The sequence below is a fragment of the Sander vitreus genome, chromosome 7 (assembly GCF_031162955.1).
Source record: "Sander vitreus isolate 19-12246 chromosome 7, sanVit1, whole genome shotgun sequence".
NCBI lineage: Eukaryota > Metazoa > Chordata > Actinopteri > Perciformes > Percidae > Sander > Sander vitreus.
The window spans coordinates 32,792,796-32,864,884 of NC_135861.1; the positions used below are offsets into that span (position 1 = coordinate 32,792,796).

Here is a 72,089-nt window from a genome sequence, read left to right on the forward strand (position 1 = left end):
ATTTTAAAAGTTGTATGGTTTTAATAGCTGAACGTATGCAGAAGTTACAGAGAGCCAAAAAACGTACGGAAGAGGGAATAAAATAAAAAATAAAGAACAGAATAACAATAAATATTTTTTTAATTTATAAATCAAGTCAATTTCTTTTTGCTGTATCTAAAACGTGCCGAAACGTGACACCGTCTTGTATCGAACCGAGAATTTTGTGAACCGTTACCCCTAAAAATAAGATAACATTGTAACAGCTAGGGCTGCACAATAAGGAAAATATGCAATATGCCATGAGTTTGAGCATCCGAAGTCCCTGAAAAATGCTAATGAGCAGCAGAAAAGTAATAATAATCATTTAAAGAATTATTCTCTGTAAGTAATCATTAAAACACACAGCATCAGGAGAAACAGCATTTGACCCACTTCTAACAGGACTAACCCTTCAAAGGAAAGGAGCTTAGATTTAGTCGTAGCCACAATAACATATATGCGGGAGGAAACAGTTTGGCTCTGAAAACTAGGCAATGTTCACAAGGCAGTGTGAATGCGCGGGTGTCTTTCAAGGTTACTACTCAGAGAAAAAGTTTTCCCACATTGTTCACACCAGTACGGCTTCTCTCCAGTGTGAATGCGTTGATGTAATTTTAGGGTACCCTGTTGTGTGAAAGCCGCCCCACATTGATCACAGCTGTACGGCTTCTCTCCAGTGTGAATGCGTTGATGTAATTTTAGGGTACCCTGTTGTGTGAAAGCCGCCCCACATTGATCACAGCTGTACGGCTTCTCTCCAGTGTGAATGCGTTGATGTAATTTTAGGGTACCCTGTTGTGTGAAAGCCGCCCCACATTGATCACAGCTGTACGGCTTCTCTCCAGTGTGAATGCGTTGATGTAATTTTAGGGTACCCTGTTGTGTGAAAGCCGCCCCACATTGATCACAGCTGTACGGCTTCTCTCCAGTGTGAATGCGTTGATGTAATTTTAGGGTACCCTGTTGTGTGAAAGCCGCCCCACATTGATCACAGCTGTACGGCTTCTCTCCAGTGTGAATGCGTTGATGGTTTTTTAGGGTACCCTGTTGTGTGAAAGCTGCCCCCACATTGATCACAGCTGTACGGCTTCTCTCCAGTGTGAATGCGTTGATGTAATTTTAGGGTACCCTGTTGTGTGAAAGCCGCCCCACATTGATCACAGCTGTACGGCTTCTCTCCAGTGTGAATGCGTTGATGGTTTTTTAGGGTACTCTGTTGAGCGAAAGCTGCCCCACATTGATCACAGCTGTACGGCTTCTCTTCAGTGTGAATGCGTTGATGTCTTTTTAGGATACCCTGTCGTGCGAAAGCTGCCCCACATTGATCACAGCTGTACGGCTTCTCTCCAGTGTGAATGCTTTGATGGTTTTTTAGGGTACTCTGTTGTGTGAAAGCTGCCCCACATTGCTCACAGCTGTGTGGCTTCTCTTCAGTGTGAATGCGTTGATGTCTTTTTAGGGTACCCTGTCGTGTGAAAGCTGCCCCACATTGATCACAGCTGTGTAGATTCTGTCCAGTGTGAACTCTCTGATGAATCTTTAAATATCCAGATGATTAGGACTTGTCACAGTGCTGACAGTGGTGACGTTTGGGTCCCTCTCCTCTCCATTTCTATAGCAACAGACAAACAGAGAGAGAGTTAGTGAACAAACTTCTTTAAACCCTAGACTTGCTCTCACTCTAGTCTTCATAACTTTTATAAGTTCTGAAATATTCTACATTTTTCAGCCAAGTTGTAATGAAACAACTGTAACGCTGTAATGAAACAGCGAGAGAAAGCGTGGCAGACGATCGCGGACCGCCTGAATGTGTAAGCAGCCTAAAAAATATACATTTACTGACCACTGCTCTGAACTGAAACAGTCAAAATCATACCATTCAAGGAGTTAGGCTACTAATCATTTGCACAAATTAACAGTTGTAGCCTACTGGGGCTGCTCGATTATGGAAAAAATAATCACGATTATTTTGGTCAATATTGAAATCACAGTTATTTAACACGATTGCTCATTAACCTTTGTGGGGGGAGGGGGTTATTTGCAATTGTTTCTAAAAACCATCATACAGTATATCTTACAATTACATTCCAGGATAAAATGTTAGTGTCCTTTCTCTCACAGTTTTACTACTGTGAGTCGGTTCAGCTTTACAGATATCACACATAAATGTTACACAGCTAATGAACAATTCCAGATACATAATATGACGTGCATCTCACATTTCACTCATTTTGCCAAAATATGAACAATAACGTGGTGGGCTAGTGGGCTTATTTACTAGCTAACCTCCGCAAAGGAAAAATCCTGCACTTAGACGGTACCTTATAATAATGTTACGTAAAACAGGTAATTTAACATCACTGCTCATTTTACATACAGTTTAACAATAAAACGAAATGATAGCAAAGGCAGAGGCACCGCAGGGTTCGCTAACGTTAGCGTCTTCGTCTCATCCGGGGTCTGATAAACGGTAAATACATCAAAGTCTGTGCCCATAATGCTATTTTCGTAGCGACTGTAGCTGTCATATATTTCACACGGTTTTCATGGTAAATCAGCCCCCGAGGCTTTCACCACTGTTTGTCACTCTGCCTGAGGAGAAATTGCTATACTCACGCTGATGAGTGATGACCTCCCGTCGTTGGATTCCTCGAAGCCAAGGAACGTTAGACAAGGGGGAGAGGCACTCAGTAGCACAGTAAGAGAGAGGACCTTGCTGACACCTAGAAGGGAGTGGGCCCTTAGAGCTGACCTGGATCGGCAATTGAAATTCCCTCAGGAGATCACCATAACCTCCCTCCGGCCAAACATCGTGATTCGGTCCATCGCCACGAAGACGGTTATTATGGCCGAACTGACCGTGCCATGGGAGGATGGGCTGGAGGCCGTCTTTGAAAGGAAAAAGGAGAGGTATGCGGAACTGGCAGCTGCATGCGCACAAGCTGGGTGGAGAGCACACACCTACCTAGTGGAAGTTGGTTGCAGGTGCTTCACTGGAACCTCCATCCATTGTGATTCATTGCACCCCCACTATTTTGCATGTATGTATATGCCTGTGCATACTGCAATGTCGAGAGTCATGTATATATAAATCCTTAAAGACATTTATGAAACCCTCTGTGTGCATTCATTAATATTGAGATTAGAGTTCTGGGACTCTTCCGTCTGGAGTAACCTCTTTCCTTCGCTCACCTCCTCCTTCTTCCTCTTGCTCCCTCGCTCCTCTGAGTCTCCCAAGGCCTCACTGACAACTTTCCTCTTGCCCTCCTTTTTCTCCTCCTTCTCCTTGTGTTTCTGCATGTACTCGGCGATAAGTTTGGCGCAGTCCAGGTTGTCTTGCGGCTCTCATGTGTTATCCTCACTGGAAAGGTGAGTGCAGACAGAAGAAAATCTCGTCAGGCTTTGTTTTTAGGCAGTAAATTCTCACTCTAATTGCTAATTCTTATTATTAATTTTTTCTATTGCCATTTTGTAAGGTACTTTGCGGGTCTGCAACTTAGTGTCAAAATACCAAACCTTCAACGTTGAGGACATGATACAATGTCGAAATTTATGCTGTAGATTATTTGCAATTTGTTAATGAACAAGATACTATATATATATATATATATATATATATATATATATATATATATATATATATATATATATCAGGACCAAGAACACCAAGTATAAATATTATAGACTCATACTTACTCTGAGAACCCCTTCCATTTCAGCAGAAACTCTACTCTTCCCTTCACCACTCTGCAGTCCAAAACCTTCTCCACCACATACTCCTCCTCTTCCTCTTCCTCTCACCCTAACCCCGCGCGCGTTTGTTTTTATATCCTGGTGGGGTCCATGACCTGAAATATGACTCACCCCATGGGGACCAGTTTTTCCCGTGGGGACCAAATCACGGTACGCACAGGCACAAGCATTGCAATCAATAGAAAACAGGCTGCTGATATGCCTGGTGCAATTTTCTTGAAAAAAAAGGTCCCCATGGAGTTCATTTTCACAACTTTGTGTGTGCACCTAGTGGTCCGAGATGGTATTGCAGTGTGTGAAATTGCACTGGTGGGGTCATTTTCCTGACAAAAGTGTGTAAGTGTGTATAAGTGTGTATATCATATAAGCTTCATATTTTGTGAATATCTTTGGTCTATGCACTTTAATGTGATCAGACCTTTACATTTTAAATTAGTTTTCCCAAAATCTACAAGGGGGGGACCCATTTAATCATTAAACTTCCTTTCAAAGTGGTTTTATTCTTTGAAAGAAACGGATTATAACATTTTTGTTGGCCTATAAGCATATCAATTAATAACTAAGGATAAACAACCATTTGTAAATAATGATAGTATATATATATATATATATATATATATATATCTCATTGAGGTCAACAGGTGCCACATGCACATTTAAAAATTAGTTCAGTTTGTTATATACTATTTTGAATTATGACCTGACCTTTACATACATAGACATTTCCACCATAAATTGGTGCATAAATTGTTGCAAATTCCATTTTCTTTTATTATTAAATACTCTTTGTTATTGATTAGACTGACTTTTGTTTTTATGGTCAAGCAAACTAAGTGATTTGGTCATCTCAAAGAGGGGATCAGTCACAGTTGTATCAACCGAAAGAAATTAATACATTTTGCGCCGTATAGACGAATGTGGATATTATACATTTTTGTTATTCATAGTGTGAGGTGCGAGGTAGGCCTACAAAACCTCTTAGCCCCAGAGTCTAATGGCAGGTTAAGGTGGGACTGCAGACTATGGCTGCCCACTGCTCCTAAGTAGTTAGAATGGGTTAAATGCCAAGCTTACATTCTTTGAATGTGTACATGTACTTATCAAATAAAATCAATATTATTATATGATATATTGTGTATACATCATCAAAATACACTATTTATGTCATGTTAAATATCTCAAGCCAATATTTCAATCCAAACCTCAAGCCAGTGAACAACACAAACATAGCAAGCCATCATATAATTCTTACTAGTCCAACAGCAAGATGCCCAGCTCACAGTCTGTCAGCAGACTTTTAATTCAAGAAGCTCTCGCCAATGACAAAAAGCCAGTCTGAGATTTACCCTTGTTGGTCACTCTCCTTTTCTCTTCTTAGCTTTCTCAGTTATATAAGTCATAACCTATACAAACTGAGGCTGCAGTTAGCAGTGCTCTGTTAGCCTGTACAAACTGAGGCTGCAGTTAGAAGGGCTCTGTTAGCCTATACAAACTGAGGCTGCAGTTAGCAGTGCTCTGTTAGCCTGTACAAACTGAGGCTGCAGTTAGAAGGGCTCTGTTAGCCTATACAAACTGAGGCTGCAGTTAGAAGGGCTCTGTTAGCCTATACAAACAGACAGTACAGAACAAAAGACAGAAGAGGCACATCTGGATGGGGTTTTGGTCGAAAGAATGATCCACACTTTTTACGAAGTGAAAGACACAGTATGATTTAGCAACCACACAGGATAGATGGTATTTAGTGCCATCCAGTATTAATGCGTCTACTGTATTTCAACTAAGTTACTTTCCTTTACTACTGGTTCAAGTAATCAATGTTCAGATTATAACATTGACTAAGGCTGCGTTCCAGACAATCAGAACTCGAATATTTCCAACCTCCTACTAGTTTAAGCATAATGGAACCGGCCCAGTTCCTGCCTGTACTTGTTTGGTATAAGCAAGCTTGTTGATGACTCCGATGAGCATAGCATAGTGGTGGAAGTCACAGTTTTAGTGGTTCTCTCTCTGTGCTTTGCTTTCTCTTTCTCTCTCAGTGAGATTTATTTGTGATAGATCGATTAATGCCGGCAATAACATTACTTGCAAGTTGCACCAGTAACTTATTGGTTAATGTTCGTTACCTGACAGAGACAGGTAACTGCTGTCAGCTAGCTGCAAGTTTCTATACTGTAAATCTAGTTTGAGATTTTTTTCAGTTTTACGGTTTTGCCCTCTCTGTCATACACAGAGCAGAGGAGCAGTCAATAATGGCAAGCTCCATGGTGTTTCACAGGACTGCTCCTCAAATCCAGTCCCTCCTAAGCCGCTGCCCCGCAGCCCAGTTGCCCAAACACCAGTACCCCACCGATCCCATTACTCTCCCATTATCCCACGCACTAACTTTACGACCCGAGGCAGTGTTTTGGTGCCGCAGTATAACTGACAATAGCAAAGGCTTGAACAGCCTTGCACCATCTCAGCCCAATGCCTTCGTTTTCCCTAAGCGTAACTTTGGCCAGACTGCATGCACATTCAGTTAGACTGTAATGTGTCAAAAGAGATGTGGTGGTGATAGGTGAAGGTATCAGATGGTACATAAAATTCTAACGTGTAACACTGAGCAAAACACTATGTAAGAGTCAATGAAAGATTAGATAATAATTAAATAGCTCAGGACAGGCTATGTTATGTTGTGGTTATATCACAGCTAAGGGGGATTGTTTGGCCTGACGCGAAGCGTCATCCAGTATGGCAATATGACATGTTATAGGCACATTCCAATTAAAATGAAAAAAAATAATTCATAAATTCACAATAGAATAGGCCCTCCAGGGGTGACTGCCTGCATATACCAAGGCAGTTGCTATGGAGCGGAGCACAGGAAACGCTAGCCTTCACTAGCAGCTAGCACAGACACACACATTGCTTCCTCAGTTGCCTCAGAAGGGACAATATTGCTTGTGATGTTGATAAAGTGCACTAGCCTAAACCAGCCCAAAGACAAGAAGAAGCACATTGATCACATGTTTACTCCTTTGATTTTTGTCCCTTCTAGTATTGTATACTGTAGTACAGTGCATTGTAGGCTGTATACTGTACAATGAACACATTGTATGGCCCTGAACATTGTGCTTTCCATTTCTTACTGTAACAGTACTGACTGCTCAATAGATTTTGACTGGTTGCAGGTTTATAGTAACAAATAACAAGAATTACAGTATCACAGAGACAAAGGACAGGTTTGTGAGATGCATGGTACAGTACTGTAAAAATAGGGGTACAAGGAGGAGGAAGAACAAAATAAATTGCAAAGAGCAAAGCAGAGTAGTAATTTCTGATAAATTTTGAGCTACTATGATAGAACGTGTGTTCGTTCATCTAAAGACAATGACGGAAAAATATATAATTTGTTTTGAGATTAAAAATGTACTTCTCCCTGAGAACTATATGTTTTGAACAATGTGTTTTCTATTTTTTTGTGTATTGTTTACTGACTGCTTGATAGTGTATATCATTTTGATCACTTTGTTTATGATTTGAGAGCAGAGTTTGATTTTGAACACAGGTAAAACTGGTTTGAGGAGTCAGAGGTTTTGTGTTTAATGTTTTCAGAAAATGGTCTGTGTAATGGTAGTGTTTGAGATGAACGGCTTCCCTCCGTGGCAACAGCTATCAGTTTATTAGTCCAACGTTTTTTTCTGGCTTTTGTTAATTAATAATTACTATGATTTAAAGCTTTAGATAATATAAAAAGTGCAAATTATATCTTACAGTACTAAAGAACATGCATATTTACACTAGTCGCTTGTGCCCACCCAACATTTTTTACTGCGTCCACCATTTAAAGCTGGCCAGAACCGGGCCTGAATGGAACACCACTCAGTTCAAAAGTCCTAAATGTAAACTCTGGGCAAAACCATCTACCCTAAAATTAAGGATATTAAAAGCGTATACAAATATATTTTTTATTTTGGATGCATTATAATTTGGTGAAACACAAATCAAAGAAGTGAGGGAAGAATACACCTTTCCTGACTTTTTCGGTCCCCAATTTACCTATGCCTATCCCCACCTGTCACTCTGTCACGGGGATTCAGCTGCAGAACACAATTTTCCTGACTTCTAGGTCCCCACGTCGTATTTGCCCATCCCCCACCTGCACGAGAGCTGCTGACCGTGAGTTGGAACGGGCGGCAGCACGTGCAGTTAGTAGGACCAGGCACGAGCACGAGCTGGAAAGGAGCACAGACGCAAATGGACAAAGAAACGGAGGATGGAAACTAACGTCAGGTAAGTAACGTAACAATAACACTGTTTTAGTAATTATTAATTAGGCTAAGCACTGTGGTTAACGTGTTTGCAGTCTATGGTTTGCAGCTAATTTTTGTATTAGCATGGTTTGCCAATGCTAACAATGGTTAACTTCTCACCAGCTAGCTAGCTAGTGTTACAATACTGTTAGCAAACTCTAACGTTAGCTACACTTTTGAGCAGGTATTTCAGCATTTTTCCCCGTTATGGACTGCCGTTTTTGCCGCTGACTGCTACTTTGCTGGTCTCAACTTCTGTATAGTTATACTATTACTAATGTTATAACGTTAGCTAATATTCATGTGCGTGGGAGCACGGGGCTAAGGAGAGAAAATGGGGATGTTTAATGAGCATTTCTCACCTGCTACAGTCATCAGTAATGTTAATGTTAGCTACCGTAACTACCAATGTTCAGTATCTTTCTAGAATAAGTTCATAATACAGGGCTAAATGAGTTATACACCTAAAGTTTAACAAACAGCAGCTGAGTTGCTGTTAAACAATGGGCTAATTATTTTCTAATCTTAACGAAAATCATGAATTAGTTTTACTCTTCTCATTCATATCAGTGGTTTTGCTCAATTTACTTTAATTCTGTTAAAAAATGGTGTCGGAGCAGCCATACAGCGCAGTGAGACAGACCAACACATTCTTTTTTTTCTTCTTTTTTTACACCACCGTGTTCTCATTTTGAACTCGTCATGACGCTTCGTCGTTGGTGTCATCAACGCACAGGGTAGCTACATGAATGCATGAACACGTGCGTCGAACGCGGAGGGCCCAGACTAGGTTTAATATTTGATCCTATGGGAATAAGACCGGGCTGGACAGACGGACAGCGCGTAGCTTTTCCTCCACAGCGCGTAGCTTTTCCTCCACAGCGCAAATCGTGTATGAATGTAACATACAGTCAAATGTGAAGTGGTGGAAACGGAGTTATTAGACTTCTACAGGCTGCTTTGTGTAAAGTTTCAGCTGTTATTTTAAATCTGAGGCATTGCTTCTATAAGTATCTCTGCTTTCATTCTGCCACACCTGCAGTGCTGTCTGTTGTTCTGCACATGGTCACATTTATCTGGTTAATTAAGTGCAGGTAAACAGACTGATAAGAGCCCATAAACTTCATTCAAGCCATTTTATCATCTCTATAACCATCTTTTAAGTAAGGGAGATTTTTTTTCTCTGTATAGGTTTAAGCATGGACTTGATTTTCTTATCTCCACAAGCTGCAAACATAACCTTATGTGTTACTCAATTAAACTATTGGGCACCCTTCAAATTACAGCTATTTAAAAAAATCATGAAAAGAACAATGAGAGCTAATGTAAGCCGTTCTAATGATCTATGTAGATGTAACATCTACAAACAGATGTTACATCAACTGTTTGTGTTTAACCACTTTCAGGCAGAGTGCAGGATACACCAGGCGGAAGGCACGCTTACAGCGCCTGAGGGAGCATCATAATGCATGTTTATCCAGGCACATGGAATACCTAAAACACCAAAGCCAGGTAATAATAAGGTGTAATTTTAAATGCAATAATATAATATTCATACAAACATTAAAATTCACCTGTCTTTTCAATGGGGCCTCTTATACTATGTTTTATTCTTTAATAAAGAAAACTATGTGTGTAGGAGGGTAGTGCCCTGGCTCTTTAGCTCTTTGTGAAATCAGGTGAACAGTGCAGTACTCTGAAAGTCACCCCCATCGGTGGGAAACATCTCTCCTCTCTCTGTTGACTTGTATTGTGTGAAGGTTTCCTCTTTATTCTGTCTGCTAGAAAACAAACATGTCTAAAAGCTGCTGTGTGCTCATATTCACTACCAGCATGGTAAATAACCCTGAACTTAAGTTTTTATAAGCTGCCAACCCAAAAAACTGAGCTTTTATGTAGAAACAGATATGAGGAATCAACAGGGAGAATGGAGTGACACAAAGCTAACAATATGTCCGACGTTACGTTTGCAAACATTTAGTTACCAAGTCAAATATCCAAATGTGTCTATAGATTAGTGTCAGGATCCTATAGTTTCTCCATTCTCTCTGCTGATTCCTCACATCTGTATCCACTTTTCTCTTCATAAAGCTCAGTTTTTCTTGGATCAGCAGCTTATAAAAACTTAAGTTCTGGGTTCTTTACCCTGCTGGTAGTGAATATCAGCACTCTGTAGCTTTAAGACATTTTTCTGTTGTTAGTTAGCAGATGAAATAAATTGAAGAAACCCTCACACAATACAAGTCAATGGAGAGCAGAAAGTTGTTTTCCCCTCTGGTGGGGGCGGGACTTAAATGCGCCCTGTCTCTATGATGCCCGCTCTCCCTCCATGCTGCTAGTGCCCTGAGTTCCTCATTCATCCACTGACAAAACGTCATCCAGATGCTGGCAGTAGTACGGGTGCTGGCGGCATGGAGGGAGGTCCATGCCAAACTCATGGACAACTTGGAAATGGACAACTTTTTAAAACATACGCACTATGAAGAATAGAAGACAACTGCCAAGATTATGGGAAAACGTTTTATTTATCTGATTCACTGCTCATTTTATTTCTATAGTTTGTAGCTGACTTTACTAGCTGGCTTCTCTATTGGCTGTTGAAACAGGTGACATCCCTTACCTTTTAAAACCAGCTTCTGGTGACTTGACCAGCTGAGTTGGGACACCATTAGCTGACTTGAGTCGAGTTAAGTTGGGCCGGTTCAGACCCCTGCAACGTTCTAAAATGGTTTCATTTCATCGCAAATCTTTGGTCTGAACTGGATTAAGTAGTTTACTTCAATCTGGCTTTTATGGCTATGATTTATATAAATCTTTTCTTCCTAAATTCTACATACCTTGAGCCCTTAACTTGAAAAACTGTAAGGGAAGCATGCCATGCTTAAATGTTTATAACATAAACACTGTAATATAGTGATTATTTTGCCATTGCTTTATATTGTTTGTTCCCCCCATAGGAAGGAAGCCTAGATTCTGAGAGCAACACAGAGATATGCACTCCTGAGAGTTCACATGATGATGATGATGATGATAGGGATGACCCAGATGTACCACCCCTGAGGAGAACTGACAGCGTCTTTGTAAGTTTGCATAATTTAAACTAGCTGGACACTAGGACTAAACAATTTTGGTAAATAACTAGAGATGCACCGATTACAACTTTCCAGGCCGATTTCTGATTTTCTTTGAGTTTGGCCAGCCAATTCCGATTTCATTTTTTCTAACCACTTTACAGCACACACAAATTTATTTTCTATAGAGATGCACCGATAGACCGGCCCGTGACCGGAATTGGCCGGTTTTCACGTGCTCGGCCATGACCGTCGAGCGGCAGATCAGTCTGACATATGGCGATTTCATGCCGGTCAACGCTACAATTAACTGACAACAGAAGTTATACGAGTTACAGTTCTCAAGGACGCACGGACGCCACAGCACGCTCTCTTTCTCTCAACGTCTCCGCCGTGTGTTGTGCGTACCCGCTCGCGGTGTGAAGCGCATGTCCGCCCTATTCTCACACATGTAGGAACCTCGTGCATCAACCTGCAACATGTCAGCTGTTTGGACATTCTTCAGCGTGTGTGAAGAAGATAACAAGTTTGCAATATGCAACACCTGTAAGGAGGAAGAGTAGGGCATGAAGGGACGACACCAAAAACCCAAATCACATTTTTTTAGTTGGATATCTGATGTGAAAAGAAGGAAATGGTTCTAACATTTCTAACACACTTTAGATGTGTGTTAATGTCCCACACCAGGAGTACTTTAAATAGTTCTATTTTATAGTGATCCATTATCTGTTCAAAAAATGTTCTATGTTCTGTGCAAAATGTTCTATTAAAGAAAAGATAGAAAATAAATATTTGTGTGTGTTGTAAAGTGGTTCGAAAAAATGAAATTGGAATCGGCTAAAATCAGTATCGGCTGGCCTAACTCAAAGAAAATCAGAAATCGGCCTAGGAAGTTGTAATCGGTGCATCTCTTATTTTCTATCTTTTCTTTAATAGAAAATGTTACATTTTGCATAGAACAGAGAAAATGTTTTAAATAGATAACTGATTGCTATAAAATACAACTATATAAATGACTCCTGGTGGGAAATTAACACACATCTAAAGTGTGATGTTATGGAAGAACCATTTCCTTCTTTTCACATCCAATATCCAACTAAACAAATGTGATATATTTAGTAAACTAAACTTCTGTATGTATGAAAACAGGTAATGGCAATAAAATAATATAAAAATAAATAAAAATAAAATAAATATAGCCTTAATGCAGTATAAAGATATTTCTCAAAACACACAAACACATGTCTGTTTGAACGTCAACAGTAACGTTACCTGAAAACAGCGTGGAGTTCCTTTTTTAGCAGGTTTGCTTTGTGTCATTGTGCATAAATGTGAACACTACCGTTGCTGTCAACGGGCTTATCTGCTAACGTTAGCTACCGGCGGTTACCTCGGAACAATCCAGCAAATAGACGGTACCCTAGAGTGCCGTTACCTGAAACAGATAATTTAATGTCACCGCTCATTTTACACACAGTTTAACAACAAAACTAAACTCTTTAAAGATTACTACGTTTTTAATGTTGGTTTTTAAGCGGTATGCACCCCCAGTAACCTGGAAAGCGTTTTAAACAGTAACGTTAATACAGCTTGTCGGAGGAATACAGCGTCTCTTTTTTTTGTTTTTTTGTTTACAGCGTCTCCTACAGCGGCCAGTGGGGCGTCAGAGGCAGAGGGACCACACAGCGTTTGCTAACGTTAGCTTCTTGTCTCATCTGGGGTCTGATAAACTAAGATAAAATAAACTCATCAAAGTCAGTGTGCCCAACGCTATTTTCCGATAAACCGTAGCTGTCATATCTCACGGGACCCGCGTGAGTGTGGTTTTCATGGCCCAGTTTTTCAGCCTCGGAGGGGAGAGAGCGGCTGACTGTTTGAGTAGTGTATAATTACGACTTTGACATTTCATAAACAGCTGTTGAGCGGCAGTGCGCCACATGCATACAGCGAAAACCCTGCATGTGCATGTGTGGTGTTGCGCGATGTAAATCATGCGGCGCCCGAGTGCATTTGACCGGCATGAAATCGGCATATGTCAGACTGACCTGCCGGTCGCCGGTCATGGCCGATGACGTAAAAATCGGCCAATTCCGGTCACCAGCCGGTCAATCGGTGCATCTCAATAAATAACCTAATTACGCTTTTTAATACCAATATTGCGATTGCAATTTAAAATGCGATTTATTTTTTAAGCTCTTTCTCTGCTGTATTATTCAACAAAAACAAAGAGACAAACAACAAATCATTGTATAGTATGACTAACACAATATTAGCTAGTAGAACATAACTCTTAAGTTAAGTTCTTTCCTGTTATGATGAAATTAGGTGATGCCATAGATCCAAAAACTATTAAAACAATTATTTGTTGAAAAGAGATGTTTTTAGAAAATTGCCAGCCAAATGCATTAACATCAATTCCAAATAATTCTTCAACGTACAAAATTTAATTTTCTGCTGCTAGGTGTCTCTCAATCAAAACAATTGATGGTAAACACTGACTTTTGATGACGTTGTAAAGTTGCGTGGAATTCTGGGAGTTGTAGTTTTCATTGTTAAACACCATCCCCAATTAGAATGCATTTACCCATTCAAGTTTATTCATGTTGCGTTTAGTAACGTTTATTCAAGCCGTTCTAATAACATAGCTGCAGTTTCCCCAACATAATTCAGTTTTTCTTGATTTGAATTAGTAGCTGACCAGTCAGTCAACAACCAATGTAACATTAGCCAGCAGGTAAAGCCACACTATCACAATATATTTCACATGTCTATGTCACAGATTAGCCGAGTGCTGTTAACTGTGTTCAAAACAATTGTTAAAAATAACTTTATGAGCGTGTTGAATGATGTTGTAACCTTATAATGTTACCTACCAAGCATTAGCATGACCTACCAGCACACTGTAACGTTAGTAGCCTAATGTTAAGCTGGATCGACTGATATTGATATGTATCAATAAACAAGGTCTCTGCTGTATTACTGTGTTGCAAAGTGGCATGTAATTAATCACACAATGATGCTGTGTGGCAGAAAAAGCAGTATTACGGTTACTGAGTATTATTCTGTGACATTGTATGATTTACAATTACTCTCAAACGTATCATCTGGGTTCCCGTGTTTTGACGGAAGTTAGAGGAACCGGAGAGGTCAAAGGTTATATGACGTCACTGACAGGCGACTAAATGAAACAAAAATGCAGAACTGAGTAGGCTACCTTTTAATATCTGTTTATTTATAACAAGTTATATCATTATAGTTATATTCAACAACGTTATGGCATATTGCATATTTTCCTCATATTGTGCAGCCTTAACTACCCTGAAGTTGTGTCAGATGCCGCATAGTGTCGCAATATTTTCATCTCTATCTGTATCATCTTTTAGTCTAATTAGTTTAATATGTTTTGTAGTAATTATTTTCACCATTGTTACTAATGTCACTAATAACTGAACCAATTATGACTAAACCCAGCCATTACACGCTGCTCCGTCACATCCCGCACCACACACCACCGCAAGTAAATTCTCAACCTGTTGGAAACATTGTATACCTTACCCTAACCCTGTTTGGTGCACAAAGATCAGGATCAGTTACCCAGGTTTTAAGGGGGTCTCATACAACAGAAGATTTGCATATCTGGTTTCTTGCAGATAATTTAAAGTTTCTGTATCTTTCATTTCTAGCTTACCAAAGAATACCTTGACCGGATCTCCAAGGTGCCTGATGGATCAGAAGTCTCTATGAGCTGCATAGAAAGCAGTGGTGATGAATATATGCCGTCAAAAACAATCAATATGTGGAAGCAGTTCAGAGGGATCTGATGATCTAACAAGCAAGGTTACATTGGTAAAACAGAAGACGCCACAGAAGACTTACAAAAGGAAGAAATTGGCCAGAACTATCTCCAATAAAGATAAGAGAGCACAAAGTGAAAACTCTGAGACAAACCTGGGAAATGTGTCAGTAATGAAGCTGCAAAAAATAAAAAAGATGGTGGCAGAGTTTACAGTAAGAAGCATTATTGTCTGTACTGTCCCAAGCAGTACCATAAAATGGCAAGGCATTTAGTCAGAAAACACAGCAATGAATCAGCTGTAGCAAAGGCAATCACTTTTCCTTTGAACTCAAAAGAACAAAAATTGCAGTTTGACATAATTCGAAATAAAGGAAACCGTGCTCATAATAATGAGGTCCTGAAAGCTGGTAGTGGGACATTAATCCCAAGTCAACAAACCGATGAACCAGTGAAAGCAAGCATGGACATGACAAGACCAAACATGAGTACATTAGACAAAAAATGCGAGAAGTCGGAAGACTTATTCGGCAGGCACAGGAGAATGGCAGACTGAAAAAAATTTAGGACTTCTATGTACCTTCCAACTTCAACTTTGTGGTTGAAGCAGTAAAGGAGGTGGCTGGCTTTAATGAAGACAGAAACAGCTACAAAACTTCATCCTTGGCCTTAAAACTGGGTCATAGTCTCAAGAAGATTGCAGATATTCTTCAGTGTGAAGCACAGATGGAATCTGGAGAGGAGCCGGAGTATTTATGAGAAAAAGTGGGATGTGTGTGTGTCATCACTTGCCCTACAAACTCTTAAAGAGGGGAGATGGAACACTCCTCAGCTCCTCCCTTTCACCGCGGATGTAAAGAACATGCACGTGCATCTGGGTAAGTGTAGACCAGAATACCAAAACAGCCTTAAGAATGATCCAAATAAGAAGAACTGGTCCAAGCTAGTTTGACTCTTTGTGAAGTGATACTTTTTAATCGCCGAAGAGAAGGTGAGGTGTCAAAGACGCCACTTAGTGCATTCGCCCTAAGAGACACTTCCGGAGTTCATTCAGATTTGGCACTAGGACTGTCAGAGATGGAGCAAAAGCTTTGGCAGTATTTTCAGCGCATTGAAATAAGAGGAAAACGAAACAGGAAAGTTCCCATCCTTCTAACACCAGACATGCTCTCCTCAATGGAGGCCTTGGTTGTACATCGGCGGGCTTGTGGAGTGCCTGATGAAAATCCCTTTTTCTTCTCCAGACCTGAAGCTGTTAGTCACTTGAGGGGATCAGATGCAATCAGACAGATTGCAAGGGAATGTGGGGCCAAGCATCCTGAAACTCTGTCATCAACCAAGTTGAGAAAGCACATTTCACACTGTCCACTGTGCTGAACCTGAAAGATAATGAGATGGACATACTTGCAAATTTTCTTGGCCATGACATCCGGGTCCATAGGCAGTACTATAGACTACCTGAAGGAACAATGCAGCTGGCTAAAGTCAGCAAAGTGCTGATTGCCCTAGAACAGGGCCAACTGTCAGACTTCAAGGGAATGAGCCTGGACCAAATCCAAATCGATCCTGAAGGTAAAGGAAATGCATTTTTATTTATTTTATTTATTTATTATTTATTTAAAGTGTTTTGTTATCCCTGCTTTTTCAGAGGAAGTGCCAGAGGCTATGGAAAGCGATCTCTCTGAGACAGAGGCACAAGAGTCATCTTTCAGCTCTAGGTCATCAGGTAAGTTCCACATTAAACTGTTTTCACCTTTTACAACCAGGGTACAAAGTTAGCATCATCCACCAGCCAAATGCTGGTAAAATATTTAAGTGGTTGGTAGATTTGCTTTACTTTAAAATTTGAACATTCACTAACCATTTGGCTGGACACAAATGTTAATTTTGTACTTGCACACAATAGGCATTGCTTGCAATGGATACTGAGTAAGCTTTGAGATGTCGTAACTATTTTCTTTTTTGTCAAAGGCTCTTCAAGATCTAAAAAAAGACAGCCAATGACTGATGAGTCTGATGAGGACATTGCACCCACAGGTATTCCACAGACTAACTAGATACTTCCATTTTACATTATTTCCTTGCTTTCAAATCCACATTTTTATAATAATTTAATAAAATATGAATTATTTGTTTTAACAGGATCTTCAACACCTAAGAGAAGAATGCAAGCTGTTGAAACCGGTATTTTTACACACTAAATACTGTCCTTGACATTTCTTTAGTTCCCTGACTACCTAACCTTTTGGCAAAGTTTAGAAAAACTTGAAATGTACTGATTTATGATGTACAGTGTTTTCTTATATTAACAGGACCAGTACCCTCAACATCAAAGAGAAAGGAAACTGAGACTGATAGTGGTGACCCTAAAACAGGTATTTCACACACTAAATGTAATCTTTGCTATTTGTTAGTTACCTGCTTTTACAAAAAGAGTGGACTAATTATAAGTGGATTAATTATGTACTAGCATTCTAATATTCTTGGATAGGGGAAAAACGCTTTGGCTTTTTTTATTTCTTTAAACCGTATCACAACCGTATGGGGCAGCTCTAAGCTCCTGTTTTCCCCCCATATCTGCTCTTCCTGGTTTTCCACAGTGGCAACCTACATCTTTTTAATTTTATGAACTATTTATCCTTCTGATAGGAACCTCAAGATATATAATAATGATAATAATAATAATAATAATAATAATAATAAATTGAATTTATATAGCGCTTTTCAAGGACTCAAAGTCGCTTTTGATGAGCCTGGCAGTGTTGAACCTGCTACCACAGGTAACCCACAGACTGAGGCCATGACACCTGATACCCAACATGCCTTGTTTGCTCTTTACCTTTGTCACACAGAACAGTAGCACTGATATCTCTTGATTGGTTGTGATGCTCTTGTCCGACCAAATTCTCATTGATCAGACAATCTGTGTTGCTTTCATTAGGCCGCCTGTCCACCAAGCATTTTTTTCCCAGCTGAAAATACAAGGCGCTCTCCTCAGAAAGCCTAGTTGGGAGCGCTAGAGCACTTCAGAGGTGCAGCGTTTTTTCCTGCTGAGACGCCTTTGTATGCTCTAATTGCTATGATACAGAATATCCGGAAGTAAACATGTTGCCACAAGGTAGAGTAACTGCTCTGAATGAAGGGAACGGTGAAGCAAGGCCGAAGCACATAGGCAGAGAGGACAAATATATATTGTCCATCAGTATTCATTTCTACCTTTTTGTTGTACATGTTGTATGTGATGGTTTGTCTTTGTGATGCTTTTTATTTCAAAGCTGCAGAAATGCTTGAAGTATCACTTTTGTCATCTGAGAAAGCACAATGAGATACATAATTTACTAATTGCTTTTTTAGCAATTTTAAGACATTTTAAGGATTGATGCACTTTAAATTATTAATTAAGTGAAATAGTGTGGTTAAGACCCCAATAGCGTTTAAAGGAACACGCCGACTTATTGGGACTTTGTCTTATTCCCTGTATCCCCCAGAGTTAGATAAGTGCATACATACCCTTCTCATCTCCATCTAGCCTAGCTTAGCACAGATCCTGGAGGTAACCGGCTCCATCTAGCCTAGCTTAGCACAAATCCTGGAGGTAACTGGCTCCATCTAGCCTACTGCTTCCAATAAGTGACAAAGTAATGCCAACATGTTCTTGTTTACATGTTGTGATTTGTATAGTCACAGCGTGTACAAATAACAAGGTCACATGACACACAGCCATCTTCTAACCGTATACAAACTGGGTACTATATTCTCAGAAGGTGAAGCACTGCTACTTCTGCTCTTTGGGCGGAGTGATATGCTCGCAGCACCTGAGAAGCACCTTGGTGAGGAGCAGAGAGTAACAACTGTGCTTTTCAGGTGTTAATCACTCTGCCCAAGTAGCAGTGCATCACTTCACCAAAAACAGGTATTTCACACATTAACTGCAGTGGAATATGGACCCATTAAAGAAAGCACTTTAGGCCTTGTTTGGAGAAAAAAAAATAAATTATATATGTAGTTAGTTTGTATGACCCATAAGTAAATTGTTGTTTTTATTGATATACTTGATGTCCATTATTTTGGCAGGACCCTCAACATCAAAAAAGAAGAAAGGAAACTGAGTCTGACAGTGGGGATCTTAAAAAAGGTATTTAACACACTAAATGCACTTTTTGCCATTTTAAAAGCTCCTACCTCAGCCCCTCCTTCCATACAGTAACCTGTATGAGAACTGTCGTTCATTTCAATCATCCCTGTCTTGATTGTGATCCTGATGCAATTTTAATGAGAATTACAGTCTTTGTAAGCCCTTGATGACATACTGTTATTTGAGGCTCTAGCTAGCTACATAAACATGAACTCAAGTTAAAGTTTTATGAATAAAACACGTGTCACTATTGGCAAAACATTTCAGAGATTGAGAGAAAATGGTGCTCATAGCTAATAGCTTGTGAGCCTTCAGTTTCTAAATGTAGAATAAATACACCTTGGCCAAGTAGACGGAGTAGCTTATTTTAAAATTGACAGCAGTAGTTTTGTCTGTTTTCTTGACAGTAACTTTAGGTACTGGGCATAGTGCGTTACCTGACACAGTAAGCGTGGTATCTGTGCCCCTTTCACACCAAGGGCTCAATCAGAGTTATACCCAGGTTGACTGTGTTTGAATGGGTTAACCCCAAGTGGGTCGATCAGGGTAGACTAGGATCGATTTCAATGTGATTTGCACATTACCTAGGTCACTACCAGCCGGGGCGGGATAAAATTATATGAATGGTTGGAAATGGCAGTGGGGCAGTTGTCACAGGTCGCCGCCTATGTTCGCTGCACACTTTGAAAAACAGCATACATTTTGTCTCATTGTGCTTTACAGAGTCTTCACCATAGACTGTATAAAACTAGGATGTTCACAGGCAGCTTCAACAACAGCAGAGCGGTTCAATTCATTCACAAAATAGTCAAAAAAACGATACTACAGTTACCTATTTCCTAATCCAGTTGCTGCAATAAACATGCAGAGGAAAAATCACACTGCACAAAATCATCTGAGAATAGTTTGATGGTTATTTATTTGTGCCTTAGAACGTAATCACTGCAAAACAAAATAAGCTAAATTTAATCTCTCCCTACTGTACTTCAAGTAGCTAAACAACATTAGTTCTGCTGGTATACAGCTGGATGGGAATACTGTATGTGATGTTAGCTGTTAACTGAATATGACATAAGTGCTACATTTCTAGCACTTAAGGTAATTGTTATGCATTGCTCCCGGGTTGACCCAGGTAAGCCCTGATGTCATGACCAGGGATATACCCATTTAGACTGGCTCGTTTTTAATTTTCAAAACGACGGTTGAACCCTGATCAGACAACCCTTGTGAAACCCTGGCCCAACCTTGGTCAGTGGTGTGAAAGAGGTATAAGAGATAACACCTCTTCTCACAACAGGTGATAACGTGTTTACTGAGTGATATGTAAATATAGTGGTTGTGCTTGTGCCGTTTGTTTTCTGTTGTCAGCCACTAAGCATTAGTCAATACAACTGATGCTGTAAAACAAATAAAGTTACCAGGCTGTTTCCTTTTTTCATGTATAAAGGCTTCGACTTGGTGCACAATATTCACTTCCAGGACATTGCTCAATAAAAAATACACATTTGATCAAAATAATACCACCAGACTAAGCCCCTAATTTTTCTGTTTTTTTCTTTAGAAACCTCAAAGAAGAGGAGTTGGTCGATGGCAGAGGTCCACGCTGTGGAAAAGACACTAATGGCCTTCATAGAATCTGGTAAAGTACCAGGGAAGTCGTTGTGTGTTGCCTGCATTAAGGCTTCACCAGAAGCACTTGCAAAAAGAACATGGACGGCAGTAAAGTTTTATGTTAAAAATCGTATCACTGCCATTCAGCGTGAAAGTGCAAGAAGACTTTAAAGACATTTGGCTGTGCTGTACACGTGGGTAATTCAGTCTCTCACTCATACATGTAAAAAAATCTGGGGGTTACTTTTGATTGCAACATGAAATTTGATAAGCAAATCAGCAATGTTGTTAGAATGAGCTTTTTCCAGCTTCGTCTCCTGGCTAAAGTTAAACCCTTCCTTAAAAGGCATGATCTAGAAAAGGCTATTCATGCTTTCATAAGTTCAAGGTTGGATTATTGTAATGCTCTCTATGTTGGTCTGACCCAGACCTCCATCTCACGACTTCAACTTGTACAAAATGCTGCTGCTCGCTTTTTAACAAATACATCTAGACGCGCACACATCACTCCCGTTCTCTACACCCTACATTGGCTCCCTGTGCGTTATAGAATCGATTTTAAGATTTTATTGTTTGTTTTCAAGGCCTTAAACGGCCTGGCCCCGGAGTATCTGTCCAAGATCTTAACCCTGCGTGAGCACAACCGGTCCTTGCGGTCCTCAAATCAACTGGTTTTAGAAGTCCCGAGGTCAAAGTACAAACGGTGGGGTAATCAGACTTTTGCAGTCGCTGCCCCGACACTCTGGAACAAGTTACCCCCTGAAATTCGGACAACTACAGATGTAGCGCTTTTTAGGTCTAAACTCAAAACTTATCTGTTTAGAAAGGCTTTTAATACGTAGTAGTGGTGTGACAATTTCCCTCTCCTATTTATATGTAACCTTTTCTGATTTTATTGTTTCTATGTGTCATTCTTTTTATTGTATGATATGTTATATGATGTGTGTTTTAGTCTTGGTTTCTGATGTGAAGCACTTTGGATACCTTTTGGTTACTGTAAAGTGCTATATAAATAAATGTTGATTGATTGATTCATACATTTTTTTGTATTATTGATACAAATAGGTTGGATAACCGCATTAAGACTCTACTGCAAGTAAAAAATTGTATTATCTACCCAGTCATCTAGCTCCAAAAGGAAAATGAGTGCTAACATTTTCAGACTTCTGTTTTCATAGAATCCAAATGTGTTTTGCTGAGCCTTTTCTAACTGTAAGTAATAGGAGAAACTGTTCTCACACATGCTCGTTGCGAATTAAGACTTTGAGAGTTTTTGATGTTTAAAGTCATGTTTGTGTTCACATAAAATTGTAATAATTTTAGCAGTTAAAATCATGTCTCTAGACCCTTTAGAAAGGGTGGATCCCATCAGGCTGCAGCCTGTCACTGGTCCCCACGAGGTGATAAAAACGGGTATGTGTGTGTGCTCTCTGTCAACATGCAGATGGCGTTTCTTCTATTGGGGTGAAAATGTTCCACCTAAACAAGTTCCTTCCTGAGACTATTTAGCAGAACCAAAGTTGTTGCATCCAGAGCTTAGCGCCGCCCAAGACAATTGTGATTGATTTAAAGAAATGCAAACAAGCCAGAGAGTTTTTTCTCCTATCCCAGAATGTCTGTATGGAGGAGCCAGACCTTACTCCATAGTGCTGTGGAGATAGGTCAGGCAATTCGAGAATACATGTACAGTAACATGCAGTTGTTTGCCTTTTACTATACCGATACGGCTGTATGCACGACGACAGACAAAGAAAGGGAAAAACCTGTATCAAATCCCTGATAAATAATCCCCCAAAAAGCTGCAAAATAAGTCAGGTACAAGATTTACGTGAGTTATTAATTGCCAAACATGAATAAACAAGCCCACCTGCCTTTAACTTAAAACAAAATCCACACACAGTGGATTTAATAGCAAGTAATAGCTGAATGATAGTAACAACCCCCCTGCAGTTCTAGAGAAGGGCCACAAGGCAGACATTAGACCTGATATGGACTGTGCTGCTGCAAAAGTTGAAACAGGGACAAATTTTGGTGTGTTTTTTGTCACAAGCTTTGCAGCTGAATCAACACATTGTGTGATTCAGCATGGGGTACTTTCCATAAGATCATCTCTCAATGCAAATCAAACCAGCTATTAGGCTAACTGAAATAAAACCATGCCAATCTCTAGGTATGGTGAAGGGTATGTGATGATGTGGGGCTATTTTAATTCCAAAGGCCAAGCGAACTTTATCAGGATGCATAGTATCCTGGATCCATAAAAAAACTGGCCTTTCAAAATAAAAGTCTGCCTGCCTCTATGGGAATTTAACATAGGGGTGTACTTACTTATGCCCCCTGTATTTTAAGGAAGAATATTTATTTATTTACGATACATTATTCATTCACAAAGAAAATTGGTGTCCTTAAAGGTTGGATTTTTTTTTTTTTTTTAATTAAGGCTTAAGATCAATTTCCAAAAGATTATTTTTGTATTCCTCTTTTTAGTCAACTTCAGCATGGGTGTATTCATTTATGCTTCGCACTGTATAAATAATAGAAATGAGACCAAAACAACATACAGTGGAAACATGTGGCTCCTCCATTCATTATAGGAGGGCTTATATTGTATAATACAGTATCAGTTAAAAGTTTGGACATGCTTTCCCATTTCAGTGAATGAGAAAGTGTGTCTAAACTTTTGACTGCTACTGTATATTACTCACTATTATACATTATTAGTATTTATATGGCCTATATGGTGAGAAGCTAAATGAAGGACTGAGACTTTAAATAACCACCTGTGGGTCCCGGAGTCTCACTACATTTTAAACTTATCAACATCACTGGAGGATACCACAGCTCCATCACCGTTCATTTTTATTTTCTATTTTATTATACCTTTATTTAACCAGGTTAGTCTCATTGAGATATAAAATCTCGTTTTCAAGAGAGACCTGCCCAAGATAGCAGAACAAATTTGTTACATATATAAAAAAAAATGACAATCGCAAAACAAACACAAAAGAGGCAAAGACAACTCATGTGCATTGCAATTAAATAAAAGTGCCATTAATTAAAACATTTGTACGTGTGGATGGACTCATGTTCTGTGGTTTTAACATAACCTTTAAAGTCATTTAAGGAAATTAGACACTGTAGTTTGAGTGTTTTCTGTAGGTCATTCCGGGTAGAAGGTGCAGCAAACATGAAAGCCTTTTTGAACAACTCTGTTTGGGCTTGCGGTACATTCAATAAAATAGTGTTCTGGAACCGTAAATCATAAGTACACTGTGTAAATGAAAGAAATTTGGATATGTAACATGGGAGCCTGCCTATAATGCCTTTATATATGAAAGGTGAGTAAGCCGGCAAATTGACAGAGAGGGCAAATTCACTGTGGAGTAAAGTGTACAGTGATGAGTGAGGGGTCTGCAATTTGAAATGAACCTTAAAGCTCCATGATACACAGCATCCAACATCTGAAGACACTTTGATGGGGCATTCATGTACAACAGATCTCCATAATCAATAATAGAGAGAAATGTGGCATCAACTAGCCTTTTTTCTGGCAGAAAAAGTAAAACAAGATTTGTTCCTAAAGAAAAAAAACCTAGCTTCAATTTCAACTTTTTTACTAGGTTCTGTATGAAGCTTAAAAGAAAGGTGATCATCAATTAAAAATCCTAAATATTTATATTATATTTGAGACTACCTCAATTGTTTTACCATGATCAGTAACAATATTCAGGTCTAACTCATTCTTCCTTGAGTTTGAAAAGACCATTACTTTGGTCTTCTCAGCATTTAGCACAAGCTTTAATTGATAAAGCATTCATACGCCTTCCTAATGGTAGCTGCACAACAATAAATAACAGTGTCATCTGCATAAAAATGGAAAAATGCATATGCCCAGATTGATGCTTAGATAAAATTGACTGAGCATTTAAGTACTTTTTCAATTGTTCACTAACCAAGGATTCCAATACTTTGGCCAATTTGGCATGGTTGGGTCACCTCCTTTCAAAAGTGGTAAAACATAAGCAGACTTCCATACCTTGGGAATTTTGTTTGTGACCAGTGAAAGATTAAAAAGATGAGTCAAAGGTTCAGCTTGGATATCTGCAGCTAATTTCAAGAAGAACAGTTCCAAGTGATCGGGGCCCGCAGGTTTTTCGAGGATCCAATTGTTTCAGGGCTTTATGAACATCAGCAACAGAGAAGGAGCAGATTGAAAGTGTTGTCGGCAGTAATAAAGGTATCATTTACAGGCTCCAACACTATAGGGGCAACATAATCAAACAAGAACCCAGATGATATGAAATGCTCATTAAAACAATTTAACATTTCGACTTTGTCAGATATAGTCACACCATTCTTAACCAGAGACAACGGAAAACCTTTTTGTTTAGTAGATGCAGATAATGACTTAATAGTTTTCCAGAATTTGTTTGGGTCATTCAGATTCTCGGTGGTTTCAGATAGGTAAAATTCAGCTTTTGCTTTTCTGAAAAGTGAAGTGAATCTGTTTCGCAGCCGTCTGAAAACAAGCCAGTCAGCGTCAGTATCTGATCTCCTTGCTTTTGCCCAGGCTACATTTCTCTCGTGGAACAAATCAGAAGTAAACCAGGGATTATCCCGCCCCTTAATTCAAAATTTACGAATAGGTGCATGTCTGTTTAGAATATCAAGAAAACCGTTCTGAAAGAAGGTCAGGACTAATTCCACATCATCAATTAGGGCAATTCTATTCCAGTCAAAATAAAATAAATCATGTAAAAAAAACCTGCTCAACAGTCTTTCGGAGGGTCAGTGAGCGTGCTGACGTAAGAACAGTGTGCTCCCCACACCTACAGGCTCTACTGAATACCTGCTCACTGATTACCTGTTCATTTAAAACACCTGTGCTGTGATACCTATCACCATGTAACCAAGCTATCCTATACTATGCCCTAGTAGTCAGAATGTATATTACAGACATGTAATGAACAAAAAACAATAACTCAATTGGCTCCAACAACTTCCTTTCTCCACATTGGATCTCTAACAACAGAATAAACGGATGATTCACGGAGCCTCGACTTGCTTCCTGGGGGCTGTTTTACAAAAGCAGAATTTATAAGTCCAGGATAACTGATAAAGCGAGGCTTGACCTAGTCTAATCTGTGCAGCCTGGCTTGGTGTGTTTCACAAAGGCCAAGCCAGGCTGAGGAGGAGCGACTAGATCGAGCCAGGCTGAGGAGGAGCGTCTAGGTTGAGCGAGGCTGAGGAGGAGCGTCTAGGTCGAGGCAGGTTGAAGTAATTTGGATAGATGCACGTTCACGGCTTTCCTCAACAGACCGCGAGGTCAATAACGGATTTGCTGATGCTAAAATGGAGAATACACGTTGTGCATACTTTACACAGAGTGAGCAGCAGCTTCGTATGGAAGTTTGATGAAGTGAAACACATTATTTGTAAAGAAGAAACATGGCCGCTGTAATGAAACAGTGAGAGAAAGCGTGGCAGACGATCGCGGACTGCCTGAATGCGTAAGCAGCCTAAAAATAATCATTCACTGACCACTGCTCTGAACTGAAACCGTCATAATCATACCATTCAAAGAGTTAGGCTACTAATCATTTGCACAAATTAACAGTTATAGCTAGGGCTGCACAATATATCATGAATGTTGCGTTAGCTTGAAAAGGGTAAACCTCATGGTGCATTCAAAGTTATTGTAAAACACCCTTTACTCTTGTTTTGTCGTTTAACAGCAATTCACTGGTGAAATAAATTATTATGTTATTATTACATTTTTAATAAATCATTTAAATTCCTCCCTTTTTTGTGCTGATCCGAAAAAATTATCCAATCTGTGACTCAAAACCATGATCCAAACCGACTATGTGCATATTGCAATGTCGAGAGTCATCTATATATAAATCCTAAAAGACATTTGTTAAACCCTCTGTGTGCATTCATTAATATTGAGATTAGATTTCTGGGACTCTTCAGTCTGGAGTAACCTCTTTCCTTCACTCACCTCCTCCTTCTTCCTCTTGCTCCCTCGCTCCTCTGAGTCTCCCGAGGCCTCACTGACAACTTTCCTCTTGCCCTCCTTCTTTTTCTCGTCCTTCTCCTTGTGTTTCTGGATCTCATCAGGCTTAGTTTTTAGGCAATAAATAAAATAAATAAAATATATATATATATTTTAGGGGTGGAACGGTACATGTATTCGTATTGAACCGAAACAGTACGGGTGTCTCGGTTCGGTACATGAATTTACACGGAGAATACACGGTATAAAAATAAATAAAACTTGCGTGCAAATGAATTAATGTAATGTGGAACTACTGTTACATACGCGTTTCTTAGGAACACCTAATCTGTAGCCCCGCCTTAGCTCTGATGCTCCCGAGCTCCGCCTACATGTCGAGTCGGTCCAGTGAGTCCACACGAAGCAAACTAGTCCCTTCCATATACAACCAAACACGGATGTACTGTAGCTGGATCCCTTCTTGCCTCGACCACAAATGGCTTCCAGGCCCATTTGCTCCGCTGTTAGCTCCACTTTTAGCTCCGCCGTTAGCTGTTAGCTCCGCCGTTAGCTTCGCTATTTGCTGCTAGCTCCGCTGTTAGCGTGTGAAGCTAACGCCACAATTCGCCAACTGCTCTGTGTAACCGAAGCTGCTCTTTTAACACCCCTGCTCTGTGCATTCACATATGAGAGCAGCGCTTGTCTCCCATATCACACTACTAGCTGATTGTCTTATTTTGTTTAAAAGTTCCAGATGGAGTCTGGAGATTATGTGGGGTAGCCTACTTATTGTTTAGGGTTTACATCTTACTTTATACGCTTCAGGCTTTTGCAGCTGGCTCATGGGAGAGACTGGATGACACTAGGTGGTACAGCCTGAGACATGCACAATAAAAAAAAATTGCATTCTGCATTTTTGTTATGCTTTTCCCTCCATTGTACTGAACCGAACCGTGACTTCAGTGTACCGTTCCACCCCTAATATATATATATATATATATATATATATATATATATATATATATACACCCACACAGGTCATATAATTAGAATATCATGAAAAAGTTGATTTATTTCAGTAACTCCATTCAAAAAGTGAAACTTGTATAATGTATGCATTCATTCCACACAGACTGATATATTTCAAGTGTTTATTTCTTTTACTTTTGATGATTAGAACTGACAACTAATGAAAACCCCAAATTCAGTATCTCAGAAAATTAGAATATTGTGACAAGGTTCAATATTGAAGACACCTGGTGCCACTCTAATCAGCTGATTAACTCAAAACACCTGCAAAGGCCGTTAAATGGTCTCTCAGTCTAGTTCTGTAGGCTACACAATCATGGGGAAGACTGCTGACTTGACAGCTGTCCAAAAGACGACCATTGACACCTTGCACAAGGAGGGCAAGACACAAAAGGTCATTGCTAAAGAGGCTGGCTGTTCACAGAGCTCTGTGTCCAAGCACATTAATAGAGAGGCGAAGGGAAGGAAAAGATGTGGTAGAAAAAAGTGTACAAGCAATAGGGATAACCGCCCCCTGGAGAGGATTGTGCAACAAAACCCATTAAAAAATGTGGGGGGGATTTACAAAGAGTGGACTGCAGCTGGAGTCAGTGCTTCAAGAACCACCACGCACAGACGTATGCAAGACATGGGTTTCAGCTGTCGCATTTCTTGTGTCAAGCCACTCCTGAACAAGACACAGCACCAGAAGCGTCTCGCCTGGGCTAAAGACAAAAAGGACTGGACTGCTGCTGAGTGGTCCAAAGTTATGTTTTCTGATGAAAGTACATTTTGCATTTCCTTTGGAAATCAAGGTCCCAGAGTCTGGAGGAAGAGAGGAGAGGCACAGAATCCACGTTGCTTGAAGTCCAGTGTAAAGTTTCCAGTCAGTGTTGGTCCACTGTGTTTTCTGAGGTCCAGGGTCAACGCAGCCATCTACCAGGAAGTTTTAGAGCACTTCATGCTTCCTGCTGCTGACCAACTTTATGGAGATGCAGATTTCATTTTCCAACAGGACTTGGCACCTGCACACAGTGCCAAAGCTACCAGTACCTGGTTTAAGGACCATGGTATCCCTGTTCTTAATTGGCCAGCAAACTCACCTGACCTTAACCCCATAGAAAATCTATGGGGTATTGTGAAGAGGATGATGCGATACGCCAGACCCAACAATGCAGAAGAGCTGAAGGCCACTATCAGAGCAACCTGGGCTCTCCTAACACCTGAGCAGTGCCACAGACTGATCCACTCCATGCCACGCCGCATTGCTGCAGTCATTCAGGCAAAAGGAGCCCCAACTAAGTATTGAGTGCTGTACATGCTCATACTTTTCATGTTCATACTTTTCAGTTGGCCAATATTTCTAAAAGTCCTATTTTTGCATTGGTCCTAAGTAATATTCTAATTTTCTGAGATACTGAATTTGGGGTTTTCATTAGTTGTCAGTTCTAATCATCACAATTAAAAGAAATAAACACTTGAAATATATCAGTCTGTGTGGAATGCATGTATACATTATACAAGTTTCACTTTTTGAATGGAATTACTGAAATACATCAACTTTTTCATGATATTCTAATATTATATGACCAGCACCTACAAATATATATATATATATATATATATATATATATACATATACATATATATACATACATATATACATATACATATACATATATACATACATATATATATATATATACATATATACATATATATATATATATATACATATATATCATATATATATATATACATATATATATATATATATATACATATATATACATATATATATATATGGGCTGTCAGTGTTGCGATGCGATTAAGGGCCAACGGGACGCGATACATTTTTTTTTTTAGCACATTAATCGCATGCCGCCATTTATTAATTTATTTTACACTTCACTGGGCTTTGCGTCGTGCCTAACAGGCTACTATTTTGACCCTTTGCAGCACCGTTACTTATCATCAAGCTGCCACTTCCTCGTAACACATCCTGCTGCTGCAGGCTGCAGGAATGATGGAGAAACACAGCAGCAATGAAATCCTGAATGGCACTTTTTATTTTCCAAAACTCCCGGACAGCTCGTAGACAGGTTGAAAGCCATATGCACGTTGTGTAAAGCCGAATTAAAATATCACCGAAGCACGTCAAGCTTGAGCTACCACCTACGGAGCTAAGTGTAGTAGTACAGTTAACGTGATGCTACCTGCTAGCATGCTACCCACTCAGGCAAAGCAGTATTTTGGAGAGTGTTACTTGCCGACCTGTGGATGAAACCAAATCCCAAAAAATGACTACAGCTCTTGTGAAACGGGTGGCAACTAACTGCAGACCTGTCAGCATCGTAGAGGACTCGGGTCTTAAAGACGTACTACAGTTGGCATGTTCTGACCTGTCTCGTTGCCGTCGAGGGGGACAGTAGTTTTCACGGATACACAGCCTGTACGACACGGAGAAAGCAGCCACACTGAAACTGCTGCAAGGTGCTGCAAACGCTGTCTCATTAACCGCTGATCACTGGACGTCAGTGAGGAATCAACATTATTTAGGAGTTACTAAACACTAGATTGACTCTAGTAAGGATAGGGATCTTTAGTTTTTAGTTAGGTACTTGGAGGAATTGTGCAATAATGACAGATTCACACATTTTTCTTTTGTTTACAGTAAATAAATAATTACAAATCTTAAAGTCAAGTTCATAAAGTAACTTTCTTTGCATTCATTTGATTCCCAATCAAGATACACTGGTAACAATTGCTTTCCATTGTTAATATGGACTTAAAAACTGTTCTGAAATGCAAAATAATAGAATTTTAATCATGTGATAAAATATGCGATTAATCACGATGAACTATAGGAATTCAGCGATTAAAAAAAATTAATCGTTTGACAGCCCTAATAATAACTAATATATATATATATATATATATACACATACATATACATACATACATATACACACACACACACACACACGGAAAGTATTCAGAACCCTTTAAATTTTTCACTCTGTTTCATTGCAGCCATTTGCTAAAATCAAAAAGTTCATTTTATTTCTCATTAATGTACACTCAGCACCCCATCTTGACTGAAAAAAACAAATGTAGAAAATTTTGCAAATTTATTAAAAAAGAAAAACAAATATCACATGGTCATAAGTATTCAGACCCTTTGCTGTGACACTCATATTTAACTCACATGCTGTCCATTTCTTCTGATCCTCCTTGAGATGGTTCTACTCCTTCATTGGAGCCCTGCTGTGTTTAATTAAACAGATTGGACTTGATTAGGAAAGACACACATCTGTCTATATAAGACTGTACAGCTCACAGTGCATGTCAGAGCAAATGAGAATCATGAGGTCGAAGGAACTGCCCAAGGAGCTCAGAGACAGAACTGTGGCAAAGCACAGATCTGGCCAAGGTTACAAAAGAATTTCTGCAGCACTCAAGGTTCCTAAGAGCACAGTGGCCTCCATAATCCTTAAATGGAAGAAGTTTGGGACGACCAACTCTTCCTAGATCTGGCTGTCCAGCCAAACTGAGCAATCGTGGGAGAAGAGCCTTGGTGAGAGAGGTAAAGAAGAACCCAAAGATCACTGTGGCTGAGCTCCAGAGATGCAGTAGGGAGATGGGAGAAAGTTCCACAAAGTCAACTGTCACTGCAGCCCTCCACCAGTCGGGGCTTTATGGCAGAGTGGCCCGACGGAAGCCTCTCCTCAGTGCAAGACATGAAAGCCCGCATAGAGTTTGCCAAAAAACACACAAACACACAGGACTCCCAGACTATGAGAAGGAAGATTCTCTGGTCTGATGAGACCAAAATTGAACTTTTTGGCATTAATTCTAAGCGGTATGTGTGGAGAAAACCAGGCACTGCTCATCACCTGCCCAATACAATCCCAACAGTGAAACATGGTGGTGGCAGCATCATGCTATGGGGGTGTTTTTCAGCTGCAGGAACAGGACGACTGGTTGCAATTGAAGGAAAGATGAATGCGGCCAAGTACAGAGATATCCTGGAAGAAAACCTCATCCAGAGTGCTCAGGACCTCAGACTGGGCTGAAGGTTCACCTTCCAACAAGACAATGACCCTAAGCACACAGCTAAAATAATTAAGGAGTGGCTTTGGAACAACTCTGTGACCATTCTTGACTGGCCCAGCCAGAGCCCTGACCTAAACCCTATTGAGCATCTCTGGAGAGACCTGAAAATGGCTGTCCACCAACGTTCACCATCCAACCTGACGGAACTGGAGAGGATCTGCAAGGAAGAATGGCAGAGGATCCCCAAATCCAGGTGTGAAAAACTTGTTGCATCATTCCCAAGAAGACTCATGGCTGTACTAGCTCAAAAAGGTGCTTCTACTCAATACTGAGCAAAGGGTCTGAATACTTATGACCATGTGATATTTCAGTTTCTTTTTTAATACATTTGCAAAAATTTCTACATTTGTTTTTTTCTGTCAAGATGGGGTGCTGAGTGTACAATAATGAGAAATAAAATGAACTTTTTTGATTTTAGCAAAAGTGAAAAATTTAAAGGGGTCTGAATACTTTCTGTACCCACTGTATGTATGTATATATATATATACATACATACATACACACACACACACATATATATATATATATATATACACACACACATATTTATACACACATATATACACATACACATATATATATATATATATACACACACACACATATATATATATATACACACATATATACACACACGTAATATATATACATCCAGTGAGTAATCAAGCATCGCGTTTAACGCGTTAATGCTGACAGCCCACAGTGTAAATGTGCTGTCCCCTCAAAATAACTCAACACACAGCCATTAATGTCTAAACTGCTGGCAACAAAAGTGAGTACACCCCTATGTTAAATTCCCATAGAGGCGGGCAGACTTTTATTTTGAAAGGCCAGTTATTTCATGGATCCAGGATACTATGCATCCTGATAAAGTTCCCTTGGTCCCCACATCATCACATACCCTTCACCATACCCCAACATCATCATATACCCTTCACCATACCCCCACATCATCACATACCCTTCACTATACCCCCACATCATCACATACCCTTCACCATACCCCAACATCATCATATACCCTTCACCATACCCCCACATCATCACATACCCTTCACTATACCCCCACATCACCACATACCCTTCACCATACCCCCACATCATCACATACATTGAGAACATCACTGGCACCCCACACGTGCAATAACAGCTGTTATTACAGCTCTAAATAAATGGTCAAGCCCCATCATATCTTGAAGAGCTCATAGTACCTTATTGTCCCACTAGAGCACTGCGCTCCCAAAATGCAGAGTTACTTGTGGTTCCTAGAGTCTCTAAAAGTAGAATGGGAGCCAGAGCCTTCAGCTATCAGGCTCCTTTACTGTGGAACCAACACCCAGTCCGGGAGGCAGACACCGTCACCACATTTAAGAGTAAACTTAAAACTATCCTCTTTGACAAAGCTTATAGTTAGGGAATGAGGAGTTGCAGCGTTCGCCTAGACCAGCGAGGGAGGGTGTATCGCTTCAGACACGGCACCCCTTCTCTTCTCTGCTTCTCTTCATAGTCGTCAGATTCATCTACCAACCCTTATAGAGCTGGCTCAGGTTTGCCTTGCACCAGCTCTTAGTTCTGCTGTTATAGTGTCAGACTGCCGGGGGACTTCCTTTGACACACTGAGCCCCTCTCTCCTCTCTCTCTCCAACTTTGTGCATCCATGTCCCAGAAATGCTTTTTATTAATCTAGCTCTCTCCTTATGTTTTTGTTCGCCCAGCAGTTTTTCTTGGATTAGTGTGGCACCTAAATCATGGTTTCAGCTGTCACCGTGGTCCTGCCCCACGCCCTGTTATGCCCTGCTACGCTCTGCAGTGCCCTGCTTCACCCTGCTATGCCCTGCTACGTCCTGCTATGCCCCGCAGTGCCCTGCTACATCCAGTAACACCCTGCAGTGCCCTGCTACACCATGAACTACTTCAACTACTATGTCTAGTCATAGTTCCATTATCTTTACTGTGACTATTATTGCCACTGTTCATCACCCCCCCCAACCGGCACCATCAGACACCACCTACCAAGAGCCTGGGTCTGTCCGAGCTTTCTCCTTGGCCCTATCACACTAAATGCTTGCTCTTTGGAGAATTACTGGAATTGTTGGGTCTTTGTAAATTATAGAGTGTGGTCTAGACCTACTCTATCTGTAAAGTTTCTTGAGATAACTCTTGTTATGATTTGATACCATAAATCAAGTTGAATTGAATGCCGTCCCCTCCCCCTCCCTTCCGTGCACTAACCCCCAAACCCCCACCCCCAAATCCTTCTTTTCGGTTATTGGCTGGAACGCTGGAAGACTGTTTATGTTTGGTGGTGCAGGTTGGCACAGTTTGTTTTTGTTGGCGTTTGTGGAGCCTGGGCTGTCTACAGACACCATGGTTTTTTTTACAGTGTGTCTAGGGATCAGGTAGCAGTAGTGAGGGCAGATGGTTTTTACAGTGTGTTCAGGGGACAGGCAGCTAGCGGATAGTGAGGAGATGGTTTTTACAGTGTGTTCAGGGGACAGGCAGCTAGCGGATAGTGAGGAGATGGTTTTTACAGTGTGTTCAGGGGACAGGCAGCTAGCAGATAGTGAGGAGATGTTTGCTGTATGTGACAAAAAATGTTGTAGCCTAAAAAACACGTGACATAGCTTAGAGCACTGATTTTACTTTATCAATGCTGATTTAATCCTATCAATAAGTTGTAAAATAGCCCCAAAGATAATGTTGCCTGTATAAGATGTTGTTATCTCTGTTCAGTTCAACTGCTGACTGAAACCCCTTCCAATCAGCAGTCTCAGGTTCAGAAGAGTCTTCAATCTGGTCTTCAGTCTCTGGTTGTAAAAGTGGATGTGGATGTGAGTTCCTGGCTGGTTCTGGTCCTCCACAGTCCTCTCCATCAGCTTCTGTTTCCATGTGTTGAGTTTGTCTTTGATCAAGCTGTGAGGACTGATGACCTATACACTGATGGGTTTTGAATCTGGTGCACCAGCTGAATCTTTTGTCACAAACACTGCAGTATGAGTTCTCATGTGTGTCTTCAACTGTCCATTTTCAGTGAAAGCTTCACCACACTCACAGCAGCTGAAAGATTTGTCTCCTGTGTGGATTTTCATATGTTTCTTCAGAGCTGACTTGTAGCCAAATTGCTTAGTACAAACTGAGCAGCTGAAAGGTTTTTCTCCTGTGTGAGTTATCATGTGTTTCTTCAGGGTTCCATTTTCAGTGAAAGCTTTACCACACTCCGAGCAGCTGAAAGGCTTTTCTCCTGTATGATTTCTCATGTGTGACCGTAAATTTTCACTCTGTGTAAAAGATTTCTTACAAACTGAGCAGCTAAAAGGCTTCTCTCCTGTGTGGATTCTCATGTGTTTTTGTAAATGTCCACTCTGTGTAAAATATTTCTTACAAACTGAGCAGCTAAAAGGCTTCTCTCCTGTGTGACTTATCATGTGTGTCTTCAGATGTGACGTGAAGCCAAATCTTTTCCCACACTCAGAGCAGCTGAATGTTTTCTTACGTCTTGAATCATGTTTCAGAGAGTTTAAAGCTGACTGAGGTTCTCTGGTCTCCTTCCAATCAGCACTGTCATCAGTCTCAGGATCAGAAGAGTCTCCATTCTGGTCTTCAGTCTCTGTTTGTAAAAGTGGATGTGGATGCGAGTTCCTGGCTGGTTCTGGTCCTCCACAGTCCTCTCCATCAGCTTCTGTTTCCATGTGTTGAGTCTGTCTCAGATGAATCTGTGAGGACTGACGACCAACACAATGATGAACTTTGAGGCTGGTGGACCAGGGGAATCTTTGCTCACAAACAACACAGCTGTATTGTTTCTCTCCTGTGTGGTGGGCCATGTGTATCTGTAAACTTAGTTTCTGTGTAAAAGCTCTACCACACTCAGAGCAGCTGAATGGTTTCTCTCCTGTGTGAACTCTCATGTGTTTCTGTAAACTCCAACTCTGCATAAAGGATTTCTTACAAACTGAGCAGCTGTAAGCTTTTTCTCCTGTGTGATATTTCATGTGTGTCTTCAGATCTGCCTTGCAGGCAAATGTTTTTCCCACAGTTAGAGCAGCTAAATGATCGCTGTCTTGTCTCCTTCCAAAAATCACTATCAACACTGTCATCAGTCTCTGGTTGTAAAAGTGGATGTGAGTTCCTGGCTGGTTCTGGTCCTCCACAGTCCACTCCGTCAGCTTCTGTTTCCATGTATTGAGTTTGTCTTTGATGAAGCTGTGAAGACTGAGCTTCCTCTTCATCATCTTCACTCTTCAAAAGGACAGGAGTGAATGGGAACTTGGTGATATCAGCCTCCTCCAGTCCTTGAAGCTGCTCTCCCTCCTGACTGCTTTCCTCCTGTTCCTCTTTAATGTGTGGGGGGGGCTCTGGCTCCTGCTGGTCCACCCCGAAGCTACACTCCTGCTGCTCCTCTTTACCAACAATCACTTTAAGAACGTCTGGAGGTAAAGCTGAAACACAGACAGACGTTAATGGGAGTCTCAACAATACTTCCTAATTAGCTGATTTCACTGTGATAAGGATGCAGCTTCATAATGAAATCATCTGATTTATCCTGGGTCCCCAAAGGTCATCATACAAAACTGAGCTGTTACACTACAACCCTTAAATAAACTCATTCCTCCACTCTGCTCCGGCTGGTGGTCGAGATGAAAACTGAGCTGAAGGAAACATTTAAGAGCATAGAGCCAAACTCAAGGCCCGCAGGCCAAATCCAGCCCCTCGCAAATTTTGATCCAGCCCATATACCAATTTAGGTTCACAATGAATTTTGGCTTAACTAGTGTGCGCCAAACAAAAAAGACAGTAAACTAAGCTTAGCCTAAGCAAAGTACAAGTTTAGCAAGGCGGTGAAAGAGGCTAAACAACGGTACTCTGAGAAACTCCAAAACCAGTTCTCAGCGAACGACTCTGCTTCTGTTTGGAGAGGGCTCAAACAGATCACCAGCTTCAAGCCCGAAGTCTCCCACTCCATCAACGACCGACGCCTAGCCAACGACCTGAACGACTTCTACTGTCGCTTTGATGGACAATGGGTCGGTCCTGACACCATCCCCCTCAACACCTCCCAACAAAGGGTCTTCCCTGATACCATCCCCCGCGACACCTCCCAACAGCTCCAGCTACAGTGCATCACCTCCACCTCCCCCACCTTAAAAGGTCCCCCCCTCCACCTCCCCACCCACCTCAGTGACGACTCTCTCCATCAATGAGGAAGACGTCAGACTGTTCAGGAGACAGAACCCCAGGAAAGCTGCTGGACCGGATGCTGTCTCCCCATCCAGCTTGGAGCACTGCGCTGACCAGCTGTCCCCAAGAAGCCAAGGACCACAGGACTTAATGACTTCAGACCCGTCGCCCTGACCTCTGTGGTTATGAAGCGCCTTGTGCTTTCTCACCTCAAAGCCATGCCCTGCAGTTTGCCTACAGAGCCAAAAGGTCTGTAGACGATGCAGTCAACCTGGCCCTACACTACATCCTCCGGCACCTGGACTCTGCAGGAACCTACGCCAGGATCCTGTTTGTGGACTTCAGCTCTGCCTTTAACACCATCATCCCCGCTCTGCTTCAGGAGAAACTCTCCCAGCTTGGTGTGCCTGACTCCACCTGCAGGTGGATCACTGACTTCCTGTCTGACAGGAAGCAGCATGTGAAGCTGGGGAAAGACTTCTCCGACTCACAGACCATCAGCACCGGATCCCCTCAGGGCTGCGCTCTTACTCCTCTGCTCTTCTCCCTGTACACCAACAGTGGCACCTCCAGTCACCAGTCTGTCAAGCTTCTGAAGTTTTCGGACGACACCTCCCTCATCGGACTCATCTCTGATGGAGACGAGTCCGCCTACAGGTCGGAGGCTGACCACCTGGTGAAGTGGTGCAAGCAAAACAACCTAGAGCTCAATGCTCTAAAGACAGTGGAGATGGTTGTGGACTTCAGGAGGAACTCAGCCCCACCTGCCCCCATCACCCTCTGTGGCTCCACTTTCCGCTTCCTGGGAACTATAATCTCCCAGGACCTCAAGTGGGAGCTGAACATCAGCTCCCACTGTAGGCCTTATCAACAAGGCCCGGAAACCACCCTGACTCTATCCCCCCACCTCTGGCTCTACATGCCACTGTACTTAATCTGCTCTTTTTATCTTAATTCTTACTCTCTTATGTTTAATACATTCTGTGTGTGTGTGTGTGTGTATATATATATATATATATATATATATATATCTATATATATATATATATATCTATATATATATATATATATATATACACACACACATATATTTATACTTATATTGTTTGTTCTGTTTAACCTGTTTGTTTAACTTATTTTAGAGAATGTGTGACGTGCACCTACAACACCAAAAGAAATTCCTTGTATGTGTAAAAAAACGTACTTGGCAATAAAGCTTTTCTGATTCTGATTCTTAAGCTAAATTCTAGAATGGCTAAGAAACTTTTTTGCTGACTTTTTTTTAGGGCTTTAAGTCGACCAAGCTGTAGGTGAGAAGACTATATGAGACATGCGATAACATGTTAAACTATACATGTCTGGCCCTTGATGTGATTCTCATTTCCTGTGTGACAACCCTGGTTTAGAGTATGTGTCAACTACTGCTGACATCTGGACTAGCCACAATACAAGCTTTTTAGGCATGACTGTGTCATGAACCAGCTCAAATTCAAGACAAAAGAAGGGAGACCGCAAAGAATTCAAGATTAAATTAAAGCCAATTTATTTAACCCATAATAAATCTTACTGAAAACTAGTGATTGACCAATTATCGGCCCGTTTTTTTTGGTAGTTTGCAGATGATCTGTATTGGCGTTTATTTGCCTGTTAACCGATAAAGTGAATGAATTAAAAAGTGTTCTACTTTGGCTTGACTACAGCTCTGTGTCTGTCCCTCTGCTTCGGCTTCACTCACCACTGAGTCTGACTTAATGTCCTGCCCACAACACCATCTGATTGGCTAGATGTTGTACGAGTTATAGCCAATCAACACTCATCAACCTCACAGCAGCTGACATGCAGCAGCCTGGAGCACAAGCGTCTCCTTCTCCGTGGAGTTCATCGTGCTATGCTTCAAAAGGTAAGGCTGCAGGAATTTCCAAAGTTAAAAACATAATCTTTCACACCAACGTTGCAAAAACACCCCCAGCTCTGTGATCTATTTCTATAATGACAAGCCTGCCAGGATATAGCACTTAAAAATCCAGAATGAACTTTTTGTGGTGATAGCGTTAGCTTGCAGTGTTACTGTAACTACACCGTTAGCATTATTAAGGAAAGTGACAAAAGTGTTGAAAAAGACGCACAAACACTAGAAAGAAAAAAAAGTTTGCATTTTAAATGTTGACCCAGAAAAATAAAAAGTTGCATCGTCGATGGGAAGACAACAGAAAGGTTAACAATCATTTGGAGGCCCCCCCTGCATTGACTCTGAGGACCCCCTAGGGGTCTCGGACCCCCTGTTGAAGATCCCTGATACAGAGCGATAGTTACATGTTTAATCTTTAAATAACTTTAGTTCCAGTGCAACGGGGACTTATTTAAGCTTCCACCCTGCAAATGGAACATGACTCATCCGTATGAGACAATGTTTTTACATGTTATATGCAACGTTAGCCGACAATAACATCCAGTCTCACTGCTATTCTGAACGCCTTAGCAAACATCCATTCATTCATTAGGCCTATAGACAGATGAGTAGGAGAGAAAAACCCTGAAGCCTGTGATGATATAGCTTGCACCTCAAACTATGACTTAAAATCAATTAAAATGAGCTCCACCTTTACCAGCTGCTACATTTAGGTTTTATATGCATAAGTCGTTACATATTATTTTAAAATGAAGGTTTACTGTAGTAAAAATAACATTTACTAAAGATTTTTAATGCAAGACATATACTTATACACATATACTTGTAAATATTCATCTAGTTTAGTAATACTGTAGCCGAGGCTGACGTCCCTCTCACATGTTAATGGAGGACTAGCTCTCTGGCCACTCAACTGTTGTGCATGTATTAAATGAAGCTAGTGGTGAGTTAACATAATGACTACTTTCATTTCTCGCTGTCTCTCTCTCTCTGAAATCTCCCTGCAGATGGATAAAAAGAAACTACAACAAAGTGCAGTATGGGAGTATTTCAAAAGAAAAACTACACCAGAGACAGCAGTCTGCAACACGTGCAAACAAACTGTTAGCATGGCAGCACAAAGATATTTAGAATTTTATATTACTGTGTATTATGTTGAAAGTTGTATTAAAGTAAGAGTAAATAACAAAACTGGTTAAAACAATAATATTAATATTTAAATAAATCAGCGGGAGAGGCCGGTACAGGCCGACTCTGCAGATAAAACTGAGATTAGCGCTGTGGTCAACATTGGTTGGTAAATTGCTCTTGAACACATTTAGAGAGGATATGAATCACTATTTTAATTCTCAGCTCTTATCATTTTGGTGCTGGGGATTTTCTTTTGGGGCTGGCTTTAATCTCTTTATACAGGAACCCTGTCACCACAATGGGCTTCAAAATGAACATGTAAAAAAAATAAACTGAAATTACGTTAAAAAAAGTGACAAAATTTGGAAAAACACACACAAAAACGTCAAAAAGTGACAAAAAAAACGTTGATAAAAATATGTCTGAAAATATACATTAATATGAATCCAACATATTAATAGCAAAGATTAAATTGCAGGAAAGTGCTGCAGGTCGGAATCGAACCCGCAACTTCTGCGTCAAGGAATGAGCCTCTTCATATGGGCGCTCGCTCTACCACTAGGCCACCCAGGCACCCAGTTTTGGTAACGTTCTTGAAGCTTTTTCTGACATTTGTGTCACTTTTATTTTTATCTTTCTAAACACTATTAAATTAAATAAAACAACCAAATTCAATGAAAGTAGGGAACTGGTTATTTATTTGACTTGTGAAGAGCGTTGTAGAGAACCATCCACGTTACTTTTCTTTGAACATTTAGTTAGAAAAAAACCAAATATATAGATTTTCTGATATAGAAAATGGGTCAAATCTGACCCGAGGACAACAGGAGGCTTAACTGTGTAGAGTGAGGTTGGGGAGCTGGGGGTTGGGTTACTCTTTGTGTGTTGTAGGAAAACATGGTTCTGGAGTCTTGAGACAGTGACTTTAAGAGTCTAGTGTAAAAGAAAAGTAATGTTTGTTAGACTGACAGGGCTTGGAGTTGAGGCTTTTCTGTTTTATCTTTGTTTGGACACAGTGAGAAACATCTGCAGGACTGTATGGAAGACTCTAGTTTAAACTTTGACGTGTGGAGGGCAGCAATACGCTGAGTCTTCGGATGGAAACACGTTAGCTTCAGGAGCTAGCTGCATGCGGCTAACAGGCTAACGTTAGCTTAGCGTGATTATGAGAGCAGTTAGATTGTCAGACTAACCTTCTCCCCGCAGCTTGGTCTCCTCCGTGTGTTCCCGGTGTCGCTCCATCTCTGATCAACAAACTAAGAAACGCTGTTTGGGATTCCCTGATCTGGATTCAGCTAACGGCTTCTCTCCTCACTGCTCCCGCTGCTCAGCACGGGGAAACAACAACAAACACCACTTCCGGGGGGACCGCTGTCAAAATAAAAGCCTTCTTTATTCTCTTCATTTCTTCCGTGAGGATATATTTAGTCACATTTAGGCATCATGTTTTACTGTTGTTAAATATTGAGGACATGGTTTATATTAATATTATATAGATTTATGTAGTTGTTATACATTTTATTCTTATTCTTTATTTTATATAGGACAAAGACACATTAACTAACATTTCTGTATACGTAGACAAGTATCATGCTAGCTGATCATGTTTCAACTGTAGTCCTTTGGCCAGATGATCTTTAGACCAGAGCTACAGGACACAGCACGACACTCACTTTAGCACAGGCTATACATACAGACAGAAGTCAACAAGACACACACACACACAGCTAGACAACAGCATGCAGAGCTACAGGACACAGCACGACATCAGTGCAGTTACACATCAACAGTATAAGAAGCCATACAGCATCACACACACAGCCAAAGCACACACAGACCTGAGCCATCTGCATGAACCGCACACACACATGAAGAAACAGTAACACAGACAGCACAGATGACATAGGCTACATCACTGATGACGAGGCACTACAGCACAGGCTACACAAATGACATAAATGAACCCCTACACATCACTACTGACATCACGACGCCAAATGCTACACATCATCCGCAGGCTACAAAACACACATCTGACTGCACCTTGATGACGATACACATAAAATACATATATATATACACAGCTTCACTTTCATTTGGCTCTTTGTAGTTTGGCTTATTTGAAGCTAATGGACTGGTACTTAGGTTCAAGGTTGAAAGTACTTAATTAGAGGTCCCTTTGGATAAAAGTGTCAGCTTATTGTTATGTAATATCATGTAAAAAGTTTTCCTAATAGTACCAAATAGTTGAGAACAAAATCTACCTTCTTATCTTCAACAAAGACACCAAGCTTGGTGGTGCTGGCTGTCAGAGCTGGTGTCTCTGTTGGCTGGTCTGGAGCTCTGCACATCTCTCCAGAAAGACATTAGCCGAGGTCCTGAGGGGTAGGACTGCTGATGGGAATGGTGGGTTTTGGTCACATGTGCCAGATTGTGTGTGTGTGTGTGTGTGTGTGTGTGTGTGTGTGTGTGTGTGTGTGTGTGTGTGTGTGTGCGCGTGTAGTAGTTTGGGAGCTCTGCAGCATGTGTTGGTGGACGGTAGTTGTTGCATGTTGAGCCCAGTAGAGGGCGGCACATACCAAGATATTATAGCAGGATGAGGCAATGATGATTTAGAAATGGATGGATGGATGGATGGATAGATGGATGGATGGATGGATGGATGGATGGATGGATGGATGGATGGATGGATGGATAGACTTGTATTACTCCCAAAATGGGAAATATCAGTCCTACAGCAGCAAAATATCAGAAACACAGCACACATACAGAATACACATGAAATAATAAATGAATAGGATAGAATATAAAAGCAAATATTCAAAAAATAATGACCGTCTCACTCTACATTATCCCTTACTTAGTCTACAGTCATTCAAGACAAACAAAAGCAACAGATCTTCATTTAAAGTGCTCATATTATGCTTTTTTTTGGCTTTTTCCCTTTCCTTTATTGTGTTATATATCTTTTTTGTGCATGTTATATGTTTACAAAGTGAAAAAGCCCAAAGTCCCCCCCCCCAAAGGGACTTACCATCTCCAACAGAAAACACTGTTCACCAAACTGCTCCAAACAGCTCTATTGTAGTCCAGCCTTTACTTCAGAGACAAACGTGGTCACTTTGGAACACGTTATAATGCTCGCCTAGCTGCTAGCAGTAAAAGTACTAATACCACACTGTAACAAAATACTCTGTTACAAGTTAAAGTCCTGCAGTGAAAACGTTACTTCAGTTAAAAGTGTGTAAGTATCATCAGGAAAATGTAGTTAAAGTATTAAAACCTTGTAGAAAGAGTAAAGGACCAACCAGTTGTGTGTTTAATGGTCTGATCATCTCAGCTGACTTGTAGTCGTTATATTGTTGGCTAGTTTACTTTAGAATAAAACATCAGATTTATAAACTACATGTGTTTAATGAGCAGGAATCTTAATGTGTAAAGTAACTAGTAACTAAAGATGTAACAAGTGAATGTAGTGGAGTAACTAAAGTAACTAGTAACTAAAGCTGTAACAGATGAATGTAGTGGAGTAAAAAGTACAATATTTCTCTCTGAAATGTAGAGGAGTAGAAGTAGAAAGTGGCATGAAAAGAAAAGACTCAAGTAAAGTACAAGTACCTCAACATTTGGACTCAAGTACAGTACTGGAGTAAATGTACTTAGTTACATTCCACCACTGGACAGAACACACATTGTGAGCTAAGAATGGCAGTTAAAATAAACATGGATGAGGAACAAACATAAGAATAGAAAAGAAATAAATGATCTAAAAAGATGTATTGGTCTCCGACCAGTCTGCCGTTGTTAGAACCATTATAGAAACACATGTATAGGACTTCATATATTACCCTTCATCACTGACTTCATTATAGAAACACGTGTATAGGACTTTATATATTACCCTTCATCACTGACTTCATTATAGAAACACGTGTATAAGACTTTATATATTATCCTTCATCACTGACTTCATTATAGAAACACGTGTATAAGACTTTATATATTATCCTTCATCACTGACTTCATTTAAAACTTCATCAGCCTTTTCTAATTATCTCAACAACTGCCGTAATATATTCACCAAACTTCTAACACGTATGCGCGTACTTCGCTAAAACTCAAGGCCGCGCCCCCTTTTGGGGGATAGAAAACAGACGGTCCCATAGAAGTCAATGCAATTTGACGTGTGTTTGGATCGTCATTTTTTTTCTTGTTAAACAGATGGTTTGTTTTATACACATGTCTAATGTTTATTGTATAACCTTGCCTGAACCTGAGCATTCACGATACCTTAATGAACTAAGGTTGATTGCCATCATGTCCCCTGTCTTCCCCCATATCAGTAGATCAATGACTCAACACGGTGGCCGCATACTGCTAAATGTAGAAATACATATCTGATTAAATCACTATTGTTAGCTTAGGAGTGTCGTCTGTAATTAATCAACCTGTTATTAATAACCAACTGTTCAATCTATAAGCTGAGATTTAGTTGGAGACGCCAGTCTGATGCTGCTAAACTGTCAGCAGCTTCCAACTAAAGCTAACGTTAGCTATCCATCAGTAGTAACTGTCACCAGAATCATTTACCACACTGACTGACAATATTCAAAATGAGCCTCATATATCAGTGTGAAAGTCTGGATTAACCCGCTACACAAAAGCTGTTTCTCTCCTGATGTGACAGCACCATTCTTCTCTCTCATAGGGAGCCTCGGTGATGCCGGTCTGGTCTATAGCCTGGAGCCAAAGCCCATCTATCAGGATCTATTTTAGGACATGGCAAGAGGACAAATCGAAGACCGGGTTTTTTTTGGATGTATTGTTGGTGCAACAAACTACTCAGCAACCTTTCGGCATAGTTATTAATTCAAAATGGTTTGTTTAAAGTAAAAGTTTGGAGCGATTTACATTTCCTCTGTCATTATGCTGTTGTCGTCTATGGGGAACACGGGATTGTTTTCCCCTAAAAGTGGGCGTGAATCTGTTCAGAGACATTCTATGACATTGCGCCGGTTGTCCGTATACACGAACGGTACGTCTTTCTAAACTATCTTTTCAATAAACTGTCTGTACATTTACAAAGTTCTCAATGCTTGGGTTTACATGTAGAGACCCTCATTATGCTACCATGGAAGTCTGGTGCTATTTTGAGCCTTGTTTGTGGTATAAAATAGCGATACCTGCCACATTGGCAGGTAGCCAATGTGAATTGAGTGATTCAGACGCGTGACTATCGGTAAGCAGGGTACGCGGTTGCTTAGGGGCCCGCATCACTGGAAGACATTGATTGACAGCCGGGGCCCCCTATCGCATTTTCATTACTCACACAATCCCAGCAGTCCCACGTGCAGCCACTGACCAAGCGGGAGTGAGAACGGGTAAAATGAATTTCCTTGTTTCTGTTATGAAGACGAGACGTGTGTGACTCCAACATCTCACATTTACCAACCAAACGTACAGCGAAAGACCGTGCAGAACATTTCAGACCGTCCTGCCAACCTGTAGACATTTTAACATCAATGTACGCTGTAACGATTTTTCACTCTAAAGTCAGCGGCTGCTGTTTCAATCTGTCAGCTGTCTGCAGCGGGCGGCTGCTGCTCCGTTCCCCCCGCAACTGACGCGCAAAACACACAAACAGACACAATCACACACGGTGGATGCAGGAAAAAACACAGATGAGATGTACAGGATGACCTAAACTGAGGACAGCTACGCTCGTTATTGTAAGTGCAATGATACGTTAAAGTCCAATAAGTACTTTATCAAACCGTATGAATGTGTCCCAGCCCAAGATAGGAAATTCTATTCAATGTTCATATTTGATTAATTCAATAAATTATTATTTTGTGTCTTAAATCCACCAGCCATTTTCATATTAAACCAACATTTGCAGCATCCTGAGCCTTTTTGGTAAGGTTACTAGGAAATCTCAGCCCAGAGTAATTAATTAATAGTAATAATTATTATTCTCCCCAAAACAAGTTTCCTTTTTATTTATTTTTTTATTTTTAAGAACTATACAAAAGAAATTGCAACTTCTTTGCAACAACTCATGTGTTATGGTGCGCATTCACCAGTGTTTTTTTGTTGTTGTGGTGGCGTAGGCTACTCCTGATTTTGTCAGTCATCTCATCTCTTATATGCAGTGTATTAACAGAATATATTATAATAAAAACAGAATAAATATGGATATTCAGTGTTGTTTCTGCCTCAAAATGACTAGATTTTCACCCCAATCACACGTGAACACTCTCACACACTGAATGAAAAACTCAAAATAAACCAAAGGGGGAAAACACAGCACACCACCGGGGACACCGACACCACCACTTTCGGCACTCAGCAACTGTGGGAGAAAGAACATTCAATTATTGGGGGGGGGGGGCATCAGAGAGCGTTTAAGTTGCACCGAAATCCACGTTGCTATTCTGTCCGGTAGATACCGGTCGGTTTGGCACTGATGCCATATTAGCGCTGGATTTTAACATGTGCCGTTCAGGTGAACAGAAAATGTAGTTGCCTGTATCTTTTTGCCTGAATACTTTTGCACGTCACACTTTTCAGTTTTTCATTTGTAAAACGAATTGAAAACCATGTATCATTTTCCTTCCACTTCACAATTATGTGCCGCTTTGTGTTGGTCTATAGTGTTTAGTTTCTGTCTCCCCCATCAGGAATTCTAAGTAATGACAACAAAACTGTCAATGCGTCCACGTGATACAAGCCTTCCGTGATCGCGCACCTGAAAACAAACAAGTCCTGTGACCCGAATCTGAAAAAACTGAGCTGGGACCAGCGACCAGCAGACCTGACAAAATGGTGGACGACGTGGAGATAGAGGATGGTCTGGTAGCTAAGATAAGTGAAGCAGTATTTGCCACATAACTAAATCAGTGAGCTCAGTGTGAGGGAAAAGCTGAATAGCATAAAAAGCAGTGCCGGAAATGGGTCGGAACTCACCAGTACTGAGTACCGGCACTTCTCTTGTCCCCATGAGTACCGCCACCTCCTGCGGTGAGTAGGTACACACCCCTAAACACCGGCGTAACTGCGTCTCTCATAGCAACTTAAGTGTGCATTCACACCAAACAAGTGATGGTGTGATTCTCCGCAGCGTTGTGCAGCGGAGGGAATGTCATTAATTGTCCCATCTGTGCTGACGTCCTGTTGTGTTCTTTAACCCCCCAACGTAGCACAAGTAGACTTTATACTTCTCAGTTCCTGTTTTCCCGTCAGATGGTTTATAGATCTGGACGTTTCCGAGCGCACTTGAAGGCAGCTTCATTTCCCGGACAAAGAGAGAAAGAAAAGAGACGGAGGGACTGAGGAAACAGTCAGCTGTTCCTCAAACTCCCGGGTAGTTCAGAACTTGTGTTTGGTGTTTAGAAACTTTCTTGTGGCAGAGATAGAGGCAGTGATGTTTCCTGTTTCCTGTCCGGGAATCTCACACCACCTCAAAACACACCAAGTTTGATCTGTGTTACATGATTGGCCCCCTGCAGCAACCCCCGCCACAGCCTAAACGCACTACTCCCATTCAACATGGATGGAAAGACCTCCGTTTTTGCCGGACCGTCTGACGGCCAACGCAGGCTGTCTGAACGCAGATGTCCGTGTTAACATGGATAATTGCTGGGCCATTGTGCCACCTCCCAACACAGGAGGACACCTGTGATCCATTGTGCAGCCCACATCCGGAACATAATCAGTCCGCTCCGGCAGTCACCTGATTCCGCACATCGGACCAGCAAGCGTTATATGGCGAGTTCAACCGAAGGAACATTTACGTTTGTGGCAGAAAAACATTCTGACAAGAGGATTGTAAAATAAGTAGAGAGCATGCGCAGCAGCAATACAGACATTTGCTCCGTGCACCCTTGCACCACTTATACAATAAGAAGCTACTCTTTTAATGTCTGTGTCTTAATCAGTTGCATGTTTTCATACAAAAGGAGGTTTTCTATGAAGTCACGATTATATCATATCTCGCAAATGCTATAAAATATGCTCATTAGCAAATTATATAATTTCACACGCGCAGATGTTAACCTTCATGCACCGATTCAACGATCGAGAGTTGAACAGGCATCTGCAAGCGTTAAAACAAAACATAGGGAGAAGGAAAGAAAGGTTAAGCAGCACGCGTACAGAGCAGCCACCATGCTTGTGTTTGCTTTGCGAGCACTGGAAGGCATACATGTTCTCTCAGGTAAACTCTGCTCACCAAGTTGATTTCTGCGTGTGTGAATGAAACTGACTTTTGACACTTTGGCGGCGGAAACCAAGGAGGCACTGGCCCTCCTATGATTGTTCACTTTCAAGGCGATCTAACCCACAGACCTCTGTAGTTTACCTTGATTGACAGTTGTTCATTGCAAAATGCAAGCATTTGGCCACAGTCTGCAGCCCTGCTGTCTGATCCGGTGCAGCAAAGTTATCTTACCTTCCAGTTCGGAGATTTTCTCAGACAGACAGGCACAGCTTTTACAGCCAGAGCCGAGTGGAGGCATGAGGGTTTTGGAAGCTCAGTTTTGTATGACGATCTTTGTGGACCTGGAATAAATCTGATGATTTCATTATGAAGCTGCATCAGAGTGATCTCAGCTAATTAGCAAAGTATTGTTGAAACTGATATTTAATGTCTGTGTTTCAGCTTAATCTCCAGACATTCTGGAAGTGATTGTTGGTGAAGAGGAGCAGCAGGATTGTAGCTCCAGTGTGGACCAGCAGGAGCCAGAGCCCCCCCCCACACACACACACACACATTAAAGAGGAACAGGAGGAACTGTGGAGCAGTCAGGATGGAAAGCAGCTTCAAGGGCTGGAGGAGGCTGATATCACCAAGTTCCCATTCACTCCTGTCCCTGTGAAGAGTGAAGATGATGAAGAGAAAGCTCAGTCCTCACAGCTTCATCAAAGACAAACTCAACACATGGAAACAGAAGCTGATGGAGAGGACTGTGGAGGACCAGAACCAGCCAGGAACTCACATCCACTTTTACAACCAGAGACTGAAGACCAGACTGGAGACTCTTCTGAACCTGAGACTGATGACAGTGCTGATTGGAAGGAGACCAGAGAACCTCAGTCAGCTTTAAACTCTCTGAAACATGATTCAAGATGGAAGAAAACATTCAGCCGCTCTGAGTGTGGGAGAAGATTTGGCCAAACTGGAAATCTGAATAGACATATGAGAACTCATACAGGAGAGAAACCCTTTAAGCTGCTCAGTCTGTAAGAAATCTTTTACACAGAGTGGACATTTAAAAAAAACACATAAGAATCCACACAGCAGAGAAGCCTTTCAGCTGCTCTGAGTGTGGTAAAGCTTTCACTGAAAGTGGAACCCTGAAGAGACACATGATAACTCACACAGGAGAAAAACCTTTCAGCTGCTCAGTCTGTAAGAAATCTTTTACACAGAGAGAAAGTTTACGGTCACACATGACAGTCCACACAGGAGAGAAAAGATTCAGCTGCAGTGTTTGTAACACATTTTTTTCCAGGCGTTCTATTGTCAAAAGACATAAATGTGTTGGTCTGATGGAAACAGAAGCTGATGGAGAGGACTGTGGAGGACCAGAACCAGCCAGGAACTCACATCTACATCCACTTTTACAACCTGAGACTGAAGACCAGACTGGAGACTCTTCTGAACCTGAGACATGGAATAATGTTTGTGCCTTTAAGTCCAAGCAAAACTTCTCAAGGCCCAATCCCAAAGTGAGCCCTGAGGACTAAGGACTAAAGACTCACAGAGTTAAAGGGATACTTTACGATACCGATTTAGCATTAAGCTTTGTCTCAGTAGAAACACGGTAGTATTTTTGAATGATCATGCTTCCCTCCCTCATGTCCCCCTGAGAGGAGAGATCTCTGTATTGTGGGTCTGGAAAAAATTCTTCCGATGACGTAAAACGACGATTTTTGCGTCATCGGAAGATTTTTTTTAGCCGGTAGGGGGACATCCTCAGCGGTGTGCAGAAAGCGGGACCAGGGTAGGAGTTGGAGCTAGGTGGAAAGCTAACATTAGCCAGCCACCTGTGCCAGGCTTCACCTGCTACGGAGACCAGCACCTCAGCCTGCGGTGCCGCTAGCTGGAATACTTGACAGTATACGCAGCTCATACGCAGGAGTATGAGCTAGGTGGAAAGCTAACGCTAGCCACGCTGGCCACCTGTCCCATCAATCCTGCTTGCAAGTGTCTCTTTGGACAACAAACTGGACTACATCCAACTTCAACGAAACTCCCAACGCGAGTTCAGAGACTGCTGTGTTTTTGTTGTTGTGGAAACATGGCTGAACAACAGTGCTGCTCTGTCACCGGGTAAGACTAGCTAGTGGAGGTGGGCTGTGTTAACACGGACTGGTGTTTGTATCCAACTAACTGCTAACTGCTGGTGGAGTTTGTGACTGTTCAACACAGTTGAATTGAGTTGACCGTCTCACTGTCTGTCTGTCTGTAAACGGTAGGCGTGGCTTGGGAGAGGACTCAGAGCAGCGAAGCAAGTGCATTCTGGGATTTAGTGTCTTTCATCCACATGAGCCAAAAACACATTTCCTGGTTTTTCTCGGCCTAGAAGGCACCAATTTCTCACATTTATACTACATTAGTGACCCAATTTAAAGATATATTCAGCTTTGCAGCGGTGAAATATCCCTTTAATTGATCTCAGGTGCTAAGTGAGTGAGTGTGTAAGGCCACATGGGCTCAGATAGGTATAAATGGAATTGGGACAGCACTTCACAAGATCAAATGTTACCTTGGTGAAGTTTATTAACAAAGATGTTGCTGACACTTGCCGGTTTGGGAATTTTCATTTTAAGTTTGTTGCTTTCCACACGGCCAAGGCACAGGAGACAGCTGCCTGATTCCAAATTTTTTCAAACTCTTGTTTTACAAGCTGGACAGCAGGTTTGTCTGTGTTCTGTGGTCGTGTGTCCTGCTGTTGTTTACCTTTGTACTTTCCGGATTACCCTATGGTCTCCGCGGTAAACGTTACAACGCTTTGAACTGTGGGTAATTCCCTTTGGTGAAGTCTGCATCGATGCAGACTCATGGAAAGGGCTCGGTAACTGTGTACTCAAACCCTCACGCCCTTTGAAATTCGACACTGGGACAACCCTAAGCCCTTACGAATTCCGCGAGAACGCGCACCAAAGTCCATGAGTCTGTGAGTCTGGACTTTGGGATTGGGCCCTCAAATATCAAACAAAAAACTTGATGTATCAACATCTAGATAGAAGACATTATATTGTGTGGTAGGAAAAAGTACACTCTTTTAAATATTTATTAGATATTGTTTGCATGCTGAGTACCCTCCAGGATGAAATAAAGTGAAGTCATTTGAAGTAAACCATCTGTTGACTAGCATGTACGTTAGTAGTTATTGTCTGCATCACAATGACTTAGATGTACTTAAGAAAAGGAAGATTAGAGGACTGTTAGAAGTAAAAATATCACCAGTTCAGGTCCATCTAAAGATGTAATGAACATGAGGTAACTGTGGCCGTGAATGTGTCCAACTGACACCGCCCACAACGCTGTATAAGAAGAGAGTCATATGAAACTTAGATTCAGTTGTCTATTTGACTCACTATCACCGGTGGTCAGTTGATGTGTCCGAGGCAGCTCGGTTTGTTTGTTAAAATGTAACAAATAAATCTGCATGGAGTGAATATCAACCGTCTCTGGAGTCTTCATGGAGTCCTCACATAGAAATAAAATGGGGGGGTTGAGACTAGAGGGCATTAGAGCTGTTCTCCAAGCCCAGGAACATCAAATGTCCAAAATCAGGGTGCAAAGTTTGTCAAAAAGGGAGGTAGGGAGAGTTAGAAAATAATATAGTATATTATTGTCCACCATGACAAGTTGTCTGTTTAACTTCAGACAGTGAGCTGGATTACCTTTACTCTTTTGCCCAGGTTAAGTATATTTGTAATTTATTTTCACCATATGAACTGTCAGGTATAATCCAGTAGAAACTATTTTAATTCAATAGCTGTTCATTTATTTGATCTGCTGCACTTTGGATCAATAGACTGAGATTAAAAATGATGTCTAATGGATGTTTGTTAGGTTTAAGTGATGCTGTTGACTTAAGCTGCAGATCATCTTGTCTTTGCTGTCTCACAGAACGGTCTCATAACCTGAGAATGAAATGCTTTCCTTCAGAATGACATTTTCATCCTTTGACACCTGTTGTGTACTTTTCAAAGAATGAATGCTTAAGGTCCTTGTTTCACAAAATTAATATTAAATTTACAGATTGGATGCTCTATATGAAATAAGTATAAAATGAAATGTCCACATTTCGCGTTCAAAGCTTGTCCTTTTGATGACTCAAATGTATACTATACACAAATGTGTTTATGGTTAAATCACTTACAAGAACACAACATTGTTTAGAAGAGCACAGATTCTACATAGATCTAGCCTCTTCATTTGGCTCTCAAAGTTCACCAGATTCATGAAAAATGTATATTGTATGTTTAGTTAGTAGAGCTCTAAATGTGACAAATATTTAATTTCATTATGTTACTAGTACAGACACACTTCACAGAAACTTTTTATTAAATTTAGGTAAAGTTACTCTGTAAAAACATCTTTTCTCTTTCTTAAGATCCACCAGCGCTGGAAGAAGTATTCATATTACTGCAGTAAAAGTACTAATACCACACTGTAAAAATACTCTTTTTACAAATTAAAGTCCTGCAGTGAAAATGTTACTTCAGTTAAAGTGTGTAAGTATCATCAGGAAAATGTAGTTAAAGTATTAAAACCTTGTAGAAAGAGTAAAGGATCAACCAGTTGTGTGTTTAATGGTCTGATCATCTCAGCTGACTTGTAGTCGTTATATTGTTGGTTAGTTTACTTTAGAATAAAACATCAGATTTATAAACTACATGTGTTTAATGAGCAGGAATCTTAATGTGTAAAGTAACTAGTAACTAAAGATGTAACAGAGTGAATGTAGTGGAGTAAAAAGTACAATATTTCTCTCTGAAACGTAGCGGAGTAGAAGTAGAAAGTGGCAAGAAAAGACTCAAGTAAAGTACAAGTACCTCAACATTTGGACTTAAGTACAGTACTGGAGTAAATGTACTTAGTTACATTCCACCGCTGAAATCCACCCTGATGTTCCATTAAATGGCCGTGAAGTTGGCGTTACATTTCACGTGGAGAACTTCAGTGTTTTAAAAGATAATATATAATATAATAAGTCCAGTATTAAGTGAGACGAAACAAGCTGCGATGTAACTACACTGCAGAAATGTTTTTTTTAGAAGGTACTAGGGCTGCACAATTAACCCCAACCTTATTGAAATCCCAATATGGACTATAGCGCAATATCCAAATCACAGGGGGGGCAAAATCTGTGTCAAACCATTCTGAATGAAGTATTTTATGAGCTGCAGAGACAAATCTCATCCTACAGACTAGCGTGTATATGACAATTCACCATGACGTCACACACACATACCTAACCAAGAAGAATACATCCATCAAATCAAGTCACTAATAATCAGCATGTGGCCTTGTTTCATTTCATTTAATTGTTCCACATTCCAAAACATTTAAAACAATTGAATCATTGATGTTATTCTACAAGTCAGATAAATAAATCAGCTGTTAGCTTTCTATTGTCTGACTTTGTATGACATCATCAGTGTCTTTACTTTCAGTCTGAACAGACCTCAACAGATTTAAAACCACATTCAGTCACAGGAAATACAAACAGTCAATATGAAATGTCAGACAAAGAGCATACAATTAAAAATGGCCAACTTCCAGTTGGGTGGAGCTAATAAAAGTATGTTGGAGAAATGTGTGTACCAAATTTTGTGATTATCGAACCAAATGTGTCCAAATTAAGGCCTTCTCTGCATTACAGGGCGCTAAACACAAATTAACCAAATCACGCTAGTCTCGTATTGCTCACAGGTTTTCATTGTTTTGATTTGAGTTTGTGAGTATATTATAGGATGTCACAAATGCAGTCAAAGACTAAAACTCATTAGGGGGCGCTATAGAGACACCATGCCACTCCCAAGCCCAAATGTGATATCAGATAGAAATATTAAAGCAGTGTTTCCTATACATAGGTTCTACTTGCACACACCGACCAGGTAGATAAAATCCGTATTATTTTTTTCTCCAAACAACGGTGTATTTTTTACAACACACGTGCATGACAGCACTTTATTTATTTTACATTAGATAGCCCTAGTCTTATGTGATTTAACAGGAGATAGGAGATGGGATTAATAATAACATGTGGAGTATAGTATTATGGGTATTTTATCTGCTGAACCGTTAACATTTGACAAAAAAAAATTAATTAACAAAACACACCATGGCTCCACTTTCCTTTCATTTGTTTTAAATTCAACGAGCAATTTGTTGGATTTTAGCAGAATACTAAGCAGCAGAAAGGCAGAACTGAATATGTTTATTATCGCAACTAATATCATTATCGCGATATTCAACAACGTTGGGGCATATCGCATATATTCTTCATATTGTATCGTCCTACTAACTACCCTGAAATTGTGTCTTATGCTGCATAGTGTCGCAATATTTTCATACAGTGGGGAGAACAAGTATTTGATACACTGCAGATTTTGCAGGTTTTCCTACTTACAAAGCATGTAGAAGTCTGTAATTTTTATCATAGGTACTCTTCAACTGTGAGTGACGGAATCTAAAACAAAAGTCCAGAAAATCACATTGTATGATTTTTAAGTAATTAATTTGCATTTTATTGCATGACATAAGTATTTGATACATCAGAAAAGCAGAACTTAATATTTGGTACAGAAACCTTTGTTTGCTATTACAGAGATCATATGTTTCCTGTAGTTCTTGACCAGGTTTGCACACACTGCAGCAGGGATTTTGGCCCACTCCTCCATACAGACCTCCAGATCCTTCAGGTTTTGGGGCTGTCGCTGGGCAATACGGACTTTCAGCTCCTTCCAAAGATTTTCTATTGGGTTCAGGTCTGGAGACTGGTTAGGCCACTCCAGGACCTTGAGATGCTTCTTATGGAGCCACTCCTTAGTTGCCCTGGCTGTGTGTTTCGGGTCGTTGTCATGCTGGAAGACCCAGCCACGACCCATCTTCAATGCTCTTACTGAGGGAAGGAGGTTGTTGGCCAAGATCTCACGATACATGGCCCCATCCATCCTCCCCTCAATACGGTGCAGTCGTCCTGTCCCCTTTGCAGAAAAGCATCCCCAAAGAATGATGTTTCCACCTCCATTCTTCGCTGTTGGGATGGTGTTCTTGGGGTTGTACTTGTCGTTCTTCTTCCTCCAAACACGGCGAGTGGAGTTTAGACCAAAAAGCTCTATTTTTGTCTTATCAGACCACATGACCTTCTCCCATTCCTCCTCTGGATCATCCAGATGGTCATTGGCAAACTTCAGACGGGCCTGGACATGCGCTGGCTTGATCAGGGGGACCTTGCGTGCGCTGCAGGATTTGAATCCATGATGGCGTAGTGCGTTACTAATGGTTTTCTTTGAGACTGTGGACCCAGCTCTCTTCAGGTCATTGACCAGGTCCTGCCGTGTAGTTCTGGGCTGATCCCTCACCTTCCTCATGATCACTGATGACCCACGAGGTGAGATCTTGCATGGAGCCCCAGACTGAGGGAGATTGACCGTCATCTTGAACTTCTTCCATTTTCTAATAATTGCGCCAACAGTTGTTGCCTTCTCACCAAGCTGCTTGCCTATTGTCCTGTAGCCCATCCCAGCCTTGTGCAGGTCTACAATTTTATCCCTGATGTCCTTACACAGCTCTCTGGTCTTGACCATTGTGGAGATGTTGGAGTCTGTTTAATTGAGTGTGTGGACAGGTGTCTTTTATACAGGTAACAAGTTCAAACAGGTGCAGTTAATACAAGTAATGAGTGGAGAACAGGAGGGCTTCTTAAAGAAAAACTAACAGGTCTGTGAGAGCCGGAATTCTTACTTGTTGGTAGGCGATCAAATACTTATGTCATGCAATAAAATACAAAATTATTTAAAAATCATACAATGTGATTTTCTGGATTTTTGTTTTAGATTCCGTCTCTCACAGTGTAAGAGTACCTATAATAAAAAGTACAGACCTCTACATGCTTTGTAAGTAGGAAAACCTGCAAAATCGGCAGTGTATCAAATACTTGTTCTCCCCACTGTATCTGTTTCATCTTTTAGTCTCATTCGTTTAATATGTAAGAATAGATATTTATTTCTAAATTATCTGATGTTGATATGATGATGTTAGTCATTGTTTTCACCTTCGTTTGACTAATTTATCACTGAACTTAGCCATCACGCACCGTGCCTTCACATCCTGCTCCACCCACCACCACCTGTGGGAAACACTGTTAAAGTTACTGGTTTGAACATGGCTGCAAAGTTTTGAGAGTTTTTGTGCACCCTAAAGTCCTTAAACGTGTTCGCAGAATAAAAATTAATCATTTTGGATTTTGTGCACTGACTTCCTGTCAGGCAAAAAAAACAAAACATTCTTTTTATACACGTTCCTAAAGATGAGAACAATGTTCCAATCAAATTTCGTGAACGTCAAATAACCTTTATCCGAGCCATTGCGTGTATTAGGGGACTTTCGATCCATCTATCCTTCTTTGACATTCAAGCCAGCAATCTCTAGTTTCCTTTACTTTTTCATTTCACACAAATAAGATAACATTGACAACAGCTAGGGCTGCACAATATGAGGAAAATACGAAATATGCCATGAGTTTGAGCATCCAAAGCCCCTGAAAAATGCTAATGAGCAGCAGAAAAGTAATAATAATCATTTAAAAAAATATTCTCAGTAAGTAATCACTAAAACACACAGCATCAGGAGAAACAGCATTTGACCCACTTCTAACCGGACTAACCCTTCAAAGGAAAGGAGCGTAATATTTAGTCGTAGCCACAATAACATACATGAAGGAGGAAACAGCTTGGCTCTGAAACATGTTCACGAGGCAGTGTGAATGCGCTGGTGGTTTTTAAGGCTATGACTGTGAGAAAAAGTTTTCCCACATTGTTCACACCCGTACGGCTTCTCTCCAGTGTGAATGAGCTGGTGTCTTTTAAGGTGACCATTCTGAGAAAAAGTTTTCCCACATTGTTCACACCAGTACGGCTTCTCTCCAGTGTGAACACGTTGATGGCTTGCAAGGTGACTATGCTGAGAAAAGGTTTTTCCACATTGTTCACACCAGTACGGCTTCTCTCCAGTGTGAATGCGTTGATGTAATTTAAGGTATTGCTGTTGTGTGAAAGCTGCCCCACATTGATCACAGCTGTAAGGCTTCTCTCCAGTGTGAATGCGTTGATGGTTTTTTAGGGTACACTGTTGTGCGAAAGCTGCCCCACATTGATCACAGCTGTAAGGCTTTTCTCGAGTGTGAATGCGTTGATGGCTTTTTAGGGCACTCTCTACTGCGAAAGCTGCTGGGCATTGATCACAGCGGTACGGCTTTTCTCCAGTGTGAATGCGTTGATGTCTTTTTAGGTGACGCTGTTGTTTATAAGCTGCCCCACATTGATCACAGCTGTACGCCTTCTCTCCAGTGTGAATGCGTTCATGTCTTTTTAGGTGACTCTGTTGTTTGAAAGCTGCCCCACATTGATCACAGCTGTACCCCTTCTCTCCAGTGTGAATGCGTTGATGTATTTTTAGGTCACACTGTAGTGTGAAAGCTGCCCCACATTGATCACAGGTGTGTAGATTCTGTCCTGTGTGAACTCTCTGATGAATCTTTAAATATCCAGATGATTTGAAGGATGTGTCACAGTGCTGACAGTGGTGACGTTTGAGTCCCTCTCCTCCTCTCCGTTTCTATAGCAACAGACAAAGAGAGTTAGTGAACAACCTTCTTTAAACCCTGGACTTGCTCTCACTCACAATTTTAACTCTTCATACAATAATTTATGACAAAATGAAGGAAAATATGTGCCAGTTATAGACATGTTATTATGGAAGCAAATGTACTCTTTATAACTTTTATTAGTTCCAAAATATTCTAAATTTTCAGCAAAGTTGTAATGAAACAACTGTAACGCTGTAATGAAACAGCAAGAGAAAGCTTGGCAGACGATCACGGACCGCCTGAATGTGTAAGCAGCCTAAAAATATACATTTACTGACCACTGCTCTGAAACCGTCATAATCATACCATTCAAGGAGTTAGGCTACTAATCATTTGCACAATTTAACAATTGTAGCCTACTCTTTGCCTTAAAGTGCTCATATTATGCTTTTTGGCTTTTCCCCTTTCCTGTATTGTGTTATATATCTTTTTTGTGCACGTTATAGATTTAGAAAGTGAAAAAGCCCAAAGTCCACCCGAAAGGGACTTACTATCTCCAACAGAAAACACTGTTCACAAACTGCTCCAAACAGCTCTATTGTAGTCCAGCCTTTACTTCAGAGACAAACGTGCGTCACTTTGTAACACACGTTATGATGCTCGCCTAGCTGCTGTCAGGGCACACCCTCATACTCTGCTTCTGACTGGCTAGTAGTCCTTACCTAGGTACTGTCAGGGCACGCCCTCATACTCTGCTTCTGACTGGCTAGTAGTTCTTACCTAGGTACTGTCAGGGAACGCTCTCATACTCTGCTTTTGACTCGTATGGGCTAAAATATACATTTCCTATTAACTCCCACTGCTAGCTTTTAAGGCAAAGTGTACAGCTGTTTGTTTGTGCAAATGACAATTGACTCCAATGGTTTTAGTTAAGAGCAGTAGTTCATAAATGTACATTTTTAGACTAGCATTCAGTCGGTCTGCTATTATCTGCTACTTTTGTTTTGTTTTTACTGAGGCCGAGTTTCCTTCTCTGTACTGATACTGGCTATACAGCTAACATACAGAGGGCGCTGTTTTTACATGTTGCATTACGTTGCATTTACAAGACGGGCAATAAAGCGTTTTTCCAAATTGCAGTCGGTGTTCACAGTCTAGTCAATACATGGTACCAGGAGTAAACCCGGAAAATGAGTGTCATGAATAAGATTCGTCCGCCTGATGAGTTAAAATTAATGGGCAACGTTCACGAAAACTGGAAAGCCTGTAGGCAAAGTTTAGAGCTTTATTTGCTGGCGATAGGACTGGAAGAAAGGAACGACGAAGATAGCTCTGTTGCTAACTGTGGCTGGCCGTGCCTTGCTGGATGTGTACAACACGTTCGCCTTTTCAGAAGAGAAAAGAGACAACTTCCCTGTGGTGTTGAGCAAGTTTAATGACTATTGTACACCAAGAAAAAATAAAACATATGAACGGTCTGTCTTCAGGAGTAGAATGCAAAGAGAGACAGATTCAATAGAACTGTATGCGACAGACCTGTGTCTAAGGAGTCAATCCTGCAACTTTGGCACACTGTGTGACTCCATGATAAGGGATCAGACTGTCGAGGAGTGCAGGACAAAAGAGTAAGATTACTGTTATTAAAAAAAAACACCAACAGACCTTACCTTAGAAATGGCAATTAACATTTGCCAGGCTGCTGATAGTACACAGATACAGTTAAAGTATTTTGACAATGAGTGTGAATCAGCTGCGGTGGATGCAGTGCAAAACCACAAAAAGAGGAATCCCACGGCCATAGTCTCAACCAATGGCCAGCATTCACAGCCATTCCCCATCGCACGGGGCTTGAGACAGGGATGCCCGCTATCTCCCATGCTATTTGCGATCTCTCTTGAACCGTTAGCCAAGCCCATAAGGCAAAATAAAATATGCAATGTCCAGATTAAATACAGTAACAACTCAATATTGTTATTTGCAGATGATATTTTGCTGTACATATCTGACCTTGAGGACTCAGAAAATTCTTAACCTCTTTAACGAATTTGGCTCAATCTCTAGCTATAAAATCAATTGGAATAAATCTAATACTCTTCTGTTGAACAACAGACAGGTGACATCAGCCATTAGTGATACAATACCAACCCAAAGGAAAATTACATATTTGGGCATCACCATTCACGCATCGCTAAGCGAGTTGCCCAGGACAACTATGAAAACTATACTAAGTAGTGTTCAAAGGGATCTGGCCAATTGGTCTGCGCTGCCAGCATCGCTACGGTCCAGGATTGCTGTTAAAATGAACATAGTTCCTCGTGTGAATTTCTTTAGTACAATGATCCCCTTACCCCCACCGATAAATTTCTGGAAGAAACTTGATACCGTAATTCAGCAGTATATTTGGAATAATAAACAACCTAGGCTAAAATACTCTACCCTGCAACGTACCACAAACATGGGAGGCCTGGCCCTCCCTAACCTTAGTGTACCACAGAGCCTTTCAGCTATGGGCTCTCAGAGTGTGGATGGACTCCTCATCTACAGTCCCATGGAGAGAAACAGAGCAAAACCTTGCCTTCACAGGTGTGTGTCCAAAAAAAGTGTATGCTAGCCTATGGCCATATTATCACCAACACATTGAACAACTTTAAACAGTTGGAGGAGCAACTACGCTACACCAAAAAGTAGCATTTGAACACCCCAATTTAGCATACACTTAATGTCTGGTAACAAACCCTTTGTTTATAACCAGTGGAGTCCATCCATCCATCTTTGTCTGCTTATCCGGTATCGGTGGTAGCAGCTCCAGCAGGGGACCCCAAACTTCCCTTTCCCGAGCCACATTAACCAGCTCCGACTGGGGGATCCCGAGGCGTTCCCAGGCTAGGTATGGAGATATAATCCCTCCACCTAGTCCTGGGTCTTCCCCGAGGCCTCCTCCCAGCTGTACGTGCCTGGAACACCTCCCTAGGGAGGCGCCCAGGGGGCATCCTTACCAGATGCCCAAACCACCTCAACTGGCTCCTTTCGACGCGAAGGAGCAGCGGCTCTACTCCGAGCTCCTCACGGATAACTGAGCTTCTCACCCTCTCTCTAAGAGAGACGCCAGCTACCCTCCTGAGGAAACCCATTTCGGCCGCTTGTACCCTGGATCTTGTTCTTTCGGTCATGACCCAGCCTGCATGACCATAGGTGAGGGTAGGAACAAAAACTGACCGGTAGATTGAGAGCTTTGCCTTCTGGCTCAGCTCTCTTTTCGTCACAACGGTGCGATCGAATGTAATACCGCACCCGCTGACCCGATTCTCCGACCAATCTCCCGCTCCATTGTCCCCTCACTCGCGAACAAGACCCCAAGGTACTTGAACTCCTTCACTTGGGGTAAGGACTCATTCCCTACCTGGAGAAGGCACTCCATCGGTTTCCTGCTGAGAACCATGGCCTCCGATTTAGAGGTACTGATCCTCATCCCAGCCACTTCACTCTCGGCTGCGAACCGATCCAGTGAGTGCTGAAGGTCACAGGCCGATGATGCCATCAGGACCACATCATCTGCAAAAAGCAGCGATGAGATCCCCAGCCCACCGAACTGCAACCCCTCTCCACCCCGACTACGCCTCGCTATTCTGTCCATAAATACTACCAACAGGATTGGTGACAAAGCGCAGCCCTGGCGGAGGCCAACTCTCACCTGAAACAAGTCCGACTTACTGCCGAGAACCTGGACACAGCTCTCGCTTTGGTCGTACAGAGATTGGATGGCCCTGAGAAGGGACCCCCTCACCCCGTACTCCCGCAGCACCTCCCACAGTATCTCCCGGTGCACCCGGTCATACGCCTTCTCCAGATCCACAAAACACATGTAGACCGGTTGGGCATACTCCCAGGCTCCCTCCAGGATCCTTGCGAGAGTAAAGATCTGGTCCGTTGTTCCACGACCAGGACGGAATCCGCATTGTTCCTCTTCAACCTGAGGTTCGACTATCGACTGAACCCTCCTTTCCAGCACCTTGGAATAGACTTTACCGGGGAGGCTGAGAAGTGATATACCCCTTTAATTGGCTTTTTAAAAAGAGGAACCACCACCCCGGCCTGCCACTCCTTAGGCACCGTCCCAGACTTCCACGCAATGTTGAAGAGTCGTGTCAACCAAGACAACCCCTCCACACCCAGAGCTTTAAGCATTTCTGGACGGATCTCATCAATCCCTGGGGCTTTGCCACTGTGGAGTTGTTTAACTACCTCAGCAACTTCCACCAGGGAAATTGACGACAATCCCCCATCATCCTTCAGCTCTGCCTCTACCATTTAGGAGTTCCTCAAAGTGCTCCTTCCACCGCCCTATTACCGCCTCAGTTGAGGTCAACAGCGTCCCATCTTTACTGTACACAGCTTGGATGGTTACCCGCTTCCCCCTCCTGAGGTGGCGAACAGTTTTCCAGAAGCACCTTGGTGCCGACCGAAAGTCCTTCTCCATGTCTTCTCCGAACTTCTCCCACACCCGCTGCTTTGCCTCTTTCACGGCAGAGGCTGCAGCCCTTCGGTACCTTGCAACTGCCTCCGGAGTCCTCTGGGATAACATATCCCGGAAAGACTCCTCCTTCAGTCGGACGGCTTCCCTGACCACCGGTGTCCACCACAGTGTTCGTGGGTTACCGCCCCTTGAGGCACCTAAGAGCCTAAGACCACAGCTCCTCGCCGCAGCTTCAGCAATGGAAACTTTGAACATTGTCCACTCGGGTTCAATGCCCCCAGCCTCCACAGGGACACACGAAAAGCTCCGCCGGAGGTGTGAGTTGAAAGTCTGTCAGACAGGGGCCTCCTCCAGACGTTCCCAATTTACCCACATTACCCATTTGGGCTTACCAGGTCTGTCCAGAGTCTTCCCCCACCCCCTGCCCCAACTCACCACCAGATGGTGATCGGTTGACAGCTCCGCCCCTCTCTTCACCCGAGTGTCCAAAACATACGGCCTCAGATCAGATGAAACAATTATAAAATCAATCATTGACCTTGGGCCTAGGGTGCTCTGGTACCAAGTACACTTATGAGCATCCCTATGTTCGAACATGGTGTACGTTATAGACAATCCATACTCTAGACCAGCTATTCAATGATGAAACTATGTTAAATTTTGAAGACTGGAAAGCTAGCTTTGAGGTCCCTAGGACATCTTTCTTCCTTTATCTTTATCTCAAAATGTTATGGAGTGCCCTGGGGGAACAGTCCTGAGATGCACCCAATCATTAAATGGCTTGTTGATTCTCCTGTGAGAGGATTAGCATCCAGGATTTATGCTAAACTGATGCAAGTATCAGTAGGAGAACTCCCAATAGTAAAGATATGGGAGCGAGAGCTGAGCCCCAAGGGGAACGTAATTAATTGGGAGACAGTTTGGGACAACATTTCCCACTGTTCCAAGAACCCAAATCAAAAGCAGATCCACTTCAACATAAGCCATAGGACATATTGGACTCCTCAGAAGAGCTACGTCTCTAAAGCCATTCCTACTCCCTATTGCACGTTCTGCCAACCTGAACAAACTGGAACTCTCCTGCATATGGTCTGGGAGTGTGAACAGGTGCATGAGTTTTGGAATAAAACAATATCAATAATATCTGATGTGATAGGAGGTCGACTTCCTACTGACCCGGTGGTTTTGTTACTTAATGATGACTCTAAATTACACCTACTTGGGAGACAATTTGGCTAGCCCGATCAACTGCGACTGAACACGCTCGCTTTGTATAAAACAGTGGTTGGCGTATTTTCTGGACATAGTTATGCTTGAGCTCTCTACAGCAAGGATTAACAAAGCTAAATCATCGACTATAGACCTATGGAAAATGCAGCAGCACAAGTATCAGTCCTGATGACCTCAGCATCACGAGCGACTAGGCAAGGTGTGATTCCTGTTTTTATTTTTGTCTGTTTTTGTTTTCCTCGAGAACAGAGGGTGTGGGGTGGGAGAGGGTTGTTGTTCTTGTTCAGTTGTGTTTATGTTATGAAAAAAATATAAAAATAATTTAAAAAAATGTATCTTAAAAAAACAACAACTAAAAAACACAAAAAGAGGCCAGATAAACGGCAGTCACAGAAACCCAAATGGAAACCACAGGGCAAAGACTGTAAGCATGCCCCAAAAGAGTGCCCGGCTTATGGCAAAGACTGTCGGAAGTGTGTGGGGGGGGGGGGGAATCACTTTGCCAGGTTCGGTTTAACAAAGAAGAAATTACATGTCATCTGGCAGGCATAAGAGCAAAGTGAAACTGAGGACGGAGAACCACTGTATGTGGAAGCAGTGACACTGACTGATATGGATGACAATGAGGACGAATGGATAGCACCTTTGAGTGTGGAGTAACAGTTACAATGAAAATTGACACCGGTGCACAGGTAAACGTCCTGCCAATGGAATACTTCAAGAAGATGAACAAAAAGCCAAAAGGTGAGACCCCAAGAAACTGAACTTAAGAGCATTTAACAATCAACCGATCCCATACAATGATGTTTTCAGAGCCACTCTTTCAGGAGAAAGACACACTATAAATTTCACTGTTTGTCCTGGTCTAGGAGGATAGACAGTCAATCATAGGTCTAAAAGCAAGTGAGAAACTTGAGCTAATTAAAAGAGTCCATGTCATTGATAGCGCTATAGTGACACCTAGGGGTGCCGCTAAAAAGCATATGGACACATGTGCAGATTGCACTGCAGAGATAGTGAGAGCACAAGGATGTATTCCAGGATGTCGGCTGCTTACAAAAAGAGTACAAGATACAGCTGAGAGACAATGCAGAGGCGATTTCTTTAAGACTGCAAGGGAAGCTCGTCTTTTTAATTTTAATGGTCAAATATGTACTATTGTGTTAACATTTTATTGACTAAAAATGCATGAGAACTGACTCGATTTCCTTCTTATACATTCCCGTAGCATCACAGTGCATTTGCCTGTTGAACCCTGGCGTCCATTGACTTCAATGGGGCTGCTTTGAACAGCTTTTTTCAGTGCTTGGAAACTAGACGGTCATTGGATAAATGGTATATCTTTGAGAAAAGAACTGAAATCCCTGATAGACAAAGGGATAGTAAGAAGAGTGCAAGAATCCACAGATTGGGTAAGTGACTTAGTCATTGTGGAATAAAAGAACGGAGATCTGAGACTGTGCATCGATCCAACAGATTTGAATAAGTGGATCAAAAGAGATCACTACAGACTGCCAACAAAGTCAGACATTACAAGTGCGATGGCTGGAGCACGTTTCTTTTCCAAGTTGGATGCATCATCAGGGTTCTACCAAATTAAGCTGGATGAAGAAAGTGCAAAACTGTGCACGTTCAACACTCCCTTTGGCAGACATTGTTTTCCACGTATGCCTTTTGGAATTGCCTCAGCTCCAGAGGTTTTTCACAGGACAGTACAGCAACTGTTCAATGGCATGTAAGGTGTGGGAGTTTTCCTGGATGATGTGGTCGTTTGGGGAACTACAAGGACAGAACATGATGGGCGACTGAGAAAGGTGATGGCACAAGCACACAAATCTGGGCTGAAGTTGAACAAAAAAGTGTCAGTTTGGGGTGGGTGATAGAACCAGTTAACGTGTCCACAGACGCTTCAAAAGAAGGACTCTGAGCAGTTCTGCTTCAACAACACGGCCCTGCGTGGTGTCCAGTGGCATATGCATCACGGACGACGATGGAGGCAGAACGAAACTATGCACAAATAGAGAAAGAGACGTTGGGAGCAGTTTTCAGATGTGAAAAGTTTCATACATCTATGGGAGAGAAGTGGTGTTAGAGACTGATCACAAACCACTGATTGCGATTTCGACAAAGGTACTGGGAGATGTGCCACCACGCATTCAACGCTTAATGCTTCGTCTCCAGAAATATAGCCTGACATTTGAGTTCACACCAGAAAAGCACCTGGTAATGGCTCTCAGCAGAGCATCCTTAAGCAACACGGGATCAAGCAGCACTGAACATGATGTGGAGGTACATGTGGACTGTATACAAAAAAAAACTACCAGTTTCTGAGGAGAAATGGAGACGGATTGCTAAAGCAACGGCAGATGACAAGGAGCTGCAAGCTGTGATAGAAAATCAATCTGCCAGGAGACCAGAGGCTGATCAATCCTTACCAGGGCTTTAAAGAAGAACTGTCAGTTGTGAGTGGCAGCGCTGTGAGACATGTCAGCGACACAGGTACCAGCAACCAAAGGAGCCTCTTACGGCCCACAGCAAACCTGAGGAACCATGGAGAAAAGTTGGAACAGACTTGTGTAAGCTGGCAGGGAGAGACTTTAGTCATTATGAAGTACAAGTCAAACTATCCAGCTTTGGTTTTGCTGTCTGACACCACAGCAGAACAAGTGATAAAACACATTAAATCCATTTTCGCGAGACATGGAATCCCAGTGGTTGTTGTGAGTGACAATGGACCACAATTCAGCAGTCAGGAGTACAGAGATTTTGCAGAGACATATGGCTTTGAACATGTCACATCAAGTCTGCGGTATCCGCTATCAAATCAAAAGAAACCTGCGGAGACTGGGGAAGATCCGTATTTAGCCCTGCTAAATTACAGAGCATCACCCCTTGAATGTGGACAATCTCCAGCTGAACTCCTCATGAACAGGAAGCTGAGAACAAGGCTGCCCTCGGCAGAACACTTGCTTCAGGAAAGGCATGGAGACTCTACAAAAACAAACAGTCAGAGCAATGCCTACAACAAGGCCGCTAAACTATTATGTCCGCTGGAGCAAGCAGATGTGGTACGGGTCAGATGTGATGGAAAATGGGGACCGGTTGCCACGGTAATCAAAGAGACAACACCAAGATCATATGAGGCGCTTACTGAGTACGGCAACACACTACAAAGAAACCGACGTCACCTGCTGAAAGTGCCACACACTGGTCTTGAATAGACGGAGATTATGGCTTTATAAATGTGCCTCATTCCTGAGCGAGTAATTGTATGTTTTGAGCACATAGAACTATATTTTGCAAGCACAATACATTGCATTTTCAACAGAAATTAACACTCGCAAAAAATGATGTAGTTTGAGTAAACAAAAAACTATTCCGTGCACAATAAATGTATTTGCATGTCTTTCTCTGCGGTCCGGTCATGTCTCCCTTGCTCTCAACCTCTTCACTCTGTGCGCATTCAACTCCAGACACACTCGCTCAGATTTACACAGCGTCACAAGTGTGCCACAAAACCAACCAATAGGAGAATTAAAGGTCAATTCTGATTGGCTGTTCATCTCCAATTAGATTGATATCTAATTATATCTAAAATATCTAGATTGAGATAGATATATATATAAAAAAAGCTTGCGAAGCTGCTATCCGTTGCTAATGCTACTTTATCTCAAAAAGCAGAAACGTTAGCTAACTACTGCCAAGATATGGTTTCACTGGAGACCAGAGAGGTGTTGTAACACTCAAGTGTTGTCCTGTGTTAGCACTGTGCATAGTATATCCTAATTTATTTTTTAAATGTCTTAAAATGAAACCATATCTTGGCAGTAACGTTAGTTAGCTACTGCTTTTTGACATAAATTAGCCAACGTTAGCGTTAGCAACAGATAGCTATTTTTGCAAGCCAATAAAGTATAGCCTAGGCAAACAGAATTAAGGTTAATAAAACACGATAACTATGTAACCAGTATTACAAACTTGGCTGTATTGTGACATTTTAGGTGTGTTCGGATGAATATGTTGGATGCATAGACTTTATCCATGCTAGGCTAATGTTAGATTGCTTGGGAAGGATGACGTCAGTCACACACAGAGATATGTAATTCAAACAACGGTATTGTGATTAACACAACTATTATACTCGCTCAGGAATGAGACATACATACATATATATATATATATATATATATATATATATATATTTTAGTGCAGAGCACGACCCACCCAGCTCTACAGCTGTTACTGGTAGTGGCACAGAGACAGATCGAGTTTGAAGAAACAACGGTGTTTCCAGGATCCCCTTAATTAAATACACTTTGTTCAGAAATGGAAGTTTTTAGCACAAGCGCTTGTGTGCTTCCTGCAGCAGCATGAGTCACCAGCGGAAGACTGGGATTTGTGGGTGGTCAGGCTATTTATGGCTCAGGTCTGGCTCCATGCTGTTTTATGGTCCCAGGAGCCAATGGGAGATCAGAATTCTCGGACCTATGGCCATTTTGTGCAGTAGCACCTACGTGTGACTTGCTGGTTGTTTGCCGTGAAATGGCTTCACCCTCTTTTCTGAGGAGACGTGGATTGGAATTTTCCATGTAGGCTGTTTCTTTGTCTCAGGCCCATTGTCTCTGAGCACATGTTGGCTGGAAATCCTTTGTTTGAAAAAATATATACACACACAGTATGGACATAAAAATCCCTGTACATTACTGATAGTTCATCAAGTACTACATTAATTATTTCATGTTTTTAATGTACCCTTATTATAAAGTCTTACCAGTCATTGGCTTCAGGTATGAACAAGCTGTTCTTTAATGTCGCCAACTGCACCGGTATCTGAAAAAAACACGGGGCTAGAGAGTTGAACATACCCGCCAGCAGTGTTGGGGAAGTTACTTTTAAAAAGTAGTGTTTGCTCATTACTCGGTATTCGTTTTTACGTTACTTGTTACTTTTATGTTACTTTTAAAAGCAGGCGTCTCTGGCAGAGACTGAAGTTAATTATACAAAAACTATCTTGACCATAAAGCCAATCTCTGGTTTATCAGTGAAGTGTCTGAACTACACTGCAGGCTGGATTCTCTCCTCACAGAGTGACGGCTGATTGATTATGAACGAGTCCAGCGCGGGTTGAATGCACAGCGGTCGGATGCGTGTAGCCCCATCTCCACCGCATCCATCTGTGAGGTCGTCAGCTTTGTGTCTGCATGACGTGCTCCGTTTGGACGGCCGATTTAACCGCTAGTCCTCAGCGATGTAGTGGCATTTGTCACGTAGCTCTCCGCTCAGAGCGCCTTCCAGCAAAAAAGCCACGAGGCTTAAAACGCTCGCGAAAGTTAGCGTTGGCTGCAGCATTGCTCTGCTACCAGCCTCTGTCATGTCCTGTGTGGAGCTTGTGATCGCGCAGCTGAGAAGGCAGTGTCGCTGTCCCTGGGAAAAGTAACATTGCGCCGAATTGAAAAAGGAACTACATTTGTTACCAACATTTTCAGTAGTAGCGCGTTACACTACTTTTTACCCGAAAAAAAGTACGTTACTGTAACCTGATACTGCCCGCCAGTGAATTTGAAGCCAGCTCGGGGGGTGCAGACCAATGTTGTGGCGTAATGAATTGTGTTTACGGAGGACAAGTTGAGTTTCAAACCCTTCCACATGGTTCTCTAAGGTAATTTCATGAACTGTCGATGTGAACTGAGTCCCCACCGGAGAACGTTAAGTCACAAATACCACCTGAGCATTACAAAGTTCAAAAACATATCCCTTTAAAGTACATTTAGAACAGATTAAATATATGCGATTAATAACGAGTTAACTATGGACAGTCATGGGGTTAATCGTGATCAAATATTTTAATCGATTGACAGCCCTAATTTACATAAAATGATCCAATATGTAATAATAATGTCAATCAATCAATATTAATGCTGCATTGTTGTGGCCTTCCAGTTTATTTTGGGGAAGCTATTCTTCTTTTTCTTGCTATAATTTGATTGAACTATTGAAATACTAAGGCTGATATATAAACCCTTTGAGTCAAAGTGATTTCACCTTTTGTGGAGAACTCATTCTTGTTCTTCAGTGGGAACTAATTCTAGACGGACGTCCTGAAGTCAGAAGTGTCTCGTCCCACAGATGAGCTGTGAAGTCAACAAAGAGACACACCATGAGACAGGAGACACTCCACACTATAACAGCACTATACTCATATACTATCAGCTGTATACATACAGAGACACACACATAGAGACAGGAGACACATCCACACATATAACAGCACATATATATATAAATACATGTACATATATATACACACACATATATATATATATATATATATATATATATATATATATATATATATATATACATACATACATACACACACACACACACACATATATACATATATACACACATATATATACATATATACACACACACACACACACACACACACACACACACACACACACACACACACACACACACACACACACACACAAGCCTCCACCGTGTTGGTAGGATGATGAAGATGGATTTCTATAGGTCGAGATATTTGACTTTAAACAGCGGCCGCATGGCGCCTGGACCCCCCCCCCTGCTGGAACAGCGGGCCGTTAAAAGCCTTCTCCTGCTGGGCCAGTGGCTAGCATTAGGAGACGGAACAGACCCTCCACTTTGATTGGGAACATTCTCTGGGACTCAATCATTCACTTCATTTGACTGGAATCACAAGCACCAAAGCATTCTTCATCATCTTAGTGCTCATGATATTGATAAAAGAAAAGGAGAAAATGATTCCGCTTCCCTACCTGTAGGCTGTCCTAAACGCTCAATCCCCGTCCTTTCCTGGTTTATTAATATTCCTGTAGTCCGGAAGTGTCCACAGACGTAAAGAATTCATCCAGGTTATGAATATTGTCCTGTAGAGTCCATGCTAACCGTCTGCTAGCTTCATTTACCGACCTCGTTCCGTCTGAATATATTTCTCCTCGCCCTGCACCGTGTTCCCGGGTCTGTTTGTTTTCTTCAGGTTGCCGCCTACACATTGAAACTATCCCCACCTTTTTCTGTTTAGTGTTCACCCCCGTCTTAGAACAAGCTCTCATTGGCTACCAACACGTCAATCATGGCAGTTGTAGCCAATCACATTCCCTTTCCAACGGTACATATCGTGATGGGAACATCCAATGGGAGCCAGTCCAAATGAATACGCAACAGCGCTAAGTCCCGCCTTCCAGAGCCAGCAGCCACATACATGTGATTTATGAGAAAAAATATGTCCAGCAGTGTTTGAATGAATGTTAAAAGGTTTTAGAAGTCATTTTAAAGTGGTGATAGAATGCAAAACGGGAAGCTGGAAGTCGAGAGAGAGAGAGAAGCTGTCAGCTTGTCCTCTCATCAGTGATTACCCCCTTTCATTGTTTCCCCTCATTCCTTTTTTTCCTCCTCTGTTGAAGGTTGTCATGACAATATTGAACACAGTTTCCATGGAGAAAGGCTGAGCCCAAGCCATTTCCCCATTTCATTCATTGATGCGACACTGTGGAAAAGGGACCATCCTGACGTCTTATCTTGTCTGGTGGAATAGCAAACTTTCACTTATTTATGGCTTTATGAGGATGTAATTTAGACGGTGGCCAATAATAGGCAATGTGGACTTTCCACTATATATAAGAGATAAATAGCTTCCATGTAATGTATAAAATATGTATCATTATTGGATTGTTGGGGCCTGAAAATGCCAGATATGTGCAAAGTAAGGTTTGAATCAATGTATTGAACTCACTTTGTGCACTTATAAGTGAAAAAAAGACTGTCCATTAATCTGCTTGCAACACATTGTTGTTTTTCTGTTATGAATCAGAAGGGATACGATTTTGGCTTTTACTTCTCTCTTCAACAACAGGTACAAAATCATCTTTTGAAGCAGAATTCAGCTACTTTAAAAATAAAGCCAAGTTAAGCCACAATGATGCCACTTATTGACAGGCACATTTTTTAAGTCCAGCTCCACTAGCCTCTACGGAGCCCCTAAGGGGACATGAGCAAAAAAACAAAAAAGTTTAGTTTCACGTGCGCACATGAAAGTTTCAGCAAAGAACTAGGGTTAGACGGCGGCTAAAGATGAGTTGGAAACGTTCCTTAAAAGCCGAAATATACCAGACAATATCATAATTAAACTGAAAGATGATAAGGTAAGGTATTCATTGTATGCTATTGTTCAATGTTAACTTTAGACTGTTGCCAATACTTCATCTACTGTTAAATTTAGACTGTTACTGTTAGCAATACTAACTAGCATAGTTACTTTTGCTAGCGCTCCCTGGTAACGTTAAGATAAAGTTAGCCTGTGCTGACTTAATTTTTTGAATCCTTTTGCCTTTTTCCATGCATTTTTTAGATCGACGTGAATGTCTTAGCTTTAATGGCAGATGAAGAGCTGGGTCAATATATCGATAGATATGGAGACCGACTTGCTCTTCGAGCATTTTGTCGGCAAAGAACTTTGACGAACAACAGTGAGACAGTGAAGTCAGCTCT

At 41.4% G+C, this 72,089-nt stretch overlaps 2 protein-coding genes, 2 long non-coding RNA genes and 1 pseudogene across 5 annotated transcripts; 3 read left to right on the plus strand and 2 right to left on the minus strand.

The window, feature by feature from the left end:
* Positions 1–369: 369 nt before the first annotated feature.
* LOC144521383 (uncharacterized) lies at positions 370–41,381 on the minus strand (annotated as a pseudogene). The gene is made up of 3 exons (XR_013502309.1): positions 41,210–41,381; positions 34,818–36,237; positions 370–1,566 (listed from the first exon to the last, which is right to left on the minus strand). The product of XR_013502309.1 is annotated as an uncharacterized LOC144521383 (transcript).
* Positions 9,463–15,654, plus strand: LOC144521397 (uncharacterized). The gene is made up of 3 exons (XR_013502313.1): positions 9,463–9,578; positions 11,024–11,146; positions 14,821–15,654. It is a non-coding gene; the product is annotated as an uncharacterized LOC144521397 (long non-coding RNA).
* On the plus strand, positions 15,666–17,146 carry LOC144521394 (uncharacterized). The gene is made up of 4 exons (XM_078255953.1): positions 15,666–16,502; positions 16,579–16,656; positions 16,902–16,967; positions 17,073–17,146. The coding sequence occupies exons 1-4, from the start codon at positions 16,325–16,327 to the stop codon at positions 17,129–17,131; spliced, it is 381 nt and encodes a 126-aa protein (XP_078112079.1). The 5' UTR covers positions 15,666–16,324; the 3' UTR covers positions 17,132–17,146.
* On the plus strand, positions 17,219–20,904 carry LOC144521396 (uncharacterized). Its single transcript, XR_013502312.1, has 3 exons — positions 17,219–17,305; positions 19,005–19,065; positions 20,627–20,904. It is a non-coding gene; the product is annotated as an uncharacterized LOC144521396 (long non-coding RNA).
* A 15,628-nt stretch (positions 41,382–57,009) lies between the features above and the next one.
* On the minus strand, positions 57,010–70,627 carry LOC144521390 (uncharacterized). The gene is made up of 3 exons (XM_078255950.1): positions 70,358–70,627; positions 69,594–69,682; positions 57,010–57,876 (listed from the first exon to the last, which is right to left on the minus strand). Exons 2-3 carry the CDS (start codon positions 69,609–69,611, stop codon positions 57,010–57,012), a joined length of 885 nt encoding a protein of 294 aa, XP_078112076.1. The 5' UTR covers positions 69,612–69,682; positions 70,358–70,627.
* Between the last annotated feature and the right edge of the window lie 1,462 nt (positions 70,628–72,089).

Bases quoted from the DNA above. Each gene is read 5' to 3' on its own strand.
- LOC144521394 (XM_078255953.1), top strand. From the start codon at position 16,325: ATGGACATACTTGCAAATTTTCTTGGCCATGACATCCGGGTCCATAGG. The intron at 16,657-16,901 runs GTAAGTTCCACA...TTTTTGTCAAAG, and splicing joins TTTCAGCTCTAGGTCATCAG to GCTCTTCAAGATCTAAAAAA. The intron at 16,968-17,072 runs GTATTCCACAGA...TTGTTTTAACAG, and splicing joins TGAGGACATTGCACCCACAG to GATCTTCAACACCTAAGAGA.